Genomic DNA, 60,948 nt, shown 5'->3' with positions numbered 1-60,948 from the left:
ACTCCATGCGTAGCACACCCCTGAACCCTGCACTCCATGCGTAGCACACCCCTGAACCCTGCACTCCATGCGTAGCTCACCCCTGAACCCTGCACTCCATGCATAGCACACCCCTGAACCCTGCACTCCATGCGTAGCACACCCCTGAACCCTGCACTCCATGCGTAGCACACCCCTGAACCCTGCACTCCATGCGTAGCACACCCCTGAACCCTTATTCAAGTTCTCATCTTGATCCAAAGCTATAGCCGAATTATTTAAGGGAAGAGACTAATAGAAGGAATTGTCTGCTGCCAGTACCATTGATGGCCACCTTGGCTTCTTTCCTGTAACCTCTGACCTGGAACTTCCTTTCCTTGCATTCCAGACGACTTCCTGCCTGTCCTTTTCCCGTCTCTATCATAAAAATCTATACGTATCCTCCTCACCCTTGATAGCCATGTTCCTTCAAGCTTGCTGATCCTATATGGAGGGTCTGATGTCTTCCTGGGCAACAACAAAAGATAAAGTAGGGGTTAGAAGGTGATGACACACATGTCCTCAGTGCAGCCATTTTGTTGTGGTCCACCTTTTTCTTTTTTTCAAGGATGAAAACAAGCCTGGCTTCCTCGAGCTCTCATCTTGATCCCTAGCTATAGCGGAATTGATGAAAGGAGGAGACCCCCTATGACCCAGGACTTCCTGAAACCCCCCCTGTTTTGCCAGCAGGACTACAATTCCCAGAATTCTCTGCTCTGCCTGCGGTACTACAAGTCCCAGGACTGTTTCCTGTAAGAGGTAAAAAAAAATAGTCAGATATTTTTTATTGGTGTTTCTACTATTATTATTATTATTAAATGCCGTCAAGTCAATGTTGACTGGCACCCACATGGATGGTGTTTATCCATCACCCTCTTCACCCGCTTTCCATCATATTACTCTTTCAGCTTCCATTCTCACAATTGCGGATAATTTTTTTTAAGTACCTCTTTTAGGCTTTTATGTACACACAGCCTGCTTTGACTGCAAAAATAAAATGCGGCAAAATATGGCTCTTTAACAACCATAATGGTGCGTCTAAGCGTGCACGTTTTTTGCACATTCCTGTTCGGTACGTTTAGGCCAGATCATTCATTTCTCAATGCATTTATTACGTTTTCCGTAACCAAATAAGGCACATAGGAAATGGATGGAAGGGGACAAAAGATCACTAAATGGCGGACCGCGGTCCAAGTTACTGTCCTATTCGGACTGCCGCGGTCCAGCTTTTTAGAAGCCTTTTCTACCCATTGCCGTCACTCTGTAATCATCACAGAGCCGACAGAAGGAGGCAGGACAGTTCTGGATGGAGGGCGGGAGCTGCCCAAGGTTAACAAGCAGGGGGGGGGGGTGTGGAGCTGAGGCTTTTTAACATGGGGGGTCTGAGCATATTAAAGTGGGGGGATCAGGGCATTGAAGTGGGGGTAGCTGAGGACATTGATGTGGGGGGAGCTAAGGACATTAAAGTAGGGGAGCTGAGGACTGTAATGTGGGGGGGGGGGGGGGCTGAAGACATTACAGTGGCAGGAGCTGAGGATTGGACTGAGGGGGGGGGGCTGAGGACATTTAAGTGGGGGGGGGCTGAGGACATTTAAGTTGAAGGAGCCTCAAGACTGTTATGTTGTGGGATGATGACATTAAAGTGGGGGGAGCTATGGACATTGAAGTGGGGGGGAGCTGAGGACATTGATGTGGGGGAGCTAAGGACATTAAAGTAGGGGAGCTGAGGACTGTAATGTGGGGGGGGGGGGGGCTGAAGACATTACAGTGGCAGGAGCTGAGGATTGGACTGAGGGGGGTTGGCTGAGGACATTTAAGTGGGGGGGGGGCTGAGGACATTTAAGTTGAAGGAGCCTCAAGACTGTTATGTTGTGGGATGATGACATTAAAGTGGGGGGAGCTATGGACATTGAAGTGGGGGGGAGCTGAGGACATTGATGTGGGGGGAGCTAAGGACATTAAAGTAGGGGAACTGAGGACTGTAATGTGGGGGGGCTGAAGACATTACAGTGGCAGGAGCTGAGGACTGGAATGTGGGGGGGGGGGGCTGAGGACATTAAAGTGGGGTGCTTAGGACTGTATTGTGAGGGGGCTGAGGATTGTAATGTGGGGAGGCTGAGGACATTAAAGTTGGAGGAGCCTTGAGACTGTGATGTAGTGGGATAAAACATTAAAGTGGGGGGCTCAGGGCATTGAAGTGGGGGAGCAGAGGACTGTAATGTGGGGGGGGGACTGAGGACATTACAGAGGCAGGAGCTGAGGACTGGAATGTGGGGGGCTGAGAACATTAAAGTGGGATGCTTAGGACTGTATTGTGAGGGGGCTGAGGATTGTAATGTGGGGGGGGGGGGCTGAGGACAATAAAGTGGGGGGCCTGAAAACTGTAATGTGGGGGGGGGGCCTGAGGACATAAAAGTGAGGGGGTGAAGACTGTAATGCGGGGGGGGGGCTGAGGACATTAATGTGGAGGGGGGCTGAGGACATTAATGTGTGGGGGGGGGGCAGAGGACTGTAATGTGAGGAGGCTGAGGACATTACATTTGGGGGGGACAGAGGACTGTGATGGGGGGGCTGAGGGCATTAAAGTGGAGAGGTCTCTAATGTTGAGGGGTGAAGGCTTAGGACATTAAAGTGGGGAGGCTGAGGGCAGTGATGTTGGGGGGCTGAGAAATGTAAAGTGGGGGACAATTAGGACAGTAATGTGAAGGGGCTGAGAAATGTAAAGTGGGGGATGATGTAAATAGGGGCAGAGGACAGTACTGTTGGGGGGGTTGAGGTCAAGGAAGTGTAAGAACACCGCTGTGAAAGGGGTGAAGGGGGTGATGTAAAGGGGGATCTGAGGACACTCAAGAGGGGATGTGAAGGGGGAAGGGACTGTGATTTGCAGTGGGGACTGAGGACGCTGATGTAAGAATAGGCTCAGATCTGTGCATTTGCATTAGGTGCACACATCATGGGTAGGTCAGCCCATTTTAATGGGCTGAACTACCCACAACAAGAAACACAGAAAAAGAAGACCTTGACCTTTTTTCCAAAACAGGACCACATCAAGCCGCATTGGGGCTGCAGCACCATGCAGTTTGGCGCATTCGAAAATACACCCCTGGTTCCGACATGATATTCGGACCTCTGCTGAAAGAATATTTTACTGACCAGACCTCGGTGAATTTTAATTCAATACCCCTGCTGTAGCTAATAAAACAATTTTCGCATGTGGACGCCTCGAGTTTCCAGATGCCTAATTCTGCTAAATCCATAGTCTGGGATATGGAAGACTCTCATAGCTTGTGCACCGAGACCTCACCTCCTTTGCCCAACCCGAACAGGCGTTGTTTTCTTGTTGCATGGTGTTGACATTTTCTGGCTCCTGAATAAATGGATGCCCTTTGCTGAGTTTTCACTGTTGTGCCTGTTTTTTTCTTCTGCCACGTTGATTAGTGAGGTCTACAGAAACCTCACTATTGTTGGTGCCAGTGGGAGGAACACTGCCCCATCGTTTGTGTCAGTGGAAGGACCAGTGCCCCATTGTTGGTGTCAATGGCAGAAATAATGCCCTAAGGGCTGGATACAGGCAAGTAAAGGGTCGCAGTTTGAAGACCACTGACCTAGCCAATAGGCCTGGTGGACCCCTCTCCATAAGATTAGCCAGTTCTAGGTGGGGGGTTCTCCTGAAGAAAGACACCCCAAGGAAGGGGAAGAAGGAACCCGATTGCCACTCATTCTCCTCCTAGACCTCAGGGTAGACCTAAGATCTACATCATCCATCCTCAGTAAACAGGGAACACATATATAAGTGTAGAGACACACAGTGGAGAGCAAAATAAAAGGGGCCAGGAAGAGACAACCAGCTTCTGATGACGTAAGAAGAGAAGATGGTGATCCTGCCAGTAACACACTCCTTGTCCTAGGAAGACAACGCTCACTCGCTTTACTACATCTTTGAAGGAGGAGTGTTGTTGAATTAGGTCAGGAAGTGTGTTAGGACTACAGAGCACCTCCTACTCTCCATGGCATGGGGGAGGTGTTTTATAGTCTACAGCAGGGGTCTCCAAACTATGGCCCAGGGACCAGATGCATCCATTTGCCTGATTTTATGCAGCCCCTGGGGCACTATTTCATCCATTGATGCCAGCAATGGGGCATAAATAACCCTCAGTAATACCAACAATGGGGCACAATTCCTCCCAATGACACCAACGATGGGGCACAATTCCTCCCAATGACACCAAAGATGGGGCACAATTTTTCCCAATGACGGGATACATTCCTCCCTTGACACCAACAATAAGGGCCCAATGACACCAATAATGAGACATAATTCTTCCCAATGACACCAATGATGAGGCACAGTTTCTCCCAATGACACCAATGATGGAACACAATTCCTCCCAATGACACCAATGATGGGGAACAATTTCTACCAATGACACCAATAATGAGGCCCAATTCCTCTCAATGACACCAACAATGAGGCCCAATGACACCAATGATGGGACATAATTACTCCCACTGACACTCAAAATGGGGCATTGATTTTTTCCCACTACCTTTGGGGGCCTTTTCTACTCCCAATGGCCACAGTCTGCCCCCCTAAAGTCTGAAGGACAGTAAACTTGCCCTTTGTTTTAGAAGGTTTTTAAGACCCCTGGTCTACAGTGAAGAACTGGACAGTGCTGTGTGCATCATAAGGAGGCATCTGGCACCCAGTGACCTCAGAATGAAGATGTCCGCACAGGACCTCCATGCAGAGGATTACAACAAGACAACTATGGATCTTCTAGGCAGGTGAGTATCTGAATGAAGGAGAATCCAGCCTAGGGTTTACATACACTTTAATCTATTATGGGATTGGGATGACATTTCCTTCTAACATTATTCAACTTGGTTCAAATTCTTGTTCACTTTACGTTCATAAACGAATTGCCCTAGAAAAGTATAAATTAGGAGGAACTACGCATAATATAGTGTACATTGTCCTATGTCTAATCACCATAATAAGACTAGACTCTGTGATAAAATATGTGGGTTTTGTCCATCTTGGGGTTTTTGAATAAATAGTTGAGGTCAATGGGTGTAGCAAATTTGGCGACCCTCCACATTGCCAAATGCATGATAGCTCTTCCAGTGGGTTTCATCTGTCCAGCATCTTCATTCTATCTGGTGGGTCCAGAAGAACATATATATGTATCAGGACTGGAACATTGTATAATTACGTAAATTTTTATCTCCAGCTGCAGAGACCATTTTGAAAGGAATTACCTTACTTAAGATCAGGCCAATTGATTCTGGTTTCCCATGATGATCGAAGAGGAGAGTGACATGACTAAGCAGATATTAAACCTTACCCTAGAAATCATGTATCTTCTTACTGGAGAGGTGAGGAGGATTCTGGGAGGTCACATGACATCACTCTTATCTCTAATATTAAAATACAGACCTGACCGGAGAGGTGAGGAGGATTCTGGGAGGTCACATGACATCACTCTTATCTCTATTAATAAAACACAGACCTGACCAGAGAGGTGAGGAGGATTCTGGGAGGTCACATGACATCACTCTTATCTCTATTAATAAAACACTGACCTGACCGGAGAGGTGAGGAGGATTCTGGGAAGTCACATGACATCACTCTTATCTCTATTAATAAAACACAGACCTGACCGGAGAGGTGAGGAGGATTCTGGGAGGTCACATGACATCACTCTTATCTCTAGTAATAAAACACTGACCTGACCGGAGAGGTGAGGAGGATTCTGGGAGGTCACATGACATCACTCTTATCTCTATTAATAAAACACAGAGCTGACCGGAGAGGTGAGGAGGATTCTGGGAGGTCACATGACATCACTCTTATCTCTATTTATAAAACACAGACCTGACCGGAGAGGTGAGGAGGATTCTGGGAGGTCACATGACATCACTCTTATCTCTATTTATAAAACACAGACCTGACCAGAGAGGTGAGGAGGGTTCTTGGAATGCTATAGTGAAATTCTGATTTCATGTCTTTCAATGGCAGGACTACATAGTGGTGAAAACATCTGGTGATCGTGTAACCCCCAGAAGCCCTCATCATGTATTAGGAGGATTGAACGGGAGTCAGAGCCGAAACATGGAGCCTTTATCTCCCTCCCTGATACTTGAGAAGAACGACAAGAAGATTCTGGAAGTCACCCAGAAGATCATTGAGCTGCTGACGGGAGAGGTGAGTGGTGCCGGGAATTCTGGGACATTATCCAGTAACAGACAAGGGATGTGTCTGGATGGTGACTGTATCATTGTGTGTGTCAGGTTCCTATAAGGTGTCAGGATGTCACGGTCTATTTCTCTATGGAGGAGTGGGAGTATATAGAAGGACACAAGGATCTCTACAAGGACGTCATGATGGAGCCTCACCAGACCATCACTTCACCAGGTAAAAAGAGATTTTCACTTTCTGTAAAGAATTGAGGAACATGGAGGGTCCACCTATAATCCCTATAATCTAATAAGGACATGTATGTGTTTCTTTTTACAGATGGAGTTAATATCAGGAAAACATTGGAGGGATGTTCTATTTCATCTCCATATTGTGAAACAGTTGATAATTACATTCACAGAGACTGTCCAGGAGAAAATTCTATGTCTCCAAATATTCATTCAGAACTTCATGATGCCGAAGGATCTCTTGCTTTCCCAAGTCCCAAGGAAACTCCTTCTAATAAATTCCATACAGATAACCAAAATCTCCATCCAGGACTTCACAGTGTGGCACCAAATCCATCTAAACCCAAGAAATCTTCTCAAGCTAAATCACACACTCTTGCCCCAAATCCAAAACTTAGATCAAAGAAAACCTCGAACCCTCAGAGATTGTCTCAAATGGAACTTGTATCCATTGGCCACATTTACAAAGCTCACAAAGCGTTTTGCTGCCCCGAATGCGGAAAATGTTTCCCAAAGAAAACCGATCTCGTTAGACACCTAAGAAGTCACACGGGAGAACGCCCGTTTTCTTGCACCGAGTGCAAGAAAAGTTTTACCCAGAGTGCCCACCTCACCCGGCATCAGAGAATCCATGCAGGTGTGAAGCGATTTGCGTGTTCTGAATGTGGAAAGTGTTTTTCGGAAAAGTCTGACGTTGTCCGGCATCAGAAGGTCCACCTATGGAAGAAGCCGTCGCCGTGTTTTGAGCATAATAATAGTTTTACGGTGATAAATATAGGGGACTTCAATGGACCTCAGAACAGTCCAGTATAGAAAATCAGCTCCTTTTTTGATTTACCTAAATTTCTTAGGAGAACCCTGAAGGCTCATTCTAGTTAAATGAGCTTTCCAAATGTGAAGAGGTTCTACACCAAATAATTGCATTTACAGCATTGCTTGCTATGAATAAGGTGAGGGTTATGCAGAAATAGCAAGTAGCTAACAAGGGAGCTGAGCTGGCCCTCAAAGATCCTGATGACTGGGCAACCAGTGGTCATTTTCCCTGGGTGACCATGAAGGTCCACTCTGGTTAAATGAGCTTCCAGTTATAAAAGGTTCTTTACACCAATGCAATGCATTTATAGCATTGCAACGAGTAAGTTGAGGGTTCTGCAGAAGTAACTAACAAGGTCGCTGAGCTGGTCTTCAAAGATCCTGTTGCCTGATTACTGGGCAACAAGTGGTCATGGCCTCTGGATGACCGTGAAGACTAAAGCCCCGTACACACGCAACCATTATCGGCCGACCGATCGTCCGTCTTTTGTCCAGAGTGGTGTTTGTTGGTTGGAATGGGCCTAGACTGCACACAAATTTTCTCGCCCAACAAAAATCTACTTCAGAAGTGATGTCATGTGTTGGGTTGCTTTCTTTGTGTTCTTTCTTCTCTGAGCATGCCCAGACTTGCTCATAAGATTTTTCCCTGTCGAAATCTGTACTGACTGCACAAAAATCGGCCGTGTTTTGACGGCGGACAAAACTTTTATAGCCTGCACACCAGATTTTTTTCGGCCGAAAAGTCGGAGTTGGTTGTCGGAAGCTTCATACTAACAAGCCGAAAATCTGCAGATCGGTCGTCGGACGAAAATTCCCTGCCGATTTTCAACGCGTGTACGAGGCTTTACACTGGTTAAGTGAGCTTCAGTAATGTGAAAAGGTTTTATACCAGTTCATTACATTTATAGCATTACCGTGAATAAGATGAGGGTTCTGCAAAAATAACAAGTAGCTAACAAAGAAGCTGAGCTGCTCTTCAAAGATCCAGTTGGCTGATGACTGGGCAACAAGTGGTCTTTTTTCCAAGATGTTCATGAAGGCCCACTTTGGTAAAAGATCCTGTTGCCTAATGAGACTTGGCAACAAGTGGTCATGTTCCTTGGATGACTGTGAAGGCCCACTCTAGTTAAAAGATCCTGTTGCCTAATGACTTGTCAACAAGTGTTCATATTCCCTGGATGACCATGAAGGTTAAATGAGCTTCCATAATGTTAAAAAGTTCTTCACCAATTTATTACATTTATAGTATTGCAATGAGTTAGTTGAGGGTTCTGCAGAAGTAAGTAACAAGGGAGCTGAACTGGTCTTCAAAGATCCCCATTGCCTGATGACTGGCCAACAAGTGGTCTTGTTCCCTGGATGACTGTGAAGGCCTACTTTGGTTAAATGTGCTTCTATAATGGTAAAAGGTTCTACACACCATTACATTTATAGCATTGCAGTGAGGAAGTTGAGGGTTTTCCAGAAGTAACTAACAAGGGAACTGAGCTGGTCTTCAAAAATCCTGTTGCCTGATGACTGAGCAGCAAGTGGTCATGTCCCCTGGATAGCAGAAGGGTAGGAACTCCTTCAAGGTTAAATAAATTTGCACTTGATGAACCACAAGTCCTCTATGTATCTTGTCCCCCCCAGCTGGTCATCGGACAAAAGGGTCTGTAACCATCACTCAAGTTTGATGCCTTGTCATCAGTAGTTGGGGTAACTCCATGGAACTAAACTTAAGGGTGCGTTCTTGTAAGGTCGTAATATTAAAATGAAAAATTCTTACTAACAACTTTTAGAAATGTTTATCACACGGTTGAGAAAACCTCTTTGTTTTGTCTTTGCAAACGCAATTGCATGATGTATTATTTTTTTATTTTTAATAACCCAACTAATACATAAAGTTAAGCCTTTGTAGATTTGGAGTGCATATAAAGTTTCTCCTTGTGTTGGGTTAAGACTCTGACTAGCTAGCTGTTCTTAATGCCATTAGGAGATGCTGGTCTTTAGAAAGCCTTCGCATAGGTCTCCTAGTGCATTCCATTGTGATTCTAATAAATCCATTGCTCAAGCCCTGAAGAAGGGGGGAGGATCCCCCTGAAATGCGTTGGCTGTATTCATGCTCTTAACCAATAAACATTTCAAAATGACCTTCAATTGATACAAACCTTTTGTACTAGGTGCTTCTCAGTACACATCCAAGAGTAAACCAAAATTGAGTCATTGTCAGCCAATTACCCCAGCCATTGCCATATGAACACATTTCAGTCCGACACACCAGATACTCAACACTCTTCTGTTTTGGGGTACCCTCAAATTCTCATGTCTGCTGCTTCACTGCCACCTTTGCCTCTAAGGTACATATAAAGGTATGTTCTTGGCAAGGCAAAGGCACTAATTGGTTTTCAGGTGGACCTGCATGGCTGACATTCATTTTTGACTATAGGATGTATAAAGTCACCACACATTCTGTATAACATGTGAGGGACTGATTTGTATCTTTAGGATATTTTTGTGAAGACTTTAATCTTGCCTTATTTGTATCCTGTAAGGTTCTATCCATTTCTAAATGCCCTATGGTGCCCAATGAGAGTACATAACCACTTTCTGATAAAATACAAATATATATATATTTTCCCAGACAAGTCCTCAATCTCCAGTATAAAATATACTGCATGTTTCAATTACTGTAGGCTACCAATGGTTACAACACCCAAGTATAAGTTGTCAGTGCCTGGTGTCCACTACGAAGTATATTAATAACCTTTGCCTTTGAGCTGGAAAGACAATGTCTTTATCTCCCCCCCTCCAATATCTCTATAGTATTCCAAAATATCTGAAACTCAAGAAATTGAAGACCCAACCTCATCCCTTCAACACCTAAAATAACATTATAGCAAAAACTTAGTTTTTAAGAAGGAATGAGGACTTTGCTGGATCCACTTTTCTGGACGCAAACATCTCTCCCCCCTCCGATATCTCTATAGTATTCCAAAATATCTGAAACTCAAGAAATTGAAGACCCAACCTCATCACTTAAAAACTAAGTTTTTGCTATATTGTTATTTTAGGTGTTGAAGAAGGAAAGAGGACTTTACTGGATCCACTGTTCTGGAAGCAAACATCTCCCCCCTCCTCCGATATCTCTATAGTACCAAAATATCTGAAACTCAAGAAATGGAAGACCCAACCTCATCCCTTCAACACCTAAAAGAACAATATAGCAAAAACTTAAGCCACGTACACACGCGTCGAAAATTGGCAGGGAATTTTCGTCCGACGACCGATCTGCCGATTTTCGGCTTGTTAGTATGATGCTTCCGACAACCAACTCTTTTTTTCGACTCGACTTTTCGGCCGAAAAAAATCTGGTGTGCAGACTATAAAATTTTTGTTGGCCGTCAACACAACGGCCGATTTTCGTGCAGTTAGTACAGATTTCGACAGGGAAAAATCTGATGAGCAAGTCTGGGCATGCTCAGTGAAGAAAGAACACAAAGAAAGCAAACCAACACATGACATCACTTCTGAAGTAGAATTTTTTGGGCGAGAAAATTCGTGTGCAGTCTAGGCACATTCCAACCAACAAAACACAACTCTGGACAAAAGACGGACGATCGGTCGGCCGATAATCGTTGCGTGTGTACGGGGCTTTAGTTTTATTGGATTGGGTACACTTTCACAGAGGAACATCACTAATCTATTATGAAATAATCAGATCCCAGCCATCCTCTCCCACCCTTCCCCAATACCTTGATTATGACAAAAAAAATGTCCTCTTCATTCTCTACCTCTTGTCTAAGGGCCACCCCAGGTTATCACAGTGGGAGCTGGTATGCCCCCCCCCCTCTTCATCCCACCCACTTATCCTCCTTCCAGCTCTTCCCAAAAATATTGATATTCCCTATAGATTTCCTCTTATCCTTCATTAACTACTCAAGTGTAGTTGCACAGTTCGGAGATTTTTTCTTAATTGTTTTTGAAGTAACAGGAACGCCAGGCCTTATTGTTTGCACGTGTGCTCCACTCATATGTACTCCCATTTCCCTAATTGGACTGTTGTTCCATTAAACTGTTTCTCTAAAGACTGTAACTCTATGTAACTGATACTGGACATGTTAAATTATAAAAAAAGCAAAAAAAAAAATAGAAGAGATGAGTTTTTTTTGGAGAGATCGGAGGAGGTGGATCTAGTGTCTACACAGAAAGCTCATTTATGTATATACTTAAGCCCCGTACACACGCGTCGAAAATTGGCATTGTTAGTATGATGCTTCCGACAACTAACTCCGACTTTTCGGCCGAAAAAAATCTGGTGTGGAGACTATAAAATTTTTGTTGGCCGTCAACACAATGGCCGATTTTCGTGCAGTCAGTACAGATTTCGACAGGGAAAAATCTGATGAGCAAAGTCTGGGCATGCTCACTGAAGAAAAACACAAAGAAAACAAACCAAAACATGACATCACTTCTGAAGTAGAATTTTGTTGGCCGAGAAATTCGTGTGCAGTCTAGGCACATTCCAACCAACAAAACACAACTTGGACAAAAGTCGGACGATCGGTCGGCCGATAATCGTTGCGTGTGTACGGGGCTTTACTGTAAAGAACAAGGTGTCCCTCAAACTGGGGTGAACAATGAGAAGAATAAAAAGCTAGTGTATAAATTTAGGTAAGGCGGTAAAAAAATGGCAAACTAATATGTCAACTAGGGTGAACAAAGATGAGAATTGTTTAAGTGGTCAATCCACCCGGAACTTTTCTGTGTTTGAAGAGTTCTAAAAATTAAACCACCCAACAGTCTTATCTTTCAGATACCCTATTGATGAGATGTCTTCATTAAGTTTCCAGGTCTGCTCAGCTGCTGTGCAAATTAGTGATCGACCGATATCGGTTTTTCGTTGCCGATACCGGATATTTTGGCCATTGCATATCGGTTATGGGCCGGTATTTTCGTACATTTAAAAAAATATATTTTTTTTTATTTTTATCACTTGACAGGTACTGTTGTGGAGAGATCTGGGGGTAAAAGACCCCCAAACCCCTCTGCACTTAAAAGCATTCAAAACTCTGTTGGCCCTGGGGGTTATTACTGCTTGTTGCGGTGATGGCATTACCACTGAATGATGCTTTCTGTCATTGTTTCTAATGTTGATGTTTTAAAAATTTTCAATAAAAATTGTAGCCTCAGTTTCCTGTTCTTAGCTGAGTGGTACCCGGTGTGGTCTTCTGCTGTAGACCATCTGCTTCAAGCTTGGAGGTGTTGAGCGTTCTGAGATGGTATTCTGCATACCTTGGATGTAACGAGCGGTTATTTGAGTTCCTGTTGTCTTTCTATCATCGGAATGTATGTACTGTTATCTATAATTTTATTTTAACTTCAAACTTGTGGTATAAGTGTTAGGTTAGTGAAGCACTCAGAAATATGGTTAATTACATTATTATGAAACTTTTTTTATATTATCAACAGTAAAAGACAAGAGAGCAATATACATCGCAGTTCATCCAAATATACAAAGGAACAGGGAATATAAAAAGGTAAAATACTTTGCAAGCTTAGCCCAGAACTGATACTGCAGACATTCCTTTAACTCGCATTTGACTAAATGATATTTTCCCCAGGTTTTCTTCTGCTCATGTACTGGCACGAAAAATCCACGATTAGTTCTCCGATTAGCAAATATGCCGTTTCTCTCATTGACACTTACACTGTGTAGATGATAGGCCTGGGTAATATTTTGTGCCACGTTTACATGCTTTCTCAACATGTGTGCTTTCAAGTTTTTCTTGAGAAGACTAAGGCTACACTGAGGGCATTTCACCAATTTCCCATATACACTGGCTGTAGCCGGTGTGACTGGCAGTGCATATGGGTGTTCTACCACAGATGTGAGTGGCAGTGCATATGGGTGTTCTACCACAGATGTGGAGGACTGTGGTCTTGACGCTGGACAAGATGCAGCAGGTGGTGGTATCAGCACTGGAGAGGATGCAGCAGGTGGTGGTACCAGCACTAAAGAGGGTGCTTCAGGTGGTGGTATCTGCACTGGAGAGGGTGCCGCGGGTGACGGTTTCAGAGCTGCAGAACTTTCACACAGCGATAAATGCCTTTCCAGATCCACCCTGCGTATAATTGTTCTTTTACAGAGGTGGCAGTGATAATGTCCCACTGGCCGGCATGGTAGCCTGCACCGGCTTATGGTTTTCTGCACCCCTGAATGCTTCTTCAACATGTGTGCTTTCAAGTTTTTACTGGGAAAACGACGCCTACACTGAAGGCATTTCACAATTTCAACAAATTCTTTGGCTGTAGCCGGCACAGATGACAGTGCATATGTGTGTTCTACCACAGATGTGGAGGACTGTGGGCTTGACACTGTATAGGATGCAGAGGGTGGTGGTGGCGGCATCAGCACTGGAGAGGGTGCTGCGGGTGGTGGCATCAGCTCTAGAAAGGATGCTGCGGGTGGTGGCATCAGCTCTAAAAAGGATGCTGCGGGTGGTGGCATCAGCTCTAGAAAGGATGCTGCGGGTGGTGGCACCAGCCCTGGAGAGGATGCTGCGGGTGGTGGCACCAGCCCTGGAGAGGATGCTGCGGGTGGTGGCACCAGCCCTGGAGAGGATGCTGTGGGTGGTGGTGGTATCAGCTCTGGAGAGGATGCTGTGAGGGGTGGTGTCAGCTCTGGAGAGGGTGCTGCGGGTGGTGGAGGTATCAGCTCTGGAGAGGATGCTGCGGGTGGTGGCGGTATCAGCTCTGGAGAGGATGCTGCGGGTGGTGGCGGTATCAGCTCTGGAGAGGATGCTGTGCGTGGTATCAGCTCTGGAGACGATGCTGTGGGTGGTATCAGCTCTGGAGACGATGCTGTGGGTGGTGGCGGTATCAGCACTGGAGAGGATGCTGCGGGTGGTGGCGGTATCAGCACTGGAGAGGATGCTGCGGGTGGTGGCGGTATCAGCACTGGAGAGGATGCTGCGGGTGGTGGCGGTATCAGCTCTGGAGAGGGTGCTGCGGGTGGTGGCGGTATCAGCACTGGAGAGGGTGCTGCGGGTGGTGGCATCAGCACTGGAGAGGGTGCTGCGGGTGGTGGAGGTATCAGCACTGGAGAGGGTGCTGCGGGTGGTGGCGGTATCCGCTCTGGAGAGGATGCTGCAGGTGGTGGTATCTGCTCTGGAGAGGGTGCTGTGGGTGGTGGAGGTATCAGCACTGGAGAGGGTGCGGCGGGTGGTGGTATCAGCACTAGAGAGGATGCTGTAGATGGTGGTGGTATCAGCTCTGGAGAGGGTGGTGGTATCAGCTCTGGAGAGGGTGGTGGTATCAGCTCTGGAGAGGGTGCTGCGGGTGGTGGAGGTATCAGCACTGGAGAGGGTGCTGCGGCTGATGGTATCAGCACTAGAGAGGATGCTGTAGATGGTGGTGGTATCAGCTCTGGAGAGGGTGGTGGTATCAGCTCTGGAGAGGGTGCTGTGGGTGGTGGAGGTATCAGCACTGGAGAGGGTGCTGCGGGTGGTGGTATCAGCACTGGAGAGGGTGCTGCAGGTGGTGGTGGTATCAGCACTACAGAGGATGCTGTAGATGGTGGTGGTATCAGCTCTGGAGAGGGTGCAGTGGATGATGGGATCAGCTCTGGAGAGGGTGCTGTGGGTGGTGGAGGTATCAGCACTGGAGAGGGTGCTGCGGGTGGTGGTATCAGCACTGGAGAGGGTGGTGGTGGTGGTATCAGCACTAGAGAGGATGCTGTAGATGGTGGTGGTATCAGCTCTGGAGAGGGTGCAGTGGATGATGGGATCAGCTCTGGAGCGGATGCTGCGGGTGGCGCAGGGGGTGACGGTTTCAGCATTGCAGAAATTTCACACAACAATAAATGCCTTTCCATATCCACCCTGCGTATAATTGTTCTTTTACAGAGGTGGCAGTGATAATGTCCCACCGGCCGGCATGGTAGCCTGCACCGGCTTATGATTTTGTCTGTAAGAGAAATAAAATATTAATAAACTGCAATTAAAATATGACCAATTTATACAACTTTCTCAGAGTGCACATTTTAGACTTTAACTTACAAAAAACTACCCAACTATCCCCTATTATAAAACCGAAAGCTGTGGGCAGGAACCAAAACATAAACACAAAACAAAAGTTCTGCACTTGGGGCCTAAGAATATACATGCATCATATATACTAGGGGGAGTAGAACTGGGGAGTCAATAGTAAGGGTAGACTGATATTGTTTTCTCAGGGCCGATACCAATTTTCGGCCACCTTTCAAGCCAATAGTCGATAACAGGTGCCGATATTCTGTATATCACCGTCACTTGCCACCAGATGCAGCTTGTCACCGCCACCCGCCACCCAGATGCAGCTTGTTACCATCACCCGTCACCAGATGCAGTATGTCACTTGCCGCCGTCACCTACAACCCAGATGCAGCTTGTTACCGTCACCCGCCACCCAGATGCAGCTTGTTACCGTCACCCGCCACCCAGATGCAGCTCGTTACCGTCACCCGCCACCCAGATGCAGCTTGTTACCGACAACCGCCACCCAGATGCAGCTTGTTACCATCACCCGCCACCCAGAAGCAGCTTGTTACCAACAACCGCCACCCAGATGCAGCTTGTTACCATCACCCGCCACCCAGAAGCAGCTTGTTACCGACAACCACCACCCAGATGCAGCTTGTTACCGACAACCGCCACCCAGATGCAGCTTGTCACCATCACCTGCCACCCAGATGCAGCTTGTCACCTTCACCTGCCACCCAGATGCAGCTTGTCACCATCACCCGCCACCCAGACGTAGCTTGTCACCGTCACCCAGATGCCGCTTGTTACCGTCACCCGCCACCCAGATGCAGCTTGTCACCGTCACCCAGATGCAGCTTGTTAACGACAACTGCCACCCAGATGCAGCTTGTCACCATCACCTTCCACCCAGATGCAACTTGTCACCTTCACCTGCCACCCAGACACAGCTTGTCACCGTCACCCGCCACCCAGACGCAGCTTGTCACCGTCACCCAGATGCAGCTTGTTACCGTCACCCGCCACCCAGATGCAGCTTGTCACCATCACCTGCCACCCAGATGAAGCTTATTACTGTCACCCGCCACCCAGATGCAGCTTGTCACCATCACCTGCCACCCAGATGAAGCTTATTACTGTCACCCGCCACCCAGATGTAGCTTGTTACCGTCACCTGCCACCCAGATGTAGCTTGTTACCGTCACCTGCCACCCAGATGCAGCATGTCACTTGCCTCGGTCACCTGTCACCCATATGCAGCTTATCGCTACTTACACTACTTCTGGCAGCCTCTCCCCAGCGCCGTCCGAGCGGGTAAACTTCCCCATGCGGGTGGGCAGGCGGTGAGAGAGGACATAACTATCTCTCTGCTCGCCCGTGGCTGCAGCTCGGTCAAGAGCAGCCTTTGCGGCCCTGCTGTAGGTGGGCAGGGAGAGATGATGTTGTCTCTCTGCTGCCAGGTCTACCACTGACAGAGATTGTGCCGCCCAGGGACAGGGGGAGGAGGTCTGACCAATATCAGTAACTTTCTGACGATACCAATTATTTGAAAAATGTGAATAATCAGTCGACCCCTAGTCATTGGTGGAGAAGGATCTGGGGGAATCAATGGGGGAGAAGGATCTGGGTGTTCTGGTGGATCATACGCTTAATAATAGCATGCAATGCCAAGCTATGTTTTCCAAAGCAAGCAAAGTCCTTTCTTGTATTAGGAGAGGTATGGACTCCAGAGAGAGAGATATCTCTTTGCCCCTGTACAAATCATTAGTAAGACCCCATCTGGAATATGCAGTTCAGTTTTGGGCACCAGTTCTCAAAAAGGATATCGGGGAACTGGAGAAAGTGCAGAGAAGGGCAACCAAACTGATAAGAGGCATGGAGGAGCTCAGCTATGAGGAAAGATTAGAGGAACTGAATTTATTCTCTCTAGAGAAGAGGAGATTAAGGGGGATATGATCTCCATGTATATACACTGCTCAGAAAGTTAAAGGAACACTTTTTAAATCAGAGTACAGCATCAAGTCAATTAAACTCCTGGGATCTTGCTATGGTCAGTTAAGTAGCAGAGGGGGGTTGTTGATCAGTTTCAGCGGTTTTGGTGTTAATGAAATTAATAGACAACAATGAGACACCCTCCAAACAGTAGCATGAGGAGATAGCTGGACCCTATAGAGCTTACACAGGCAGTCCAAGATGGCAAATCAATACCTGCCATTGCCAGAAGGTTTGCTGTGTCTCCCAGCACAGTTTTAAGAGCATGGAGGAGATTCCAGGAGACAGGCAGTTACAATAGGAGAGCTGGACAGGGCCGTAGAAGGCCCAGGAGAGCTGGACAGGGCCGTAGAAGGCCCAGGAGAGCTGGACAGGGCCGTAGAAGGCCCAGGAGAGCTGGACAGGGCCGTAGGAGGCCCAGGAGAGCTGGACAGGGCCGTAGGAGGCCCAGGAGAGCTGGACAGGGCCGTAGGAGGCCCAGGAGAGCTGGACAGGGCCGTAGGAGGCCCAGGAGAGCTGGACAGGGCCGTAGGAGGCCCAGGAGAGCTGGACAGGGCCGTAGGAGGCCCAGGAGAGCTGGACAGGGCCGTAGGAGGCCCAGGAGAGCTGGACAGGGCCGTAGGAGGCCCAGGAGAGCTGGACAGGGCCGTAGAAGGCCCAGGAGAGCTGGACAGGGCCGTAGAAGGTCCAGGAGAGCTGGACAGGGCCGTAGAAGGCCCAGGAGAACTGGACAGGGACGTAGAAGTTCCAGGAGAACTGGACAGGGCCGTAGAAGTTCCAGGAGAGCTGGACAGGGCCGTAGAAGGTCCTTAATCCATCAGCAGGACCGGTATCTGCTCCTTTGTGCAAGGAGGAACAAAATGAGCACTGCCAGAACCCTACAAAATGACCTACAGCAGGACACTGGTGTGAATGTCTCTGACCACACAATCAGAAACAGACTTCATGAGGGTGGCCTGAGGGCCCGACGTCCTCTAGTGGGCCCTGTGCTCATCGCATGGCACCATGGAGCTAGATTGGCATTTGCCATTGAACACCAGAATTAGCAGGTCCTCCACTGGCACCCTGTGCTTTTCACAGGTGAGAGCAGGTTCACCCTGAGCACATGTGACAGACGTGAAAGGGTCTGGAGAAGCCGTGGAGAACGTCATGCTGCCTGTAACATCGTTCAGCATGACCGGTTAGGTGGTGGGTCAGTGATGGTCTGGGGAGGCATATCCATGGGGGGGCGCACAGACCTCTACAGGCTAGACAATGGCACCCTGACTGCCATTAGGTATTGGGAGGAAATCCTTGGACCCATTGTCAGACCCTACACTGGTGCAGCGGTTCCTGGGTTCCTCCTGGTGCACCACAATGCCCGGCCTCATGTGGTGAGAGTATGCAGCCAGTTCCTGGAGGATGAATTAGAGCGGAGACTACGATCCAGGCCTTCTCGTCCGAAATCAGTGCCTGACCTCCCAAATGCTCTTCTGGAAGAATGGTCAAACCTTCTCATAGACACCTCCTAAACCTTGTGGACAGCCTTCCTAGAGGAGTTGAAGCTGTTATAGCTGCAAAGGGTGGGCCAACCCAATACTGAACCCTACGGGACTAAGACTGGAATGCCATTAAAGTTCATGTGTGTGTAAAGACAGGCGTCCCAATACTTTTGGCAATATAGTGTGTATGATTTTCAAAAAAGATGCAGGTTTAATGCCAACGTACCTTTGAACCGTAAAACTTTTTTGACGTGGAGATCCATGCGTGTCTCAGTCTTGGCCCTGTTAGTTGGCATGAAGGGAGGGCAAAAAAAAAAAAAAAAAGGACAATGAAACACGTATTGCATTTTTCCAACATAAATCTGATCACCAAAAATGTAAACTGATGAGAGCCCATTCACACTAGCGTGACTTGTGAGGCGACTTGTGTCACCCCAGGTCGCCCCAGGTTGCTTGACATAAAAAAGCAATGTTAATCAATCAGTGCCGTCTTAATTGGCACTACTGAAGTCGCTCCGACTTCAGAAAAGGGTCCTGTACTACTTTGAGGCGACTTGTGATCCGACTTGTCCCATAGACTTCAATGGGAGTCGCCTCCTTATCTTAATTGAAGCGACTTGTTATCAGACTTTCCAGGAAGAAGAAAGAGATTAGCCAGGCATTCCCCACATTGCAGCCATGCCTATATGGTATATATACTGTATATATATATATATATGTATATGTAATGGTTTATTTATTCCATTATCTCTGCTTGGTCTGTGCGAGTAGCACTGGTGGACACTGATTTGTGACACTGATACGTGGCACTGGTGGACACTGATTAGAGGCACTGATATGTGGCACTGGTGGACACTGATTCGTGGCACTGATATGTGGCACTGGTGGACACTGATTCGTGGCACTAATACGTGCCACTGGTGGACACTGATTCGTGGCACTGATACGTGGCACTGATGGACACTGATTCGTGTCACTAATATGTGGCACTGGTGGACACTGATTCGTGGCACTGATATGTGGCACTGGTGGACACTGATTTGTGGCACCGATACGTGGCACTGATGGACACTGATTCGTGGCACTGATATGTGGCACTGGTGGACACTGATTCGTGGCACTGGTGGACACTGATTCGTGGCACTGATATGTGGCACTGGTGGACACTGATTCGTGGCACTAATACGTGCCACTGGTGGACACTGATTCGTGGCACTGATACGTGGCACTGGTGGACACTGATTCGTGGCACTGATATGTGGCACTGGTGGACACTGATTCGTGGCACTGATATGTGGCACTGGTGGACACTGATTCGTGGCACTGGTGGACACTGATTTGTGGCACTGATACATGGCACTGGTGGACACTGATTCGTGGCACTGATATGTGGCACTGGTGGACACTGATTTGTGGCACTGATACATGGCACTGGTGGACACTGATTCGTGGCCCTGATATGTGGCACTGGTGGACACTGATTTGTTGCACTGATATGTGGCACTGGTGGACACTGATTTGTGGCACTGATACGTGGCACTGGTGGACACTGATTCATGGCACTGATATGTGGCACTGGTGGACACTGATTCGTGGCCCTGATATGTGGCACTGGTGGACACTGATTTGTTGCACTGATATGTGGCACTGGTGGACACTGATTCGTGGCACTGGTGGACACTGATACGTGGCACTGGTGGGCAATGAGAAAATGAGTAAAAAAAAAACAGAAAAGGGGAATTAGGTCACAACACATCATATTCTGATTGGCCAAATACAAAGTCATCTGTCATATAAGTCACGCAAAATAATTCACAAGTCGCGGTAAAAAATAGCTCCGACATGGGGCGACTTATGGTCGCGGCAGTGTGAACCGGCTCTAAATGGCAAAAAAAAAAAATCGTAGATCGCCACCATTACTAGTAAAAAAAAAAACAAAAACAATAAAAATGACAGAAATCTTTCCCGTAGTTAGTAAACGCAATAACTTTTGCGCAAACCAATCAAAATACGCCAAAATTTACCAAAAATATGTAGCAGAAAACAAATTGGCCTAAAATGTTAAAAATTTGGATTTTTACATTTTTTTGGGGGGATTTCATATAAAAAAAAAGTGAAAAATATTGTTTTTTTTTTTTTTATAAATTGTCGCTTTTTTTTTTTTTGTTTATAGCGCAAAAAGTAAAAATCGCACAGGTGATCAAATACCACCAAAAGAAAGCTCTGTTTGTGGGAAAAAAAGGACGTCCATTTCATTTGGGTACAGTGTCGCACGACCGCGCAATTGTCCGTTAAAGTAACGCAGTGCCGAATCGCAAAATAGGCCCCGGTCTTTAAGCAGCCAAATCCTCCGGGGCTTTTAGTGGCTAACGGACAATTGCGCGGTCGTGCGACGCTGTACCCAAATACAATTGATGTCCTTATTGTTCCCCACAAACAGAGCTTTCTTTTGGTGGTATTTGATCACCTGTGCGATTTTTATTTTTTGCGCTATAAAACAATAGTGATTAGTCAGAGCACAAGCTGATCAGTGGGTGCCGGCCAATGATTCACCGATCGGGATGATAGGAAAGAGCTCTGTCCTGTCAGCGGGGGATGTGCCGGGGGAATAAAATCCATCACATTTCTTAGTAAAAACCGCACACAGCGAACGCACCAAGCACTGTTAGGCACACAGTTAACCCTTTGACCCCCTTCACCCTATGTTAACCCTTTCCCAGCCAGTGTCATTAGTACAGTGACAGTGCATATTTTTTTAGCACCGATCACTGTATTAGTGTCACTGGTCCCCACAAAGTATCAAAAGTAGGGTATTGGGGGGGTGGAAGTGCCCAGTATTGGGGGGGTGCAGGTGCCCGGTATTGGGGGGTGCAAGTGCCCAGTATTAGTATTGGGGGGTGCAAGTGCCCGGTATTGGGGGGGGTGCAAGTGCCCAGTATTGGGGGGGTGCAAGTGCCCGGTATTGGGGGGGTGCAAGTGCCCGGTATTGGGGGGGGTGCAAGTGCCCAGTATTGGGGGGGTGCAAGTGCCCGGTATTGGGGGTGCAAGTGCCCGGTATTGGGGGGGTGCAAGTGCCCGGTATTGGGGGGGTGCAAGTGCCCGGTATTGGGGGGGTGCAAGTGCCCGGTATTGGGGGGGGTGCAAGTGCCCGGTATTGGGGGGGGGTGCAAGTGCCCGGTATTGGGGGGGGGGGTGCAAGTGCCCGGTATTGGGGGGGGTGCAAGTGCCCGGTATTGGGGGGGGTGCAAGTGCCCGGTATTGGGGGTGCAAGTGCCCGGTATTGGGGGGGGTGCAAGTGCCCGGTATTGGGGGGGGGTGCAAGTGCCCGGTATTGGGGGGGGGGTGCAAGTGCCCGGTATTGGGGGGGTGCAAGTGCCCGGTATTGGGGGGGTGCAAGTGCCGGTATTGGGGGGGTGCAAGTGCCCGGTATTGGGGGGGGGGGTGCAAGTGCCCGGTATTGGGGGGGGTGCAAGTGCCGGTATTGGGGGGGGTGCAAGTGCCCGGTATTGGGGGGGTGCAAGTGCCCGGTATTGGGGGGTGGAGGTGCCCGGTATTGGGGGGGTGCAAGTGCCCAGTATTAGTATTGGGGGGTGCAAGTGCCCGGTATTGGGGGGGTGCAAGTGCCCGGTATTGGGGGGGGGGGGGTGCAAGTGCCCGGTATTGGGGGGGGGTGCAAGTGCCGGTATTGGGGGGGGTGCAAGTGCCCGGTATTGGGGGGGTGCAAGTGCCCGGTATTGGGGGGTGGAGGTGCCCGGTATTGGGGGGGTGCAAGTGCCCAGTATTAGTATTGGGGGGTGCAAGTGCCCGGTATTGGGGGGGGTGCAAGTGCCCGGTATTGGGGGGGGTGCAAGTGCCCGGTATTGGGGGGGGTGCAAGTGCCCGGTATTGGGGGGGGTGCAAGTGCCCGGTATTGGGGGGGGTGCAAGTGCCCGGTATTGGGGGTGCAAGTCCCCGGTATTGGGGGGGTGCAAGTGCCCAGTATTGGGGGGGTGCAAGTGCCCAGTATTGGGGGGGTGCAAGTGCCCAGTATTGGGGGTGCAAGTGCCCGGTATTGGGGGGGTGCAAGTGCCCGGTATTGGGGGTGCAAGTGCCCGGTATTGGGGGGGGTGCAAGTGCCCGGTATTGGGGGGGTGCAAGTGCCCGGTATTGGGGGTGCAAGTGCCCGGTATTGGGGGGGGTGCAAGTGCCCGGTATTGGGGGGGGGGGTGCAAGTGCCCGGTATTGGGGGGGTGCAAGTGCCCGGTATTGGGGGGGGGTGCAAGTGCCCGGTATTGGGGGGGGTGCAAGTGCCCGGTATTGGGGGGTGGAGGTGCCCGGTATTGGGGGGGTGCAAATGCCCGGTATTGGGGGGTGCAAGTGCCCAGTATTAGTATTGGGGGGTGAAGGAGAACACTACCTACCAGAAATATCTCCTCCCGGTCCTCCAGCGCTCCGACAAACGAGCACCGTGCTTCTGCAGAGCCCCCGCTCAGCCAATAAGAAGAAAGAGAAAGTGTCTCAGACAGACATCAGTATCTGGCTGCAGACTGCAGGTAATGGAGCTCCACTCTACACAGGAAACATGTGACCTCCACCTACTCCGATTGTGTCTATTGGTTGTTTGTTACAATAAAGTTGATTGAAAAGAAAAAAAAAAGAACTGTGAAAGCTGCAGTCAGAGCGAGACTTCCGGTGTGGCTCTGCTGGGGCTACAACAACATGGCCGCCTCCTTGCACTGGAGACATTTCTGTGTGCTGTGTCTCTTCCTTCTTCCAATCAGCGCTGGAGGGAGGGGATTTCTGGTGGGAGTGTTCAGGTGAGAGCTGTGCTGTGTGTACAGGGGGCTTCTGGGGCTTTGTATGGGGATAATAATCTAGAATGTGGGTGGAGATGGTGGAGGGAGGGGGGTTGTGTATTGTGCAGACCTTCCATGCAGTGGGTGGGTGATGGGCTGTATGTATACCTGCTGCAGGACATGGTGTCCCCTGTGTGTCATATACAGGTCATCAATGGCTTCCTCCTACCAGGCATGGTGCATTGGTTGCCAGGAGACCCGTGCTGTGCCAACTCTTGGGTATAGGAACGATGCCTAAAAAGACACTCACCGGGTCATTATTTTCAACAACACCCCCCCCCCCCATAAGATTATATGTGTGTTTAATGTATTTAATGGGTTCAAGTATTACTTCCCTTTGCCCCTCCCCCCAAGCAGCTCCATTAAAGATGTAGGGCTGGGCGGGGGAGCTGGGCCAGCACAGACAACCTGAGGAGGCTCATTCACCTCTCAGGACTACAGAAACACGCCCCTCTCCTGGTGTCCACAGCATAGGGGGAGGGGGGTTCTGTAGATTGACCATCACAGTGGTCACGTGATTGGGAACTCGCATGCCTTGCAGCTTTCCGCAGTGTTTATTGCATTACAAGTTTTTTCCAGCCTCCCAAACAGCTGGTTCTTTGAAGTATCCCAAGTGGAAGCCTCTGGACCAGTTGGTTCTTAGAGGGATCCCAAACTGAAGCCTCCCAACCAGCTGGTTCTATGAGGGATACCAAGCAGAAGCCAACTGACCAACTGGTTATTTGAGGGATCCCAAGCAGAAGCCTCCCGACCAACTGGTTCTTTAAGGGATCCCACATGAAAGCCTCCCAAGCAACTGGTTCTTTAAAGTGATTCGAGGCAGAAGCCTCCCAGCCAACTGGTTCTTTGGGGGATCCCAAGGAAATCCCTCCTTACCAACAGGTTCTTTGAGGGATCCCAAGCGGAAGCCTCCTGACCAGCTGGCTCTTTGAGAGATCCCAAGCGGAAGCCTTCTGACCAACTGGTTCTTAGAGGAATCCCAAGTGAAAGCTTCCCGACCATCTGGTTCTTTGAGGGATCTCAAGTGGAAGCCTCCTTACCAACTGGCTTTTTGAGAGATCCAAAGAGGAAGCCTTCTGACCAACTGGTTCTTAGAGGAATCCCAAGTGAAAGCTTCCTGACCATCTGGTTCTTTGAGGGATCTCAAGTGGAAGCCTCCCATCCAACTGGTTCTTTGAGGGATCCCAAGTGGAACCCTCCTGACCAAATGATTTCTTTGAAGGATCCCAAGCTAAAGCCTCCCGATCAACAGGTTCTGTGAGGAATTTCAAGTGGAAGCCTCCCAACCAAATGGTTCTTGAGGGATCCCAAGTGAAAGCTTCCCGACCATCTGGTTCTTTGAGGGATCTCAAGTGGAAGCTTCCTGACCATCTGGTTCTTTGAGGGATCTCAAGTGGAAGCTTCCTGACCATCTGGTTCTTTGAGGGATCCCAAGTGAAAGCTTCCTGACCATCTGGTTCTTTGAGGGATCCCAAGTGGAAGCCTCCCAACCAACTGGTTCTTTGAGGGATACTGAGTAGAAGCCTCCCGACCAACTGGTTTCTTTTAAGGATCCCAAGCTGAAGCCTCCCGATCTGCTGGTTCTTTGAGGGATCCCAAGTGGAAGCCTCCCAACCAAATGGTTCTTGAGGGATCCCAAGCAGAAGTTTCTTTACCAACTGGATCTTTAAAGGGATCCCAAGCTGAATTTAGCTGTTCAGTGCTATTCTTTCTTCTCCTAGCTCTTGGTCTGCACAGAGTGCCTCCACCAGCACATATGGATTAGGCTACAAACCCAGATCTCTCTGAACCCCCTCTTCTTCCTCCCCTTTTTCTCCGAGAGAATCTCTAGTAAACTGGTTATAACTCCAGCAAATCTGGGGAGATCTGTATGTAATCTGTTCCATCTGGGCTGGTGGAAGAGCTCTGTAGAGAATGAGAGATGGGAGGGGAGGTAGCGGCACTGGACGGCTTACTTCCATTTAGGATCTCCTTCTAAGAACCAGTGGATGGGAGGTTGAGAATTAATTGAGTGCTTCCTTTCAGTGAATTCTCAGACTCCTGGCCACTGGTTCCTAGTAGGAGATCCCCAACAGAAGTCAGCTGTCCAGATCTCCCTGGATCTCTCTTCTTCCTCCAGCACTCTCACTAATAGAGTCAATTTAGTAACCTGGTTAGAACCCCAGCAAATGTGGCCCAACTGTACTGTGGAGAGGGGACAGCACTGGACAGCTTACTTTCATTTAGGATCTCTTCTAGGAAGCAGTGCATAGGAGGCTGAAATCATTTTTCTTCCTCTAGCCCCCCTACCAAAAGAGTAAATCTAGTAACCTGCCAGTGAAGTTCCAGGGGGCTTTATGCGCAATCTTTGGGTGTATCACGTACCTGGAGATGAGGCTGATACTGTGAGGAAGGCCTCTCATGCGCCTCTGACTCGGGACCCCTGATAGTGCAGACAGGGGGCACCGGAGTGTAGAGTAGCACGAGCGCCTGGAGGTTGCTGGAAGCGGACAGGTGGCCACTGGTGAGGGTTGCCAGGGAAGTCCGGTTGAGCAGGCAGCAGGTGCTGGAGACCGAAGTCCAGATAGCAGGAGGAGCCTGGGGAGCCTCCTTAGGCAAGATGGACGGATCTGGAAATAACAAGAGCGCGGTAAGACAAGCCGGGTCGGGAGCCAATCGGTAACGTAGAAGCCAGTAGGAGCAGACAGGAGCAGAGGTCACAGGACAAGCCGAGGTCGGTGCAGGCGGAGAGCAGAGAATAGTCAAGACGAGCCGGATCTGGAACTAGAAACAGGATGCAGGTAACAAGTATCCAAGGCTGAAGACAAAGCAGCACTGGAGCAGAGAAAGGGCTGGGTTTAAATAGCCCATTTGGCGCCAGTATCTATCGCACGTTGCGTATTCACGAACGTGAGTGCGTGGCTGCGCGATTCCGCGCATGCGTGGCTGCGCGAGTTCGCGCATGCTCATTTGCCATTGTCAAGTTTCTAACAGGAGCACGTCTTTGCACAGCAAACCTTCTCTTACAAGCTGTTGGAGGGGTTCTGGTTCGCAAGACTGTCTGAATTGAATAAGCAATCGTATTTAGCTGCTTGCTTTAACTGTTGTCGATAGACAGACAAGGTTTGTGTCTGGATAGTGACTGTATCATTGTATGTTTTAGATTCTAATTAGATGCCAGGAGGTCACTGTATATTTCTCCGTGGAGCAGTGGAAGGATCTAGAAGGACACAAGGATCTCTACAAGGACGTCATGATGGAGAATCTGCTGGGTAAGAGATTTATTTGTAAAGTATGGAGAGAGCAGTACTGAGGGTCAACATAGATCCCCCGTCATCTTATAAACACATAGAAATGATGTCCTCAGCTTGTGTGCTTCTTTCCTACAGATGGATTCATCGAGAGGAACCCACCAGAGAGAAGTTCAAGCCCTGATTCGTATAACGCTGCTGTGGACTTCCGCGAACTTAATATAATTGTTAAAGAAGAGGAGATTGCAATACCAGTGACTGTTAAGGAAGAGGCGGCTCCAGTAGATCTCGGGATTGGTAAGAGGATCATAATTGGCACTTTTCCACTGCAAGTACCGGCTCGGCTCTACTCGGCCCTGCTTGGCCCGGTTTGCTTTTCCACTGCTGGTACCGCATGGTACGGTGTTGGAATGGTTCGGTACGGTACGGTATGGTTTGCTTTTCCACTAAAGTAGTACTAAAGTTAAGTGGTGGGATAACAACGATTCTCTGACCATTCAGTGGCTAGTAGTGACTGCATGCAAAAGATTGTGGGATATGGTACCGGGTATGGTACCTCTTGGAACCACAATCGAGGTGGTACTGTTTTTTGGCACTTTTCCACTGCAAGTACCGGCTCGGCTCTACTCAACCCTGCTTGGCCCGGTTTACTTTTCCACTGCTGGTACCGCATGGTACGGTGTTGGAACGGTTCGGTACGGTACGGTATGGTTTGCTTTTCCACTAAAGTAGTACTAAAGTTAAGTGGGTGGGATAACAACGGGGTGGGTGGGATTCTCTGACCAATCAGTGGCTAGTAGTGACTGCATGCAAAGGATTGTGGGATATGGTACCGGGTATGGTACCTGTTGGAACCACAATCGAGGTGGTACTGTTTTTGAGAGCCGTACTGTTCGGTTCCATGCAGTGGAAAAGCGCATCCGTACCGTACCGAACCGTTCCTACACCGTACCATGCGGTACCAGCAGTGGAAAAGTACAAAAGCGAGCCGAACCGTTCGGTTCCATGCAATGGAAAAGCGCCTTACCGTACCGTACCGAACCGTTCCTACACCGTACCATGCAGTACCAGCAGTGGAAAAGCACAAAAGCAAGCCGAACCGTTCGGTTCCATGCAGTGGAAAAGCGCCATTAGTAACCTAAATAAATAATAATAAGCTGCGCTAAAATTAATACTACGTGCTATGTTCACACGTGTAAATATAAAGTCCCAATAGTCTCTAGATACAAATGTATTCTTTAATGTACACAGATCTTCAACTGCTATAGGGCCTCAGGTGATTCAATCTGCTTACCAGATTTTGGTGAAAAATGAGCCAAAGATTTATTCCCAATGACACCAGAATGTCTCCCTCGTTAAGATGATCAGTTGTGTTCCCAAGAACGTAGGACCTCAAACGACATTGGATCATACATGTGGAAAAAGAAAGGGTCCCATAGCGTAATACTGATACACTGCATATACAAAAATAGGGGACCCAAAAAGTGCACGTGTATAGTGTATAATAATCACACCAGAATTGTGATGAGACCAAAAGGAATACCGCAGAAAGTACACCAAATGACCCACCACCAAGTGTACCAACTGCTTACCAGAACTGTAAGATAATAAGCCAAACAGGATGATGACCACCACCGAAAGCACAAACTCCTTACCAAAACTATAAGATATTTTAGCCAAACAGGATGATAACCACCACCGAAAGCACAAACTGCTTACCAGAATCAATTATAAAAGAGCAGGATAGAAATATTATGGACCATCCAGAAAGTGAGCCGGACTACATCAATAGTGGATAATGACCATCACCCATTAACGCCAACCGCTTACCAGATGCCAGTAAAGATATAGCCAAACAAAGGGAGATGACTCCAGATCCAGGACAATCCAGTATTTATGACCCGATATCCAATCTCTCCAAAGATGATAGATAGATCTCACAGGGTGGGCATCAATCCCCAGATCACATATGTAAATGAATATACAAACACCCCATAGTGTAAAACTGTTAGGTTTAATAGTTTTAAAATAAAGAATAAAAATGAAAGGAGAGTGTAGATGTAACAAGCCGCCGGCTGGTCGGCTCTTCCGCCCGTCCTAGTCTCGTTCCGATGACGTCAGCACGCCGCGACCGACGTACGTTTCCTGGTTGGATCAAAATAAGATAAAGTTATCGAGAGAGAGAGAGAGGGTCATCTTTAGCAATTTGTAGAATACAGTCAAGAGAGTCTAGTATCTGGCAGAGTTGGCCAAAATATTTATATTTTGCTTTGTTTTCCCACAGATGGACACAAAAATGAGGACATCTTAGAGGTGCGCCTTGCTCCATCTCCAGACTGTAAAACAGAACATAATGAGATTGCACTGATCCCTCCTCAAGAAAACAGTGTTGAACAGAATATCCAGATCGTCCTTTGTTCTGCAAGCATTTTGCCTATCCCCACAAATTCCATAGAATTTCCCAGCCCCGTTTCTTCGCCCACTAACTGTAGGCGCAAAAAAGTCTTCCCCTGTCCTGACTGTGGGAAAAACCTTAGCCATAAGGCCAACCTTATAGCGCACCGGCGCATTCACACCGGGGAGAAGCCATTTTGCTGTCAAGATTGCGGGAGAGCCTTCACCCAGAAGTCAGACCTAGCGAGGCATCGGAGGATCCACACAGGAGAGAAGCCTTTCGCATGTCCGCACTGCGACAGATGTTTCACTCAGAAGTCCGACCTGGCTCTACACAAAAATGTTCACGCGGGGGAAAAGCCCTTCCCTTGCTCGGACTGCGGAAAAAAATTCACGCGGAAGTCTGTGCTGATCCGGCACAGGAGGATACACACCGACGAGAACCCTTTTCCTTGCCCCGAGTGCGGGAAATGTTTTGTGCAGAGGTCGGACCTGGTCTACCACCTCAGAATTCACGTCGGCGACAAGCCTTTTTCCTGCGATGAGTGTGGGAAGTCCTTCATCGGGAAGTCCGATCTGGTCACCCACCAGAGGATTCACACTGGCGAGAAGCCTTTCGCCTGCACGGACTGCAGCAAGCGTTTTGCGCACAGGACGATGCTTATCAACCACCAGAGGGTCCACACCGGGGAGCGGCCATTCTTCTGTACAGAGTGCGGGAAGAGCTTCATGCAGAAGGCCAGTCTGATATATCATCAGAGACTTCACAGAGGGGAGAAACCCTTTCCCTGCCCTGACTGCAGCAGAAGTTTTACGCAGAAGTCTGATCTAGTTCGGCATCAGAGAACTCACAAACAGTAGATGGCTCTACCTCAACGTGTGTGTGGGAAATGGGTCATGTGGTAGCATAGGTTTCCATGAAGAGTGAACATTCACATATGTAGTTCAAAGGGTTTCAAGAGGAGCACCTGTCTCCTATGGATAGGAAGGGTGGACATTTTTCTTGACTCAACTAATCTCCATACTACCCATGTGCGTGGAATCATTTACATTAAAAAGGTTTAGTCCGGTATGTGCTTGTTGGAACACTTATGTGATTGTAAGGCCCTTGTGTTCTCACATGGACCTCTCCAAGTCAAGTTAAACAGCCCCGTGGTCTTAAAGCAAATAAAAGAGGCCAATGTTATCTCGATTTGGCTTGTCCAGACTTGTTCCAGTGGCCTTGTCAAAGTCTCCCAAAGCTCATTCCATAGCCATAAGTCCATGCCATAAGAACAAAGTCTCATATGTAGAACACCTCTCCCGTGTCCTTAAATTCGCAATACCCAAGAGGCTTGTCGTAAACCAGGGGTGGGGAACCTTTTTTCTGCCGAGGGCCGTTTGGGTATTTTTAAAATCATTCGGGGGCCATTCAAAATGATCAACTAAAAAATGTGCCTGTTCTATTTGGTCAAACATTTAATTAACTCACCCCTAATGTGATGGCTGCAACTGTTTCTCTTTGGTGAGGTGTGTGATGTTAGCTGGTATTGATGATGTTGCTACTGGCAACTGGTTTTCCAGGTTTGCCCCATCAATGCAGAGTGATGAGTGCCCCCATCAATGCAGAGTGATGAGTGCCCCCATCAATGCAGAGTGAATGCAGAGTGATGAGTGCCCCCATCGATGCAGAGTGATAAATGCCCCTATCGATGCAGAGTGATGAGTGCCCCCATCGATGCAGAGTGATGAGTGCCCCCCATCGATGCAGAGTGATGAGTGCCCCCCATCGATGCAGAGTGATGAGTGCCCCCCATCGATGCAGAGTGATGAGTGCCCCCCATCGATGCAGAGTGAAGAGTGCCCCCCATCGATACAGAGTGAAGAGTGCCCCCCCATCGATGCAGAGTGATGAGAGCCCCCCCATCGATGCAGAGTGAAGAGTGCCCCCCCCCCCATCGATTCAGAGTGATGAGTGCCCCTCCATCGATGCAGAGTGATGAGTGCCCCCCATCGATGCAGAGTGAAGAGTGCCCCCCATCGATACAGAGTGAAGAGTGCCCCCCCATCGATGCAGAGTGATGAGTGCCCCCCCATCGATGCAGAGTGAAGAGTGCCCCCCCCCATCGATTCAGAGTGATGAGTGCCCCTCCATCGATGCAGAGTGATGAGTGCCCCCCATCGATGCTGAGGGATGAGTGCCCCCCATCGATGCTGAGGGATGAGTGCCCCCCATCGATGCTGAGTGAAGAGTGCCCCCCCCATCGATTCAGAGTGATGAGTGCCCCCCCATCGATGCAGAGTGAAGAGTGCCCCCCCCCCATCGATTCAGAGTGATGAGTGCCCCCCCCATCGATGCAGAGTGAAGAGTGCCCCCCCCATCGATTCAGAGTGATGAGTGCCCCCCCATCGATGCAGAGTGATGAGTGCCCCCCATCGATGCAGAGTGATGAGTGCCCCCCATCGATGCAGAGTGATTAGCGCCCCCATCAATGCAAAGTGATTAGTGCCCCCATCAATGCAGAGCGCATGAGGATTAGAGAGCCTCCTGATTACACACAGAGCAGGGTTCTTCTGCTTAACCGGCGCGGGCGCTCTCATACGAAGTCACGCCTCCTGGAGCGAATCCTATGATAGATGTCACCACTGTGCTGTCTATGATAGGTGGGAGGCGTGACTTTGTATATCAGCGGCCACACCGGGTAAGCAGAGGAACCGGCTCTGTGTGTAACCAGGAGGCGCTCCCCCTCCCCTTCCCCTCCGGAGGCAGCCCAATGGCAGGGCCGGATCGGATGGCTTCGGGGGCTGCATATGGCCCACGGGCCGTAGGTTCCCCACCCCTGTCGTAAACCGAAGAAACCTTTCATTAACCTGTGAAGCCTGTCTGAAACAAGGACCAGTTCCTACTACTCAGTCCTATCTTTTATGCATTCAGATTTGTCGATAAGCCACTTAAAGGTTTAGCTCTTACCATGATAGGGCCACTTGCTCTGGATATGAAGGACAGGTTTTCTTTAGCCTTAGGTGAAGAATTGGTAATTATGGTTTTTCTTCCTTGGTAGTGGTCTTTTTGAGACAATACTATAAAAGGTGGACTCGAACTCTTGAGAGAAAGCATCACATGTAAGGACTTTTATAACATATATAGTGTCCTGTCTTCCCAAGAACGCATCTTCACTGAGTTAGGAAGCAGTTCATACTGACGCAAGAATGAAAATTGTCTACATGGATCTATAATAAACGTTTTGTAATAAAAAATCACTTGTAACTATATTGTTCTTACCATTCCTCCTCCATGCCCTTGCAGATAGACACAAGAAAATCCCAGGTCCAAAAACTTCTATAAGTCAGGATGATATTTTTAGAAGACTGCGGCTGAAGACTCAAAACCATTTTTTATAAAAGATAAAGGTGTAGCGCTAATCTTATGGGTATATAGCAGAAATGCAAGTCCACAGTTTAGGGAAAGTCCACAATATGAAAGTGTCCACTCCACACACAGATGTGCAAAAGCTATAGGTCCAGAGAACCACCACCGAGCCAGAAGACACACTGCCTCTTACCAAAAAACATGGACCCTCATTACAAAGGTCATGTTAAGCATTCAGGTATATAGTCACACCCATCCGCATCCGTGTAGAACGCCAACAAGATGGCCGCCTCGTGTCTCCTCGTGGTAGCGAGCGTCGCCGTAGGCTCCTCCCGATGCGTTTTGTCATAGGCTGATGTCGTCAAAACCATTTTTGCCTATAGTTTTGACAAAATTTCTATGGTGTAGTCCAGGGGGTCTCCAAACTTTCAAAACAAAGGGCCAGTCTACTGTTTTTCAGGCTCTGGGGGAGCCGCTCTGTGTGAGTGGAAAATGCCCTGGCGTCCATGGGGGGGTAAACAATGCCCCATCATTGGTGTCAGTGGGAGGAATAGTACCCCATTATTGGTGTCAGTGGGAGGAATAGTGCCCCATCATTGGTGTCAGTGGGAGGAATAGTGCCCCATTATTGGTGTCAGTGGGAGGAATAGTGCCCCATTGTCAGAAATGTCTAGTGCTCCTGCTCCTCATTTCAGCATCCTGCTTTTGGCTGTGGCATTCTCCTTGTCTGTCTGTCCACCTGCAAGGTGATTAATTGTGGCCGGTCTCTGGGTGGAGACCAAAACTGATTTGAGCCAAGCAAGCCTGTAGTCTCGTGCTTGTGAAAGGGTGTGTAATACATGATCAAGCTACCTGTTTGTCTCCCCTGCTTTGGTAGATTGGATTACCTCATTGACGACCTCGGATCAGATACCAACTATTCTCTGAACTCTGCTTGCCTTTTGACTTCAGATTTTGACCCTGACTCTTCTGAACCTTGCCTGTCTGCCAATCACAAGTACCTGTTTGCTTTTCTAAGTTCGCACATGCCCTGGCATGGTAGCCAAGTGCTATAGCATTGTCTATAAGTTCAACTGAGTACTGGTAGAGCTGCTTGCCTTATGGGAAAGGGGGCTGCTTTAGGTGAAGAACACAGAAGCCAGCCATAGTGTCTCACCTCCCACTGACACCAACGATGGGCCACTATTCCTTCCAATGACTCCCAACGATGGGGCACTATTCCTTCCAATGACTCCCAACAATGGGGCACTATTCCCCCCCCACTGACACCAACGATGGGGCACTATTCCTTCCAATGACTCCCAACAATGGGGCACTATTCCCCCCACTGACATCAACGAGTGGAAGCGACTGGAATTAAGTTTCTCTGCAGGGTTAGTGGGGTTACTCTCCATGAGATGACCCAGAGTTTGAAGATCTGGGGGAATTTCAGAATAGAAGTGCTCCACCTTTGGATTGAGAAATTTTGCAACTCATTGATGTTAGGGAAGCTTCAGCTGGGTTCTTGGGGTTCATTAACCTCAACAATGCCTCGCCCCACAAGCAGAGCTCCGCTCACAGCACTGTACTCCCCACCTGGGGTAAGCCACAGTGCCCTTAGGACACTATCCAGATAGGTAAGATGTGTGATAGATAGGGTGTGACACAGTGGGCATCAATAAAAAGCAAAATGAACCATATGAGGGGGTAGCCCAAACACTAGATGAAAAATCACTGAGCACTAGGAGCATTGGTCTCCAAAATGAAGCCCTTTGTTTGACTTTATACGGCCCTTGAGGCATTATTCATGCCACTGACAGCAACGATGGGGCACTATTCCTCCCACTGACACCAACAATGGGGCCCTATTCCTCCCACTGACACCAACGATGGGGCCCTATTCCTCCCACTGACACCAACGATGGGCCACTATTCCTTCCAATGACTCCCAACGATGAGGCACTATTCCTCCCACTGACACCAACGATGGGCCACTATTCCTTCCAATGACTCCCAACGATGGGGCACTATTCCCCCCACTGACACCAACAATGGGGCACAATTCCTTCCAATGACTCCCAACAATGGGGCACTATTCCCCCCCACTGACGCCAACGATGGGCCACTATTCCTTCCAATGACTCCCAACAATGGGGCACAATTCCTTCCAATGACTCCTAACAATGGGGCACTATTCCCCCCACTGACACCAACAATGGGGCACTATTCCCCCCACTGACATCAACAATGGGGCACTATTCCCCCCACTGACACCAACAATGGGGCACAATTCCTTCCAATGACTCCCAACAATGGGGCACTATTCCCCCCCACTGACGCCAACGATGGGCCACTATTCCTTCCAATGACTCCCAACAATGGGGCACTATTCCCACTGACACCAACAATGGGGCACTATTCCCCCCACTGACACCAACAATGGGGCACTATTCCCCCCACTGACATCAACGATGGGCCACTATTCCTTCCAGTGACTCCCAACGATGAGGCACTATTCCCCCCACTGACACCAACGATGGGCCCCTATTCCTTCCAATGACTCCCAACGATGGGGCACTATTCCCCCCACTGACACCAACAATGGGGCACTATTTCTTCCAATGACTCCCAACGATGAGGCACTATTCCTCCCACTGACACCAGTGATGGGGCACTATTCCTCCCACTGACTCCAACAATGGGGCACTATTCCTCCCACTGACACCAACAATGGGGCACTATTCCTCCCACTGACACCAACAATGGGGCACTATTCCTCCCACTGACACCAACAATGGGGCACTATTCCTTCCAATGACTCCCAACGATGGGGCACTATTCCTCCTACTGACACCAATGATGGGGCACTATTCCTACCACTGACACCAACAATGGGGCACTATTCCTCCCACTGACACCAACAATGGGGCACTATTCCTCCCACTGACACCAATGATGGGGCACTATTCCTTTCAATGACACCAACAATGGGGCACTATTCCTTCCAATGACACCCAATGATGAGGCACTATTCCTCCCACTGACACCAATGATGGGGCACTATTCCTTCCAATGACACCAACAATAGGGCACTATTCCTCCCACTGACACCAATGATGGGGCACTATTCCTTCCAATGACACCCAATGATGAGGCACTATTCCTCCCACTGACACCAATGATGAGGCACTATTCCTTCCACTGACACCAATGATGGGGCACTATTCCTCCCACTGACACCAATGATGAGGCACTATTCCTCCCACCAGTAATGGTATGTAAAATGGATTTGTTTTTTAGTATTAATTAAGAATTCTATTCTAAAATCATATTTCTCTTACGTCCTCCGACAGTCGCCGCCTCTTCATATTCGTCACATATGGGGTATTAGACTTTGCTCCGAAGGAGTAGCTAGGCAACAGAATATGTTAACAATAAAGCTTTAACATATCCCACCCTCAAGGGGTGGTCCCCTCAGTCAATACCCTCCTACTTCCTGCAACCATATCCCAGTTTTAATGTCTAGCTTGTCAGGAGTGGCTGGCTCTCTCTGTGCTGGGACTTTTTGTCCCAGACTCTTTCTTCTTTTTAATATTTTATTTGAGTTTTTTCTCTACCTTTACTTAGCTGTTGTTTTTGTCAGCATTAGTTAGTTCTTCGGACGAAGAGGATCATGCGGACTGGGTCTCGGGCTGATCCCCCTGATCGCAGGTCGTGGGTCAGTGGCTTCCCAGTCTGCCATCGAGCGTTCAGCCAGGTAACGCTCCTGGCACGGTGAACGACCCATCCCTGTTCGGTGCAGGGATGTTTGGTGAGGTGGCTACCTCACCGGACGCTGTGCGGTTTCTTAACCGCCATTGTGTGCGTCTTGAATTGCGACTCTCCCTGCCTCATGTGCAGCGGCTTGTTCGCCTGTGCGGGTTCCCCACGCCATGTGAGGTAAGTGTGTCTATGTGGGGACCTGTCTGTCTGGGGGGGGTCTCAGTCTGGGACTGTGTAACCTGCCTTTAAATCACACTGCTTGTCTCCCTATCTCTCGGCTGCATGCTGTGGGCTGCAAGGGGGGGGGGGGAGCTGTATGACACTGTGTGTGTCAGGCTGGGCAGTGTGGGAAGCTGTGTGCTGTGGGGCATGTTTTTAATGGCATGTTTGGGCATATACAGCGATCGCTGCGGCGATCTAACATGTATCCATATAATGGGATGAATTTGTGTGTGTTTTTATGCACTGTGGAGCGGCGGTTTCGGCGCCAAACGACGCCATTTTACCGGCGCCCGCTCCGGCCGCATGGTTTACATGCACGGCGGCCATTTTCTTGTAGCCTCCATAGGCTTACATAGAGCGCCCTGGCAGCATCACTTCCTTTTTCCTGGAACGCCGGTCGAGGCAGCAGCAGCAGCGGGGTCTCCTCAGGTTTTATCCTTCTATTCCTGTTGTCCATTGCCTGTATTCAGTCTGTATATTCCCTGTGGGGGTCTCATTGTGCCTGAGTGTGTGCGGTGGGCTGCGCTTGCCGCGCTTGCTGAAAGGGGGCAGTTAACCCTTGGTTGTCTGGCGTACAGGGGCAATGGATTCTCAGGAGGGCAAGTTTCCCACAGTATTGGTGGAAAGCCAGGGGACCGCTGTTTCCCCCCCCAGGGGGGGATTTAGCCACTATTGTGGCTGGCCTTGCTGCCCAGGTGCAAATGCTGGTGGCTGCTCAATCTACTAAACGGCCCAGAGTTACTCTGTCCTCCGATTCTGAGGGTGAAGGTGATGGGGCTGTTCTGGCAGGGACCCCCCTATCGGGGTCCCGCTCCTCTCTTGATCTAGTGGGGTCTGAGGTAGAGGCTGAGGTTGAGGGGGTTGATAATTCTCCCCCTGGCTCGCCTGAAGAGCTTGCAATCATGGATGAGTTGATTGCTTCCATTAAGCAGACGCTACGTTTGCAGGACGAAGTGTGTCCCCCCGCTGCCTTGGCGGCTTATGGGACGCAGAGAAAACGCAGGACGCCGCAGGTTTTTCCCTGCAATGCTGATTTTCAGCGCGCTGTAAAGGATCAATGGCGCGATCTGCGCAAACCTTTTGCGGTACCAAGTAAATTCAAGCTGCGTTATCCTTTCTCCCCTGCCACTGATGAACGGTGGTGTGTGCCTCCACCAGTGGATCATGCAATTGCGGTTTTGAACAAAGCCACTGCGATTCCTGCAGAGGGATCCCCTGTTTTCCGTGATGCCACGGATAGGAGACTGGAGTCTCTTGCCCGTCATACTTATTCTGTTACGGGTTCTATGCTTAAGGCTCTATTTGCTTCTCTCATGGCGGCCCAGGCGATCGCAAGTTGGACGCAGATGCTTAGGCGCGTCCTAGTGGCCGATTCGGCCTCGGCGGCGACCCTGGACATGGTGGATCAGATCCACCAGGGTGTCATGTATCTGTGTGATGCGGACCTGGACCTGATTCCGTTGGCTGCACGTGTGCACAGCGTGGCGGTGTTGTCTCGCCGCCTGGTTTGGTTGAAATGTTGGTCGGTGGACCAATCTTCACGTAAAACCTTAGCCAATCTGCCTTATGATGGGTCTCGCCTTTTTGGGGAGTCCCTGGATGTGTTGATTAAGGGGATCACCGGGGGTAAGAGCACTCTCTTGCCCCATTTCCCCAAGGCTAAGGGGGCTTCTGGGAAGAAGCATGCAAATTTTCGGCCCCCTCAGGGGTCCTTTCGTGCCTTTCGGCCGCACTACAAGGGCAAACCGTTCAAAGGCCAGGGCTCTCAGAAGAAACCCTGGTCTGGGAAACAGAAGTCCGGCCAATCCGGACCTGCGGCCCATAACAGTTCGGCCTGAAGGGGCGCCCTCACCCAGTTTTGGGGTGGGGGGACGCTTGCTCGGTTTTCTTCAGCCCTGGTTGGCCCGTGTGCGGGACAGATGGGTTCTGGAAATCGTTCGATCTGGTTACAAGATCGAGTTTCTCTCTCGGCCAGAGAGCAGATTTTTTCCCTCAAATCTACAACTGTCTCCAGAGCGCCTGCGGGATCTGCACCTGGCGGTGCGGGACCTGAGGGCTCAGGGAGTGGTGGTTCCGGTGCCTCATCGGGACAGATTTCGGGGGTTTTATTCCAATCTGTTCACCGTGCCCAGAAAGGAGGGCAAGGTTCGTCCAATTCTGGACTTGAAAGCTCTGAACCGCTCTGTGCGGGTTCGCAAGTGCCGCATGGAATCCCTGCGCTCGGTGGTGGCTGCCCTGGTTCCGGGGGAATTCATGGCCTCCATCGATTTGAAGGATGCGTATCTTCACATCCCCATATTCGAGGGTCATCAGAGATACCTTCGATTTGCCACTGCGGAGGATCACTACCAGTTCGTGGCGTTGCCCTTTGGGCTCGCCTCGGCTCCGCGGGTCTTCACCAAGGTGCTTGCACCGGTTCTGGCATTATTGAGGGCCCAGGGCATTTCTGTCCTGGGGTATCTGGACGACATTCTGATTCGGTCTGCGACCAGTCAGGGTCTGGAGAAGGACCTGTCTGTCACGATGCAAACTCTGCAGGAGTTCGGTTGGACGATAAATGTTCCAAAGTCGACACTGAGTCCGTCGGTTCGTCTTCCCTATCTGTGAATGATACTGGACTCGGTGCAGGCGAAGGTCTTCCTGCCGGAAGACAAACTCAGGACTCTTCAGGAGGAAGTCAAGTCCCTCAGGGACGTTCCGAACTCGTCTCTGCGAACGTGTATGAGATGTCTGGGATTGATGGTCTCGGCTTTCGAGGCGATTCCTTTCGCGCAGTTTCACACGCGGGGTCTCCAGGCGGAGATCTTGTCCAAGTGGGACGGGCGACCTCAATCTCTGGATCTTCAGATCTCGTTGAGTCATCGCACCAGGGAAAACCTTCTGTGGTGGCTCCAGTCCCCGTTGGTGTCCGGGGGCAAGTCGTTTCGTCCGATCTCGTGGACGATAATCACCACGGATGCCAGCCTGTCGGGCTGGGGTGGTGTTCTGGGCGTTCTGTCCGCCCAGGGGACCTGGTCGGAGGGGGAGTCTTCCCTCCCGATCAACATTCTGGAATTGCATGCGATAAGGCTCTGTCTTCATCGCTGGACGGACCGCTGCAGGGCTGCCCGGTTCGGGTGCAGACGGACAATGCCACGGCGGTGGCCTACATCAACCACCAAGGGGGCACCAGGAGTGCCCGAGCGGCTCGAGAAGTGGCCGACATTCTGTCTTGGGCCGAGACTCATGTCCCGGCGATAACGGCGGTTCACATTCCGGGAGTGGAGAACTGGCAGGCGGACTATCTGAGTCGCCAGACCCTGGATCAGGGGGAATGGTCTCTCCATCCGGCTGTCTTCCAGATGTTGTGCGCGAAGTGGGGTCTTCCAGATGTGGACCTGTTCGCGTCTCGCCTCAACTACAAGGTGAAGAGGTTCGTGGCAAGGACGCGCGACCCTCGGGCAGACGCGTCGGACGCGTTAGTGGCCCCGTGGCATCAGTACAGGCTGATGTACGCGTTTCCACCGATTCAGTTGCTGTCCCGGTTCCTTCGCAGGTTACACTCGGAACGCAGCACGGTGATTCTTGTGGCACCGGACTGGCCTCGCCGGTCCTGGTACGCAGACCTCGTGAATCTGGCGGTCGACGCCCCCTGGCGTCTGCCTCTTCGGGACGATCTACTGTCTCAAGGACCGATTTACCATCCTGCTTTACAGTCGCTGGCTTTGACGGCCTGGCTGTTGAGACCGAGGTCCTGAAGGAGAAGGGTCTCTCTCCAGAGGTTGTTGATACCTTGATCAACGCGAGGAAGTCTTCCTCGGGAAAGGTTTATTACCGTACTTGGAAGGCCTATTTTGCCTGGTGTGAGTCCAGGGGGTTTTCACCCCGCACGTACTCGGTTTCCCGTGTGCTGTCTTTCCTTCAGACGGGTGTCGATCAGCGTTTGGCGCTGGCTACGATAAAGGGTCAGGTGTCTGCGCTGGCCGTTCTGTTTCAACGTCCCGTGGCTTCCAACTCCTTGGTTGGCACTTTTATTCAGGGTGTGCGGCATCTGGTTCCTCCTAGGAGGGATCCTTTGCCCCCTTGGGACTTGAATCTAGTCCTATCTGTGTTACAACGTGCTCCTTTTGAACAGATCAGGGAGATCTCGTTGTCTATGTTGTCCAAAAAGGTCGCCTTTTTGGTGGCGATCACTTCGGCTCGCAGAGTGTCGGAACTGGCGGCTTTGTCCTGCAAGTCTCCGTACCTGGTTGTTCATTTGGATAAGGTGGTCTTGCGACCTACTCCTTCTTTTCTGCCGAAACGAGTTTCGGAATTCCATCTTAACGAGGATATTGTTTTGCCTTCGTTGTGCACAAAGCCTAAACATCCAAAGGAGGTGAGATTGCATTCTCTGGATGTTGTTCGGGCGATTAGGGTTTACCTTAAATCGACTGAGTCTTTTCGAAAGACGGACTCCTTGTTTGTTCTTCCAGAGGGTCCTCGGAAGGGCATGGCGGCTTCCGCCTCTACCATTGCCAAATGGATCAGGCAGACCATTGAACAGGCCTATGCCTTGCAGGGGAAGGTTCCCCCTGTGCCTGTGAAGGCGCACTCTACTAGATCTCTGAGTACGTCTTGGGCCTGTCGTCATGGGGCTTCTGTAGCCCAGGTGTGTAAGGCGGCGACTTGGTCGACCGTACACACTTTCGCAAAATTCTACAAAGTAGATGTTCAGGCATCGGCGGATGCTTCCTTTGGCCGCAAGGTTCTTAGTGCGGCTGTTCCCTAGGGTCCCTTGTTGGGGACTCCTGGCTGTTGGGATAAGTTTTGTATCCCCTGGTTTTTTGTCTTTTCCTGGGTTGTTGCTCCTGTTGAGCACTTATTTTTGCTGTTGCCCAGCTGGTTTCCTTCCTTTGGTAAGGTTCCTTTCTTTGATGTGGAGACTGCGTTGCCTTTCGGCGCGGATGCGTTTCCCACCCCTCATGTTTGCACTGCTTTGGGACGTCCCCATATGTGACGAATATGAAGAGGCGGCGACTGTCGGAGGACGTAAGAGAAAACGGAATTTTTGTAAAATCTTACCTGTAAAATTCCTTTCTCTGAGTCCTCCGACAGTCGCCGCCCCCGCCCCTCTTTTGGGGTTTGAATGTATACTCTACTGCTATTCCACTAAAACTGAGATATGGTTGCAGGAAGTAGGAGGGTATTGACTGAGGGGACCACCCCTTGAGGGTGGGATATGTTAAAGCTTTATTGTTAACATATTCTGTTGCCTAGCTACTCCTTCGGAGCAAAGTCTAATACCCCATATGTGACGAATATGAAGAGGCGGCGACTGTCGGAGGACTCAGAGAAAGGAATTTTACAGGTAAGATTTTACAAAAATTCCGTTATTTTAATCAGATATTCTTTTACATTAACAGCTTCCCGGACCATCCACCGCACATTTACTGCGGCAGATTGGCCCTCCTGGGCGAACCGTCATAGCCCTATGCCGGTCGCGCACTTGGGGCTGGGGGAAAACGCGCGCGCCAGCGCGCTCCCGCCCCCACTAGGCAGAGGAGCTGCCGATGCACAGGGTCGGCGGCCACGATTGCCGCTGGGGCACCCGCGATCGCTCCCCCGCTGAGAGTAAACACATCTGACCGTTCTTCTCTCTGAAATGATCACAGAGCTCCTGTGATCCTTCTATATAGAATCACAGGTCTCTATGGTCATTTCACTAGCCACTCCCCCCACAGTTAGTAAACACTCCCCTAGGCTCACATTTAACCCTCTGATCACCCACTGTGTTAACCCCTCCCCTGCCAGTGTTATTATTACAGTAACAGTGCATATTTTTAGCACTGATTACTGTAGTAATGTCACTGGTCCCCCCCAAAAGTGTCAAAACTGTCATTTAGGGGTCCGATCTCTCTGCCGCAATGTCGTAGTCCCGCTAAAAATCGCAGATCGCCGCCATTACTAGTAAAAAATAAAATAAAAATGACATAAATCTTTCCCCTAGTTAATAAACGCGATAACTTTTGCGCAAACCACTCAAAATACGCTTATTGGGATTTTTTTTTTAACCAAAAATATGTAGCAGAATACAAATTGGCCTAAAATTATGAAAAATTTAGATTTTTAAATGTTTTTTCTGGGAATGTTTTATAGCAGAAAGTGAAAAATATTGTTTTTTTTTCAGAATTGTCGCTCTTTTTTTTTATTTATAGCGCAAAAGATAAAAATGGCACCGATGATCAAATACCACCAAAAGAAAGCTCTTTGTGGGGAAAAAAAGGACGTAAATTTTGTTTGGGTACAGCGTCGCACGACTGTTTTCCGTTAAAATAACGCAGTGCCGAATCGCAAAAAATGACCTGGTCATTAAGGGGGCAAATCCTTCCAGTCCAGAAGTGGTTAAACAACCATAACTGGCTTCCAGTAACAGCCATGGCTCTTTCCTATGTTCTCCTATTCGCCTCTGACCTGGAACTTCATGTCCGTGTGACTTCCTGTTTTTGGTGGAGCCATTTTGTCGTAGTCTGAGGACCTGAAGGTGAAACTCTCATTTCCCTCCAGTCCCTTTCTCCATCCTTCTGTTTCAAAATGTTATTAAAGTCAAAGATGAGGAGGAATTATAAAAACAAAACAAAAACAAAAAAGCTCCAGACCTCACCCTGCTGTGGCCATTTTATTGTGGTCCTGAAAAAAAAAGGGGACCAGAACTACATTTCCCAGAATCCTTTGCTGCACTAATTTGACTTCCTGTCTGATGAGATTTGCACTGGAGCCGTGTTCCTGAAAATAGTAAGGATGTTATTATTTTGCTTTGTGGATAATGGATTAAAAATAAAAATAGAAGGCAAATGTTTTTGAATTACGGAATTTCACATTTTTTTTTTTTCAGTTTCTTCAGAGTAGGTTTATACCGAGGTGACCACTCTATTAATCGTTTGGTCTACGTCTGTCATTACAGGGGACGCAAATTGGTCCCTAGGGTCATTTTCTAAACTTGAGGTCTTCAGGATGGGCGAGGATAGGAGTCACATGACTGAGAAGGTTTTGAACCTCACCCTGGAGATCATCTACCTGCTGACTGGAGAGGTGAGGAGGATTCTGGGAGGTCACATGACATCACTCTTATCTCTATTAATAAAACACAGAGCTGACCGGAGAGGTGAGGAGGATTCTGGGAGGTCACATGACATCACTCTTATCTCTATTAATAAAACACAGAGCTGACCGGAGAGGTGAGGAGGATTCTGGGAGGTCACATGTCATCACTCTTATCTCTATTTATAAAACACAGACCTGACTGGAGAGGTGAGGAGGATTCTGGGAGGTCACATGACATCACTCTTATCTCTATTAATAAAACACAGACCCGACCGGAGAGGTGAGGAGGATTCTGGGAGGTCACATGACATCACTCTTATCTCTATTAATAAAACACAGACCTGACCGGAGAGGTGAGGAGGATTCTGGGAGGTCACATGACATCACTCTTATCTCTATTAATAAAACACAGAGCTGACCGGAGAGGTGAGGAGGATTCTGGGAGGTCACATTGTAACATATCTCCAATACCCAGCCTAGGTATCTCCGCTGTATCATCCTTGGAGCTGAGGAAGTACTAAAATATCTAAGGCAAAATCCCCCCAGTAACTGGACAACACACAGTTCTGGGAGTCACACTAGAATTAATGTTTATTGAAAACACAAGAGATCTACACTCTGGCAAAACCCCTCCCTCTTCGAGCCATTCCACACACACACCCATCCCATAATAAGCTTACAAGGCAGACAGGAACAATAGGACAATGGAATGCAGGTATTCACAATAACAAACCCCACCCCACTAGCATGGGTCTATGAAACACTTCTGCCCTATTCTAGCAATCTGCATCCCCACACATCTCCTGAGGGACACTGCTCAGAAATATTATGGTCCCAAGTGAAAGAGTCCCTCACTATTTCAACACAAACCACACTCTGTGTCCATTCCGCTACACTATGACATCACTCTTATTTCTATTGATAAAACACAGAGCTGACCCGAGAGGTGAGGAGGATTCTGGGAGGTCACATGACATCATTCTTATCTCTATTAATAAAACACAGAGCTGACCGGAGAGGTGAGGAGGATTCTGGGAGGTCATAAACTAAAATTGTCCCACTTTTAATACAGAGTTTTCTTCCTGTGAAGTCTGGGGACCATGTGACTATCATGGTACCGTCACCTCCCTCCCCAACTCCTGCAAGAAACAACACCAAGAAGATCCTAGAAGTCACCCAGAAGATCATTGACCTCCTGACAGGAGAGGTGAGCGGTGCCGGGAATTCTGGGACATTATCCAGTAACAGACAAGGGATGTGTCTGGATGGTGACTGTATCATTGTGTGTGTCAGGTTCCTATAAGGTGTCAGGATGTCACTGTCTATTTCTCCATGGAGGAGTGGGAGTATTTAGAAGAACACAAGGATTTCTACAAGGACGTCATGATGGAGAATCAGCCGCCCCTCACATCACCGGGTAAGAGGAGACTTTATTGTAAAGGAGAGAGCAGTACGGAGGATCCACCTAGATCCCCCATCATCTGATAAACACATAGAAACAATGTATTCAGTCAGTGTGTGTGTTTCCTACAGATGGATCCAGTAATGGGAACCCACCAGAGAGATGTCCCCGTCCTCTGTATTCCCGGGATTCCACACAGGAAGATCAGGAGATCCCTCACCATCATCAGGTAGGTGTACCTGAGGGCAGTGATGTATTTTGGCCTAGGCCAACAAGGCCCGGGCCTAGGGCGGCACTATGCAGGGGGGCAGCAGAAAAGCCGCCCCCCCTCCACCTGAGACTCTATTGGCCACTGGTTGCTCTCTCACCCCCCTCCCTCTCTCTCTCTCCCTCTCTCACCCCTCCTCTCTCCCTCTCACCTCTCTCTATCACCCCCCTCTCACTCTCATCCCCCCCCTCTCTCTCGCTCTCTCTCTCACCCCCCGCTCTCTCTCATCCCCCCTCTCTCTTATCCCCCCTCTCTCATCCCCCCTCTCTCTCGCTCACCCCCCGCTCTCTCTCATCCCCCCTCTCTCTTATCCCCCCTCTCTCTCCCTCTCTCTTTCTCTCTCATCCCCCCTCTCTCTCGCTCTCTCTCTCATCCCCCCTCTCTCTCATCCCCCCTCTCTCTCCCTCTCTCTTTCTCTCTCATCCCCCCTCTCTCTCGCTCTCTCTCTCACCCCCCCGCTCGCTCTCATACCCCCTCTCTCTCCCTCTCTCTTTCTCTCTCATCCTCTTCTCTCTCTCGCTCACCCCCCGCTCTCTCTCATCCCCCCGCTCTCTCTCATCCCCCCTCTCTCTCTCTCTCTTTTTCTCATTTCCCTTTCTCATTCCCCTCTCTCTCACCCCCTCTCTCTTTCTCCCTCCCTCCCTCACCCACCCCCTCTCTCTTTCTCTCTCCCCCCCCTCCGATCTCTCTCCCACCCCCTCTCACAACCCCCCTCTCGTGAGATTTGTAGTCCTTCAATTTTGGAGGGAGTCACATCTGTTAATAAAGGAGTGGGGCAAATTTACATAGGAGGTGGAGGGGCGCCCAATTTTAGTCTTGCCTAGGGCAGCACAAAACCAAAATATACCACTGCCTGAGGGGTCTTATCAAACGAACTGCACAATATTCTGTAAAGATCTTTTAAACAAAAATCTGTTTATGTTCTGCTCATGATGTTATATTTGTTCTTGCATTGTTTAGATCGAAGATCTGATGCTTAATATTAAGGTTGAAGATGAGGATGGAGAAGCCAAAGTTTTTCAAGGTTCTGAGCAGTTTAAGGAGGAAGAAACTTCTGCAGGTGCGTAATAAACCTCTCTATAGAAATATCTGGAAGTCATCAGTTACGAGGAGACTTTGTCATTTTCTAATGACCACCTCCAAATTCAGGAGGTCCTTGGCTTCCTGCGGGGCTTAGAATTAGTTGGTTTTCTTCTATGATGATATCCTTAACAACAGATTCTGTCCTCCCATATTTTGTGATGAAGATCAGACTCGATCTTCTCACTTCTAGTTAAACTACGGAACAAAGGGTGTGAAAGTTCTTCAAAGTCGGTATAGCACTTTCAGGCCTGGTTCCTGATGGATACACAATGGAATGAGCCTTCCTTCAAAGGAGCTTATACAAAATGAAGGTACAGTGTAGATCAAAGGTCTTCAAACTACGTCCCTCCAGTTGTTCGGGAACTACAATTCCCATCATGCCTAGTCATGTCTGTGAATGTCAGAGTTTTACAATGCCTCATGGGATGTGTAGTTCAGAAACAGCTGGAGGGCCGTAGTTCGAGGATCCCCAGTGTAGATGGACCTGGTTCCAAACTCTGAGGTGGATATTGAGGAGCTCCTGGTACAAAAGTTCATATCACTCAGAAGTCTTTTTAACCACTTTACCACCGGAGGATTTTGCTGTCTTACGTCCGGGCCACTTTTTGCGATTCTGCGCTTTGCGAATTTAACTGACAATTGCGCAGTCGTGCGACGCCGTACCCAAACGAAATTTACGTCCTTTTTTTCCCACAAACAGAGCTTTCTTTTGGTGGTATTTGATCACCTGTGCGATTTTTACTTTTTGCGCTATAAACAAAAAAATAGCGTTTATTTTGAAAAAATAACAATATTTTGAACATTTTTTTATATGAAATTCCTCCCAAAAAATATGTAAAAATCAAATATTTTTAAAATTTTTTGCCAATTTGTTTTCTGCTACCTATGTTTGGTAAAAAAAATCACAATAAGCGTATTTTGATTGGTTTGCGCAAAAGTTATTGCGTTTACTAACTAAGGGAAAGATTTCTGTAATTTTTGGTGTTTTTTTTTTTTTAACGAGTAATGGCGGCGATCTGCGATTTTTTTTTTTTTTTGCGGAACTGCGACAGATCGGACCCTTGACTGACATTTTTGACACTTTTGGGGTTACCAGTGACATTACTGCAGTAATCAGTGCTATAAATATGCACTGTTACTGTAAAAATGACACTGGAAGGGAAGGGGTTAATTTTATTGGAGAGGGAGGGGTTAATGTATGCCTGGTGCTTACTGACGTGTGTGGGGGGAGGTGACTGAGTGAGCCAGGGACAGATCGGATGTTCAGCTATGCTGAACACTCCAATCTGTCACTCCCTGTCACTTAGGAGATCCGGCCGCTCTGTTTACACAGGCGGGCGGATCCCCAAACTAGATTCCCCGACGATCGGGGAAGAGCGGCGGCGATCGCCGCCGCTCCTCCCCTGGCCCGACTCCCGCTGTGAATGAAAACAGCGGGAGCGCGCCTCCGGCGGCGCGCGAGCGCCGCCTACAGGGGAAGGAGTCCAGCGACGTAGGTCTACGTCGCTGGACGATAACGAGCCGCTGTGCCGCACTAGAGGCACAGTGGCCGGAGGTAAAGTGGTTAAAATGTTTATTGGTTAAGGGCATCAAGCAAATTCAATGAGTTTTGGGGGCTAGGCCTCTCTCTTCCTCAAGGCTGGAGCAGTAGATGTAATTAGAATCACAGTGAGATGCAATAAGGACCTATATTAAAATGGTAGTATACTAAAAAAAAAAAAACCCTGCAAGACAAAGGCATAATGAGCTAGTGTGCATCGCATACTAGCTCATTATGAAACACTTACCTTAAAAAGAAGCCCCGACACCGCTGTGGGAGCTGACATGATCCCTCTGCGTCTCTTCCGGGTTCGGCGGCTCCGGCGCTGTGAGTGGCCGGAACCGCGATGACGTCACTTCCGCGCATGCGTGCGGGAGGCATTTCCCGGCACTTCCCGGCAAGGAACTCTGAAGGTTCGCCGGACCTCCAGAGGGCATGCTCCGCTCGCGTCAGCGGCTGCATGCAGTGCAAATATCTCCTAAACTGTGCAGGAGATATTAATTGTACCTACAGGTAAGTCTTATTATAGGCTTACCTGTAGTTAAGAAATCACAAAAAGCGGTATACTACCGCTTTAACCACTTAAGCCCGAGGCCTATTTCGGACACTTTTTGTTTACAAGTTAGAACCAGTATTTTTTCCTAGAAAACTACTTAGAACCCCCAAACATTATATATATTTTTTTAGCAAAGACTCTGGAGAATAAAATGTCGGTCATTACAATATTTTTTGTCACGCGGTATTTGCGCAGCGGTCTTTAAAACGCCATTTTTTTGGAAAAATTACGAAAAATCACATTTCACTGCATTTAAAAAATACTAAACAGTAAAGTTAAAATGTGTATGTGGAAAGTGCGCAGGATACTATATGGTGAAGCTGCAACCTAAATAATAATAATAGTGGTAAATTTGTAAAGATAAGGTGCGCTAAACTCATATAAAGTGTTCCCTAAAAATTAGGGAAATAAATCACAAACGTGATTAACAAATATAGTGGTATAAAAGGTATTCAAAGTAAGTGCTATACCAACAAATATTATTATTACATGTGCTCTAATATATCAAATGAACATCAAAGTGAATAAAACACTCTTCGATATAATAGTGCAGAAAAAATTGTAGAGAAAGTTGGCAAAGAATGTATAAAGTCCAATCCAAATAGTCCAAGTGGTATAGTGATTTAAATAAACTCCTTGGTGAAAACTCCACAGCAAATCAAAGTGCAGGTGTTCCCATCACCAACTCTGGATTGGCTCCTTACCGGAATGATGGATAAGTAAGGGCGTAATATAGCACAAATCCAGGTATAGAAAAACCACAGTGGATCCCTGAGACCACGCTAAATGAGAGGATGTGCCTCTTACCAGAATGATTCTTGGGTGTAGGCATAAACATACACTTCACAGGGGTGGTGGGTGTCCCTTCTATGATCCCTAGGTCTGGATATGGCTCCTCCAAGGTCCGGACTTATCTCACAGTGCCCCAGAAATAACAAAACCGCACAATGGTGTAATACCTCACAGACTGTTTTAATATTAATTAAAGGTTACACTTACACTTAAACGGCTTGTATTCGGGGCAAGTAGTGCGGTAATGGAGAGAACGAAGCCGCGGCCGCCTGCAGTGCGGTCCGCGGCGATGTGTGATGACGTTGTGGCGCTCCTTTCTTACGCGTTTCCTGCCAAGAGGTCGTCTACGGAGATAGGAGATGCGCCGCAACGTCATCTCCGCCCTTATATGCTGGAGGAGTGGAGCCCAGCATCCGGTGTCTGCAGAGAATGTCTAGCAACTTGCTGAAAACAGGAAGTGCGGTCTCTTGAGTACGATCTACACAAATGATCAGTCATAAATTGTAGATTGTAGATCATTTGTGTAGATCGTACTCAAGAGACCGCACTTCCTGTTTTCAGCAAGTTGCTAGACATTCTCTGCAGACACCGGATGCTGGGCTCCACTCCTCCAGCATATAAGGGCGGAGATGACGTTGCGGCGCATCTCCTATCTCCGTAGACGACCTCTTGGCAGGAAACGCGTAAGAAAGGAGCGCCACAACGTCATCACACATCGCCGCGGACCGCACTGCAGGCGGCCGCGGCTTCGTTCTCTCCATTACCGCACTACTTGCCCCGAATACAAGCCGTTTAAGTGTAAGTGTAACCTTTAATTAATATTAAAACAGTCTGTGAGGTATTACACCATTGTGCGGTTTTGTTATTTCTGGGGCACTGTGAGATAAGTCCGGACCTTGGAGGAGCCATATCCAGACCTAGGGATCATAGAAGGGACACCCACCACCCCTGTGAAGTGTATGTTTATGCCTACACCCAAGAATCATTCTGGTAAGAGGCACATCCTCTCATTTAGCGTGGTCTCAGGGATCCACTGTGGTTTTTCTATACCTGGATTTGTGCTATATTACGCCCTTACTTATCCATCATTCCGGTAAGGAGCCAATCCAGAGTTGGTGATGGGAACACCTGCACTTTGATTTGCTGTGGAGTTTTCACCAAGGAGTTTATTTAAATCACTATACCACTTGGACTATTTGGATTGGACTTTATACATTCTTTGCCAACTTTCTCTACAATTTTTTCTGCACTATTATATCGAAGAGTGTTTTATTCACTTTGATGTTCATTTGATATATTAGAGCACATGTAATAATAATATTTGTTGGTATAGCACTTACTTTGAATACCTTTTATACCACTATATTTGTTAATCACGTTTGTGATTTATTTCCCTAATTTTTAGGGAACACTTTATATGAGTTTAGCGCACCTTATCTTTACAAATTTAAACAGTAAAGTTAGCCCATTTTTTTTGTACATTGTGAAAGATGATGTCACGCCGAGTAAATAGATACCCAACATGTTACGGTTTAAAATTGCGCGCACCCGTGGAATGGCGACAAACTACGGTCAATAGAAATCTCAATAGGCGACGCTTTAAATTTTTTTAACGGTTACCAGTTTAGAGTTAAAGTGTAGCTCCTTTTTTTTTTTTTTAATTATTGCACACGCTCTGGCGATCGCGGGGATACCTCACATGTGTGGTTTGAACAGTGATTTCATTCGCGGCTCGACTTCCGTATGCGTTTTCTTTCGTGCGCGAGCTAACGGTGACGGGGGCGGCTAAAATTTTTTTTTTCCTATTTATTTATTTATTTTTTAACTTTATTACAGGTTTTTTTTTTTTTAAATCTGATCACTTTTATTGCTGTCACAAGCAATGTAAACATCCCTTGTGACACCAATATGCAGTGACAGGTACTTTTCATGGAGGGATCGAGGGTCTAAAAGACCCCAAACCCCTCCACTACACTTTCATGTATGCAAAACGCTGAAAATTGCATTTTTGCATACAGTTGTTTTTTAAATCTGCCACCTTTTGCAGCAGAGTAACTCGGAAGTGACGTCATGGACGCCGCCTCCGGGTTACATCATCGGAGACCCGATCGAAGCCGCTTCCAGCTTAGATCGGGACTCCATCCAGCTGGGTGCTCGGGTCTCCCGGTGGGACGGGAGGCCCAGGCAAAGTGACGGAAGGCGGCGGGAGGGGGGTAGACGTCCCCTCCCGCTCACCCGGGTAACGATCGAGCGGCTCCCGAGTGGCATCGGTCATTACCGTCGGAAAGCCGACCATCGGCTCTAAACCAAGGTACCGGGGGGGTGCCTCTAGCTAGAGGCATCGTCCCGGTATACCCCTGCAAAGTCTGCCGACGTTAATATACGTCAGTTTGCGGTAAGTGGTTAAGGCTTGACAAAGACTGTCCAATCTTAATGGCATTACAAACTGCCAGGATGATTTAACCTCATCGTCTCAGCCTAGGCAAGGTCAATGGAGTGGAGCTCAATCCAAGGATGGTTTTATAATGATAAATGGTAGAGTCCATCCGAGACAGCAGTAGAAGAGTTTTTTTTTTGGTTACTATGAGTTATGGGTTGCTTTGATGGTTGAACTTTAACTTGGCTGACCATGTCGCTATGAGTTTGGTTGCCCTAAAATGGTCCCTTTTTCATTCCCGGCAGGTAAAGATGTGGCTTATGGAGATCTAGGTTTGCTGCTGGATCCAGGAGAAATCAGCTTGACCCTAAAGGTCCCTTCTGGACCACCCATCATGGATCGATCGCTGCATACCTCTGGTCCTACAGAATCTTTGGACATTAGGCCTTTCAATCTTCTAGGCAGCAGTCCGTGTCCTGGGTATAAAACATATTCATGTTCAGAGTGTGGCAGATGCTTCACCCAGATAGAACAAATGATGGTTCATTTCATGAGCCACTCAACAGAGAAGCCATTCTCTTGCTCTGAGTGTGGCCAGCAGTTTGCTCAGAAAGAAAGCCTGGTGGTCCATTTAAGTACCCACTCGGGCGAGAGGCCCTTCTCATGCCCAGAGTGTGGCCAGTGTTTTGTCCAGGAAGAACTCCTGGTGGTGCACCTTAGGAGCCACTCAGGCGAGAAGCTGTTCTCTTGCTCACAGTGCGGAAAGAGCTTCACCCGGAAATCCACCCTCGTTGACCATGCGATATCTCACCGTGGAGAACGGCCACACCCCTGCTCTGAGTGCGAGAAGTGCTTCAAGACAAAGTCAGACATTGTCCGCCACCAAAGGGTCCACACCGGGGAGAAGCCTTACTCCTGCACACCATGTGGCAAACTCTTTCAGCAAAAGTCGGGTCTCATCAAGCACCGAAGACTTAGAACCTGCGAGAAGCCTTTTCTAGAAGGTAGGCAGCGTTTTCGAAGGAAACCAGTTCTCGCTGGGGAACAACAAAACGAGAACCTTTTTCCTTGCACAGAATGCGGGAAACTGTTCCGGTCAAAGTCCTATCTGGTGATCCATCAGAGGATCCACACTGGAGAAAAGCCTTTTTTGTGTTCTTTGTGCGGGAAATGTTTCACCCAGAACTCCACCCTCCTCAGACACCACAGGTTTTGCCCAAAACGGGAGGTATCCGACGGGGTAAGCCTTTCGGAGACTCCAGATCAGGCAAAGCGTCACTCGATGGAGAGGACCATCCCATGTGCTGAATGTGGCAAGATCTTCTCCTGCACCTGGCACCTAGCAGAGCACCAGCGCATCCACACTGGAGAGAAGCCGTTCTGCTGCGCCGAATGCGGTAAACGTTTCTCGTTTCGCTCCAGCTATGTCAGCCACCAGAAGATTCACTCGGGTGACAAGCCATTCTCCTGTCCTGACTGCGGGAAGTGCTTTACCCTGCGGCAGTACCTCGTCAAGCATCAGAAGATCCACCGAGGCGAGAAGCCCTTTTCGTGCCCCTTGTGCGGGAAAAACTTCACAGAGAGGTCGGACCTCATGAAACACCAGAGGGTGCACACTGGCGAGAAGCCGTTTGCGTGCGCCGTTTGCGGGAAGCGATTCTCGGGGAGCTCCGATGTGTCGAGGCACCAGAGGACTCACACCCACGAGAAACCTTATTCATGTTCGGAGTGCGGCAAGTGCTTTTCATGGCGGTCCGATCTTCTCAAGCACCAACGCATCCATGATAGGAAGATCATCAATACCTCTTGAGTTGGAAGAAAATGTTTTCGGATACAGAATATATTGTATCTAGAGATGCCTATTTATTAAAATGTCAATAAAAAGGTTCAATCCTTCTCCAGTGGAGCATTCCTGTATGGGTACTTTCCCTGAGGAAACCTGAGGAGTTGTCCTAAGGCATCAATTGCTTCCCCTTAGACATCAGCCAGTATCAAAAATTGATCTATCTGCAGAAAATTAAAGTAGTATTAAACCCAAAACCATGTCATATATTGTAGCTTACCAATCATTAGATGTGGCGGCTGCATTCCTTTTCTTTTTTTAGGCTTTTTTCCCCTCTGTTTTTACCTGGTGATCTTGCCAGTGACGCACCTCCTGTATTGGAGCATGGATCACAGGATGGATGGTCAACACTCGGGATAGCATCTAAAAATAATCTTCCTTTATTGAAAACTCATGTACAATAGCTGTAAGATAACGCGTTTCGGCCAAAAGGCGTTAGATGTCTTATGGCGATTGTAAACGCAATCGAGATAGAATCCAAAAATAATCTTCCTTTATTGAAGATGCATTTACAATCGCTGTGAAACAGCTAACATGTTTCGGCCGTTAGGCCTTAATCAGGCCTTAAAAAATGAGCCATACATCCGGAAGAGAATAAAATAGAGATTATTGCGCTAACTTAAAAAATGTAAGCAGCTGACATCAATCACTGAACTAAGGAGGGTGATAAATCAATAAATACAAAAATATGTGCAGCGCTAGAAGAAAAAAATTCCCAACAAAATAAATTGTCCAATCGCAGGAAACATTCCACAAGTAACGTAAACAATTGATGGTGAGAAAGAGTCCAATATATAATGATGCAAATCATATATAAGTGCAGCAAATCCCGTCACCAGTGAAGGTAGAAATATATTGCGCTCACCAGATGGATGGGACCCCAAAACACCATATAGTGTAGGAGTCAAACAGGCTTAAAAATGATGGAGTGTCCCCACAGATTTTTCACCGATTCCAACGGCAACCATGCAAATCTCCGGTAGATGGAATAGTTCAGAGATTCCCCTTCCACATGGTGGGTGGTAAAACCGAAAAAAATGGAGGGACATATAGCGTAATATTGCTAAAATCAATTTAATAACAATAAAGCTGATACACTTACAGACATCCGTGAAAGACAGGCATATAAGATGTAAAACAGCTGGGCTGACCAAGTCCTCTTTACATGTTTCGGCATAAATGCTTTTTTCAAAAGATGATCTTGAAAAAAGCATTTATGCCGAAACATGTAAAGAGGACTTGGTCAGCCCAGCTGTTTTACATCTTATATGCCTGTCTTTCACGGATGTCTGTAAGTGTATCAGCTTTATTGTTATTAAATTGATTTTAGCAATATTACGCTATATGTCCCTCCATTTTTTTCGGTTTTACCACCCACCATGTGGAAGGGGAATCTCTGAACTATTCCATCTACCGGAGATTTGCATGGTTGCCGTTGGAATCGGTGAAAAATCTGTGGGGACACTCCATCATTTTTAAGCCTGTTTGACTCCTACACTATATGGTGTTTTGGGGTCCCATCCATCTGGTGAGCGCAATATATTTCTACCTTCACTGGTGACGGGATTTGCTGCACTTATATATGATTTGCATCATTATATATTGGACTCTTTCTCACCATCAATTGTTTACGTTACTTGTGGAATGTTTCCTGCGATTGGACAATTTATTTTGTTGGGAATTTTTTTCTTCTAGCGCTGCACATATTTTTGTATTTATTGATTTATCACCATCCGGAAGAGAGCTTGTTCTTTCTGAAAAACAGAATTTCTGCCCTGGATCGCCAGATGAAAATAGAAGAAAGAAAGCCTATAAAAGAAAATTAATACAGTCTACATTGCATCCAAAAATAATCTTCCTTTATTGAAAATGCATTTACCATTGCTGTGAAACAGCTAACATGTTTCGTCCGTTAGGCCTTAATCAGGCCTTAAAAAATGAGCCATACATCCGGAAGAGAGCTTGTTCTTTTTGAAAAACAACAGAATTTCTGGCCTGGATCGCCAGATGAAAATAGAAGAAAGAAAGCCTATAAAAGAAAATTAATACAGTCTACATTGCATCCAAAAATAATCTTCCTTTATTGAAGATGCGTGTACAATCGCTGTGAAACAGCTAACATGTTTCGGCCATCAGGCCTTAAAAAATGAGCCATGATTAAGGCCTAAAGGTTGAAACACGTTGCCTGTTTTACAGCTATTTTCAATAAAGGAAGATCATTTTTGGATGCTATCCCGAGAGCCGACCATCCTTCCTGTGATCCATGTGTTATGGGGGGTTGTCAGCAGCCTCTGAGTCTGAGCACCGGGCACAGCTATTATGCATGAAGGTGGAAGCGCCTGTTATGCATGAAGGGTCCAAACCCCCCCAGAGCATCCTGCCAAATACCAAGTCAGTGTCCCTGCTGCCACAGCTGCACTGCTCAGCAACAGCGCAGGCTGTGCAGCAATCAGAGCTTGCCCCTCCCCAAGGCCCCAGCATTCAGAGGAGGAGGAAGTTCCTCCTCCAAACTTATCCGGTCCCAGTGCCCAGCCTTCCAGCTTCTACCTGTCCTGTAGCTGACTGCTTACATGAGAAGGAATAGATCCTGATGTAAGCTGGGGTCTTCGCAATGCTCCCTCCTTCCCTTCCACTACCCCAACTATTTTCCTAAACCTCTCCACTCTCCTTAACCCACTCTGCTCTTCCCTTCTGACTTTGGGGACCCTATTGAAAGGGAGTGGGCTCTAGGGACCATGATGTAAGGAGGGACTTTGGGATCCCATTGTAAGGGGAGACTTTGGGAAGCCTAATGAAAGTGGGGTCTCTGATGTAAAAGCGAACTCTGGGGACCCAAATTTACGGAGGGGGAACTCTGGGGACCCGAATTTAAGGAGGGGGAACTCTGGGGACCCTGATGTAAGGAGGGGGAACTCTGGGGACCCTGATATAAGAAGAAGCGAATCTTGAGACCCTGATGTAAGGGAGGATGACTCTGGGAACACTGATGAAAGGAGCGGGACTTTCGGGAACCTGATGTAAGGGGGGAGCACTTTGGGGACCCTAATTAAAGGGGTAAACTCCGATTAAAGGCTTCCGGCCCAGAGCATACCGGGCGGCTTCATATGGGTGTGCTCTCAAGTAGCTAAGTTTCGAATAAACCTCTAATTTTGAACTCTCTCAGTCTGAAAGTTGATTTCTTTCAGGTATCCCAAGATCTGAGGAACCTGAGTTAAATTCCAGTGGTGGCTGGTGCTCCATGGGCCGGGGGGGAGGGGGCGGCAGACGGACCGCACCATACCCCCCCCCCCCGGACCACACCAGGCCGCACACCATAGACCCCCCCTCCCCCACCCGGTGGCCGGCTCACTCAGTCTGCCTGGACATGTGGAAGGAGGGCAGGCAGCAGCGACAAACAACGGCGGCTTCGGCTTCTTCCCCCTCAGTCTTCTGCGTCTCCTCCCTCCTCCTCCATTGCCAATGGCATGGCTTCTCCTTTCGGCCAATCGGGAAACGGGTCTCAGGACCCGCTTCCTGATTGGCCAGGAGGAGGATCCGTGTGACAATAGCGAATATTCATTCGCTATTGTCACACAACTGGGTGGGCTCGGGGGGTTGGGGGATGGAGGGATATGGGAGCACTGCGCCCCGAGCCCACCCTTTTTTTTAGCCTATTAGAGCCTCTGGCTCTAATCACATGCATAAAGAAAAAAAAAAAGCCCCATTGAACTCCATGCGTCCGGCGCCCTGCATGTAGATTATGGGGCCGGACGCATGGATAGGGGGGCGGCACCCCTGCGCCCCCCCAATGCACCAGCTGCCACTGTTAAATTCTCTATTCAACAGCATGACAGTATTTAAAAAAAAAAAAATACAATAAAAAATAAAAAAAATACAATATAGTTCAGTTCTGTCCATGATATTTTTTTCCTTCCTTTTTATTACCTTTTTCTAAGGTCATTGTGTGCCTTTATGTTATATTTTTCTATCGGTGACAGCGGGTGTCTGGTCTTTGGGGTGGCAGGAGAGATGCAGTGGAGGTAAAAAATATAATAAATAAATATACTATGTACTTATAAAAGGCGTTTTTCTATGTAATTTACGAGCATATGCACCTAAACGCGCACATATGCACATAAATGTACTCTAGTGGCTGGAATAAATGAATTTTATCCATCCATCCATTCTATCCAATAGAATGAGTTTACGCTCATACACATCTAAACGCAATACATGCGTAACAATGCGACATTAGAGGCATTTTTTTTTTCTGGCGGCATATTTGGGGCATTTATTTCTACACCCGTGTGTATGAGGTCTAACAAAGAAAAAAGCATGGATGTAAGTGTTCATCAGTACAGCAGATTGTGGTGACGGGCGATTCTTATGGGGTCATTGCGGAGGAGGATGGAAAGGTCAAAGTCAGGGGGCGATGAGTTAATAGACCCACATTAGTAATGAGGAGGCCAGTAGTTGGGGTTTGGGTAAGGTGTTGGGGTTCGTAGGGATCAATGAGGTTAGGGGCGATCAATGAGGCTGACCATCAGTCCAGAGATAGAAGATAGTCATTTGTTTTGGTGGACGAGGACTTAGCAGGTCGGTAAGTCATCACTCTGGGTGGAGGCTTGAGATTGCTCATAAGGTACGTGAGGGATGGGAGTCGGGTAGTGTTGCCACCTCATCCCTTTAAACCAGGACACATATGATTTAGGCAGGTTCTGAGGCTAATATAATGCAGGTAAGGCACTAAGCGTGTTTAGTGACCACCTTGATCAGCCACAGAACCTGTGTAATTCATATGTGCCCTGGTTTAAAGGAAGGAGGTGGCAACCCTAGAGTCAAGTCACTGATGCCTGTTGGGGGTGGAGATATACGGTGCGGTCTCCAGTCCAGTGGAGGAAGTTGTGGGAGGTCACCAGTATAAGGAAGGCAGGATGAGTTAAAAGACCCACATTAGTAATGAGGAGGCCAGTAGTTGGGGTTTGGGTAAGGTGTTGGGGTTCGTAGGGATCAATGAGGTTAGGGGCGATCAATGAGGCTGACCATCAGTCCAGAGATAGAAGATAGTCATTCGTTTTGGTGGACAAGGACTTAGCAGGTCGGTAAGTCATCACAGGGTGGAGGCTTGATATTGCTCATAAGTACGTGAGGGATGGAAGTCGGGTAGTGTTGCCACCTCCTCCCGTTAAACCAGGACACATATGAATTAGGCAGGTTCTGAGGCTAAAATAATGCAGGTAAGGCACTAAGCGTGTTTAGTGACCACCTTGATCAGCCACAGAACCTGTGTAATTCATATGTGTCCTGGTTTAAAGGGATGAGGTGGCAACCCGACTCCCATCCCTCACGTACTTATGAGCGATCTCAAGCCTCCACCTAGAGTGATGACTTACTGACCTGCCAAGGTCTCGTCCAGGTCGAAGGTGGCAACCCTAGAGTCAAGTCACTGATGCCTGTTGGGGGTGGAGATATACGGTGCGGTCTCCAGTCCAGTGGAGGGAGTTGTGGGAGGTCACCAGTATAAGGAAGGCAGGATAAAAGGTAACTCATCCGTAGGAGCTGATTTGGGTAGACATGGGTCCCAGTTGCCTCGTTGGTGAGGGGTGGTCATCAGTCAGTAGGTGTGGGTGTTCATTGTTTGGTGGTTATCAGTCCGGGGAGGGAGCTATGGGTGTTCATTGGTCAGAAGTTATCAACAAAGGTTGAGGCTTGTGGGTATCCTTCGATAGATGGGGTTTGGGTGGTAGTGAGTATTGCTGCTCATCACTGGAGTGGGGGAGTCTTGTGTGGTCAAAAAAAACCAACATTTTGAAAAAAAAACATGTTTTTCTTCGTTTCTATTATAACATTTTGCAAACAAATAATTTTTCTTTATAAATTTAGGCCAACGTGTATTCTGCTACATTTATTTGGTAGAAAAAATACCACACATTAGTATATATTATTTAGTCTGTGTGAAAGTTATAGAGTCTAAAATCTATGGTATAAATATTTAAAAAATTGATCAGTCCTGATGTACTGACGGAATATCTCATTGCTTGAGGCCCTAAAATGCCAGGACAGTACAAATATCTCCCAAATGACCCCCTTTTTAGAAAGTAGACAGTTCAATGTATTTCAAAAGAGGCATGGAGAGTTTTTTGAAGTTGTAATTTTTTTTTTTTTTACATTTTTGGTGAAAATTAAGAAATAAATAAAATTTGTTTTTACATACTGTCACCAGTGCAGAACAATGTCATCATATGACTGGTGTGTGGCGGTGATCTGTGACTGGTGACAGTATGTAAAAATATATATTGTTTAAAACATTTCTTTCTTTTTTTACTATTTTTTTATTCTATTCGAAAGAGGCATGGCGAGTTTTTTTAAGTTGTAATTTTTTTTTAAATTTGTGGTGAAAATTAGGAAATAAATAAAATTTGTTTTTACATACTGTCACCAGTGCAGAACAATGTCATCATATGACGGGTGTGGCGGTGATCTGTGACTGGTGACAGTATGTAAAAATAATTTTTTTTAAACATTTATTTATTTTTTTACTATTTTTTTATTCTATTCGAAATTCAATTTCGGAAAATGGTTATATTGTTATATTTATTCTATTCTTTTCTATTATCTTTTTTTTTTCTATTATATTCTTTTTTATTCCATTTCAAAATTTCTTATTTATTCAATGCGAAATTTTAATTTCAGAAGATGGTTATATTCTATTTAATTTCATTCTGTTTTTATTCTATTCTATTTTATTCCTTTATTTTCTACTCTATTTTATTGTATTCTGTTCTTTTACTTTCTATTCTATTTTGTTCTGTTTTAGTCCTTTTTTTTTTCTATTCTATTCCTTTTTTTCTATTCAATATTTTGATATTCTTTTATTTTCTATTTTGTCCTGTTTTACTCTATTATATATATATATATATATATATATATATATATATATATATATATATATATATATATATATATATCTTTTCTATTATATTCCTTTATTTTCTTTTTTTTTTTTTTTATTCTATTCGGAAATTCGAGTTGAAAACTATTCAAATTCTATTCTATTTTGTTCTGTTTTAGTCTGTTCTTTTTTTTCTATTCTATCCCTTTTTTTTTCTATTCTATATTTTAATATTCTTTTATTTTCTATTTTGTTCTGTTTTACTCTATTTCATATATATATATATATATATTCTTATTATATTCCTTTATTTTATTTTTTTATTCTATTCGTAAATTCAAGTTGAAAAGGATTCAAATTCTATTATATTTTGTTCTGTTTTAGTCCTTTTTTTTTTCTATTCTATTCCTTTTTTTCTATTCTATATTTTAATATTCTTTTATTTTCTATTTTGTTCTGTTTTACTCTATCATATATATATATATATATATATATATATATATATATATATATATATATATATATATATATATATATAAATTCTTTTCTATTATATTCCTTTATTTTTATTTTTTTTATTCTATTCGGAAATTCGAGTTGAAAACTATTCGAATTCTCTTCTATTTTGTTCTGTTTTTGTCTGTTCTTTTTTT

General features: G+C 47.6%; 3 protein-coding genes across 3 annotated transcripts; all 3 read left to right on the top strand.

Annotated features, from left to right (window-relative positions):
- Positions 1-578: 578 nt before the first annotated feature.
- LOC309562996 (uncharacterized protein) lies at positions 579-53,396 on the top strand. Its single transcript, XM_082267321.1, has 7 exons — positions 579-777; positions 5,256-5,394; positions 6,038-6,223; positions 44,857-44,980; positions 45,097-45,194; positions 46,194-46,293; positions 51,887-53,396. Exons 2-7 carry the CDS (start codon positions 5,314-5,316, stop codon positions 53,389-53,391), a joined length of 2,094 nt encoding a protein of 697 aa, XP_082123447.1. The 5' UTR covers positions 579-777; positions 5,256-5,313; the 3' UTR covers positions 53,392-53,396.
- On the top strand, positions 6,232-7,686 carry LOC309562862 (uncharacterized protein). Its single transcript, XM_082267181.1, has 2 exons — positions 6,232-6,433; positions 6,536-7,686. Exons 1-2 carry the CDS (start codon positions 6,349-6,351, stop codon positions 7,255-7,257), a joined length of 807 nt encoding a protein of 268 aa, XP_082123307.1. The 5' UTR covers positions 6,232-6,348; the 3' UTR covers positions 7,258-7,686.
- Positions 23,442-30,196, top strand: LOC309562798 (uncharacterized protein). The gene is made up of 4 exons (XM_082267104.1): positions 23,442-23,526; positions 26,719-26,816; positions 26,934-27,092; positions 29,080-30,196. Exons 2-4 carry the CDS (start codon positions 26,798-26,800, stop codon positions 30,048-30,050), a joined length of 1,149 nt encoding a protein of 382 aa, XP_082123230.1. The 5' UTR covers positions 23,442-23,526; positions 26,719-26,797; the 3' UTR covers positions 30,051-30,196.
- Positions 53,397-60,948: the final 7,552 nt, after the last annotated feature.

This window comes from Pelophylax lessonae (genome assembly GCF_965119305.1).
Source record: "Pelophylax lessonae genome assembly, chromosome: 9".
In the NCBI taxonomy this organism is placed as follows: Eukaryota; Metazoa; Chordata; class Amphibia; order Anura; family Ranidae; genus Pelophylax; species Pelophylax lessonae.
Note: the sequence above shows the minus strand (reverse complement) of the source record. Positions and strands in the feature narration are given on the sequence as shown.

Excerpts from the sequence above, each read along its gene's own strand:
- LOC309562862 (XM_082267181.1), top strand. The coding sequence starts at position 6,349 with ATGGAGGAGTGGGAGTATATAGAAGGACACAAGGATCTCTACAAGGAC. Across the intron at positions 6,434-6,535 it reads CCAGACCATCACTTCACCAG|ATGGAGTTAATATCAGGAAA; the intron begins GTAAAAAGAGAT and ends TTCTTTTTACAG.
- LOC309562798 (XM_082267104.1), top strand. Across the intron at positions 27,093-29,079 it reads TCCAGTAGATCTCGGGATTG|ATGGACACAAAAATGAGGAC; the intron begins GTAAGAGGATCA and ends GTTTTCCCACAG.
- LOC309562996 (XM_082267321.1), top strand. The coding sequence starts at position 5,314 with ATGATGATCGAAGAGGAGAGTGACATGACTAAGCAGATATTAAACCTT. Across the intron at positions 5,395-6,037 it reads TGTATCTTCTTACTGGAGAG|GACTACATAGTGGTGAAAAC; the intron begins GTGAGGAGGATT and ends TTTCAATGGCAG. Across the intron at positions 44,981-45,096 it reads GCCGCCCCTCACATCACCGG|ATGGATCCAGTAATGGGAAC; the intron begins GTAAGAGGAGAC and ends TGTTTCCTACAG.